Here is a 72,089-nt window from a genome sequence, read left to right as displayed (position 1 = left end):
TTCGTATTAAAATTGGGTGACCAAGAGGCGACCATAAACCCGGTCTTAAAAACCTCTTATTAGATGGATATCGATAGACCAGGTTTTGAAACGACTCGAGTCATGAATCGTAATTTACAGAGGTTAAATGTCTAGAAGACTCGATAAAATTTTTCTTTTGAGTTTTAAAAAACACGAATTAAAAAAAAAAACATCAATAAATAAATAAAAAATAAATATATATATGTATACTTAAGTTAGTGGAAAAATAGTGTCATTGATAAAATGGTTATACATAAGACCTCGTGCAAAAGAAGTACGGTCAAAAGGAATCACAATCCTCCGAATATTAGCAGGTCAAACTATGACTATCGACCCTCTATAGTTTCATAGGCCCAAAACGCCTCTGCCATCGATCGTAAATTCAGTTTCCATCTAAAAAAACATGGATGAGTCTATATATATTCAGTAAGTAGTCTACTTGTAGATTTCTAAATCAATCTTATCAAATACTTAAATCCAACGTGTCTAAGTTGTAGGTCATCAAAGGATGAAGTCTTTGTCGCTTTAACCAGCTTTTTGTAATGACCTTATCGAGTCCTTACTCATTCACCTAGTTTAATTTTCATAGTTTTTCATGGTCTTGCAAAATCAGAGCTCTCAACGGGTCGTGATATCTCATCACTCAGCTCCTTAGAACACGTCTACCCATCAAAGTTTTGTATGAAATTTTAGGGTGAATTTCTATTTCTTGTGTCATATAACTACGTATCTTGAATCTATGAAGTGCAACCTCATACTAGTTCCAACTATTGGTGTAGAAAGACATTATGGAAAAACGGTCAACCATTCCTACCTTATTACAGGGATTAGCTATCAATATCAACTTCTTAATAGACCTCATAATGTCATGCTTATTTAGAGAGAGTGTTCTTTGTGTCTGCTAACATCTAATAGGTAGGATTACGAACAAGAGATTGTTGGAGATCCCATGATCATTTCTGCACATGATATTTATGTGACATAATAAACTAATCTCAAAATAAAACTCTATTTGTACATACTCTCGGTAAAATTTTGAATAATACCTATTCACACTACTAGAACCTACTAGCTACCACTAATAGTCCCCACATTGTGTGGACAATCATATGAGAGTGACCCCATATACTAGCAATATCATTCCAACCCTTGTCAATCAAAATAAGTTTACAATTAGGGATGAGTGGGCGAGTTCCCATAACCATTCCCACATGGTACCCACATCATGTTGTATGATATTGCAAACATATCAAATCAAACATAGTATAATGGCATAACCTAAATCTTTATCATACTCAATATTCAACTACGTGGTGTGCTACTGAGCACATATTTCCTTACAAGTATGCATAAAAAATTATTCTCATCCATCTTATGTTAATCCGTTCTAAATTGTCCCACTACTAAATTCTACTTCAGAATCTGAGGACACTATCTGTAAACTTTTGATCCCATGAAAATTAAGTCTAATTATATTAGTAGAAGTAAATCATATAATCCATCCTGCTTATTTTTTGACTAGGTAAGTAGCTCATTCTACCCAACGTAACCTCAGGAATCAAAGTATATGTCAATATCATTTAATCATAAGCTAGATAGGCTAACTCAAAGCCTATGAATCACGACACAACAATCAAACCACATGTATTCGAACTAATTCATCAAAGGGACCATACTCATGGTTTACTATCTTAGTAACACATATTTTTCACCTATGAACTCAATACTAACCCATATTAAATCACGTCAAAGTTGATCCTAAATGTATGCTTGAAGAAAGAATTCGAATGGGCTACTTACCGCGATGGAAAAGTGTAACGACTCTAGAAATTCTACTTATCTAGAGTTGCTATCGTAATCATAACGTAATCATTTTGTGCATAAATAATCATTTGAAACTTCATCATAAAACATGAACTTCATCATAAAACATGAACTTCATCTTAAAACACTGTAATGAATTTACATGTTCGAAAACATCTTTGAAACGACAATACGAAATACTAAATGTAATACTCGAAGGAAGAGAAATAGAAATAGAAAAAGAAAAAAAATAAGAAAAGTCGAGACGGGCAAAAGAGAAATAGTGAGAGAAAGGGGTAGAGAGAACCTAGAGAGAGAAGAAAGGATGAACCGCTGGAAGACTCACCGAAAACTACCGTCGGAGTCTATTCCGGTGAAGATCATGATGCAAGTTGGTGAAGATCATGATGCAAGGAGCCTTTCTTGGAAGGGAAAAGAGAACGTGGGTGGTCGGAGTCCCATTTTTCATCAAGAAATCGGAAAATCCGCAAGGTAAGGATCTTGAACGTTTTCTCAGATCTAAGGTTTTTCTTTGTGAATCGAGATCTGAAATCTTGATATATTCACCTTGGAACAACTCATGCACAGTCTGTGAAGAAGTTTGGCCGAGACCTTAACCCGAAGGCGGATATCCGAGAGTCGTCCGAGAACGGTGAGCGAACTTCCGACATTTTGAACTTGTCCAGTAGTCAAGCAAAAAAATTATAAAAAAAATACTAGGACGTAGCCCGTAACACGATCTAGAACTTTGCCGAAGGAATCATATCGATCCGATCTACGGATCGAAAGATATGAAAATTGGAAAAGGGGACTGTGTTTCGATTTTCAGAGTACAGAGAAGAAAGAAGAAAGAAAGAAAGAAAGAAAGAAAGAAAAAAGGGCGGCCGGCGAGCGGCGGAGGGCGGCGATAGGCGCCGGACACGCGTCGACCATCGGCTGGAGCAACGTAGCTCCAGCGAGGCGTTGACACGTGTCGCCTGCAAGCCGGGCAGAACCGCAACGCGAGCCGAGCGGACCGGACCAGCCGACCGCGACTACGCGGAAGCGGGCGCGTGTGGCAGGCTCGCGTGCAGCCTGCGACTGGCGCCTTCCCGCGCGCATGACCATGCACTCCCAGAGCGCTGCTGGCGCGTGAGCGCGCGTGGAACGGCCAATTTGGCCCGGTTATTTTCTGTTTGCCCGATTGTCTCGGTTCTAGTTCTAATACTATTTTTACGTGAATAGGGACCTAATTTAAAGAAATCAGTATTTTTGGACACCTCACGGGCAAAGAAACGCTAGTAAAAAGGCACGCGTCAACCAGGTAAGTCACCACCCGGTATTTAGGAAGAAATACTTGTAGGATTCGCTTGGATTGCATGCATGTTAGTAGTTTTGATTCAGATTAGCTCTCCATGTAAATTATTAGTCAGATTAATTGTTATGATTGTATTGGGTGAATTACATGAGGGTTGTTGTATGCTCTAAGCTTCCGCCGTATGTATGCATGCGTTTAATTTATGTTAGAATTGTGTATGCCGTGTTCCGGGTGCTTGATGGAAGAATTCGCCCCATTGAGCGCGAACTTCGTGCTCTGGGTGCTTGATGGAGATCATCGCCTCGTTGAGCCGGTATGCCTAGTTTGCATGAATTACATACTATGATGTTAGAAGAAGGTTGCATGCACACTCTATTAATTGCTAGGGCCCATTTCTATGATAAGCTTAGGGAATCATTGTTAGGAGCGATATGTCACCACAGCCAGACTTAATTTTCTCCTAGGAACTTAGTGGTTTACCACAGCAAGAAAGTACCTCAGAGTGTTCATAGATTGCTAGCGTGAGAACGGTATCTATAGCTTCGTGGGAGGACCAAGGGTCCTTGATCAGTCCTTACTGCTCTTAGCCATTTCGCATGGAAAATGTGTCCCCACGTCGTACAGCTCATTAGATACATGGGAACGGGTTGGGTTGCGCCCCCCATAGGAGGACTATATGGGCGTAGGGGTATTCAACACACCCCTAGGCTAGATACCATGTAGTCCTAGATAGCCATGTAGAGGTAGCGCCTCATAGAGAGATACCGACCATATCAGCTTGGCGTAAAGAACCTCTAGGCGTTTAATGAAAGGACGATGAACCGGTGAAACCCAAGGGGCAAGCTCCAAGGGACTAAGATTAGAACCAGAAGTCCTAAGACCGATTTAGGAAACCGTGGGAACCTGTTATATTAGGATGCAAAGAGAGCCTACAAGTAGGTGGCTTACTGAGTATAATTTTTATACTCATTCCTTTCTACCTTTTTTTGTCAGGTGCCGATCGAGGTGGAGGAGCGTTCAATGAGCTGTGCGGTCACAGAGGGGGTCGTTCCAGAGCGTCAGTCCCTTGTCGGTCTTTTGGAGTTTTTTGCGAATTCCTTTTATATTTGTATTTTATTTCCTTTTTGTAAACTTAAATCCTCTTTTGAAATATTTTAATTTTATTGGATTTTCATCTTTTTATTTCACCCTTTTTATTTTCTTTTCTTTTTGTTTGTTTTCGATTTCATCTTTTTAGTCACGATTCGGTTTTTCGAAGCCTCAAAAATCGGGTCCTGACACTAAATGAAATAAATTAACATTAAAATTAAAAATATCCTATCCTAACGAAAGTCTAAGAAAATAACTGCTACCACCCTATGCATGTTTCATGGCCTTGAATTGCGATGCCGCCATCAGCAGTAAATGAATGTCTTGCCTTTACCTCTGAAATAGAATTAGCACTTGACTTGATTATTTTAAGAAATAATCAGTAAGTGACTCCACAATTGGGGTTAGATGCAAACACATACCATCATGAGTGGAACCTATCATATCAGTCTACATTTCTTAGGCGGCTATCCTAAATGAGGTTAATTAGATGTGTATTTACTATTCTACACACGACCACACATGCAAGTATGGATCCATTAGTCGGTTCGCACACCTCCTAAACCCCTTTCTTGTCGGGCGAGCATTCTCTGGTAGCTGTTGATGCTGGACACCCATTTAGGAATACCGACCATCGGCAGCATTATAATAAATATAATGATCATTTCTGGATACCCATTTAGGAATACCAACCGTCGCAACATTATAATAAATATAATGATCGTTTCTCTGCCTCGTAGTGTACGTGTCTGTACCATCATAAAAGAGGGATATTTCCTCGATGCATGAGGTCCCAACATTTTATTCATTATCATGTAAGACAATCCCTTCCATTTTCCTTCATATCATATCATTTTCATCATAGCTTTCCATGCATAAATCGGGGTTGTGCATCATGTCGACACATCTTATCTTATATCATTCATATTTGTATCGTGTCATATCATGTCATATCATACCTATCTCATGTCATCAACATATCATGTAATATCATATACTATATCGTCAAATGTGTTACAACATAACATTTATAATACCATCAGTACATCACATCATAACACATGTCCTAACGTTCACACATCATCTCATATTCACATCGTATCATGGACTTATCCTTTCATATCGTTTCATCAACATGTCATGGTCGTAACATTTCATAAACATATCATAGTCATATCGTTTCATATACATATCATAATAATATCCTTTCATAAACATATCACAATCATATCATTTCACAAACATATCCCAATCATATCATTTCGTAAACATATTCTAATCAAATCATTTTATAAACGTATCTTAATCATACTGTTTCATAAACATATCCTAATTACATCATTTGATTATCATATCACACATATCAAGCATATAACACGTGCAGAACCACAGGGCACGTGTCATCATACAAACATCAACTTTTAACCAAACCGATAGTAAGGCCACTTACTTGGTTGGCCTTAGCCAACGATTCCCTAAATTTAGCTGCTTGAGTTTGTCCTTTGAGGTTGTTCCAAGTATTGTCGGCTCTTATTTGTCTTAAATAAGGTAAAAAAAAAAAATGGCTCCAAGATGGTCGAAAACCTAGGAAACGATATATTATTTGTATATCGAACCGCCTAAGTCGAGAAGTCGAGCCGCCAAGTTGCTTAAGCTGAATCAACTGAGCCGTTAAGCCGAGCCATTGACGCCGTGTGAGCAAAAGGAGTCAGCATCTGCATGCGTGACACGTATCGCTTTGGAAAGGTGACGTGTCGTAGGTAGCGTTACGGGTGGAGGTGTGGGTATCAGGTCGGATGACGCAGGTTGTGTTGCTGGGAGGTGTCGCTTGGGCCGATCTCGCTGTTTGGGTCGTGACTAGGCTGTTACTAGACTTCATATATGAGTAACTGCAATTAGAACTTCTCCAAAATTATTCCTTTGATTTACAATGTTTTGCTTAATTGTGTCGGTATGTTTCTAGAGTAATCTGCCCTTTTCATTTCGCTCTGATTTACTCTGTTTAGCTTAATTCTGTTCCGGTTCACGTATATTATTGGCCAATATTTATTTACTCCTGGTGTCTTCCCTTTTTCTTTCCCTCTACTTTACTCTGTTTTACTTAATTTCACATATATTACTAGCCAATACAGACAATAAAAGACTATGTTTTTGTTTCTCTGTGTTTCCTCTTTAGCTAATTTTATGTATTTCCTCTTTTAGCTAATTTTAATGGAATAAAGACTACCTTTTTTTCCTTTTCTGTTTTTTCTCTTTATTCTGTTCACAATTATCTTGGGCCAATTTTAAGCAATTCTTATTTATTTTATTTATTTTATTTATTATTATTATTATTATTATTACAATTTTTAAAGATGTTGATCTTGATTGTCTCTAATAGGTACAATATAGCAAAAATCTAAATAATTGAAACACAATCAAAGAAAAGGAAGATCTAACGTGCCCATACATTTTCTCTCTTTATTATGTTAAATCTGATAAAAGACCTATTTTACTTGTTCTCTCTCCCATTAAATCTGACCAGATCTCTCTTCACGCAAGTCTACATCCACGGGTGAAAGCCATTTATTTTTTTTGTTTTTCTATTTCTTTCTTTTGGCAGATCTATCATATTCTATGAGTGGGTTGAGAGTGTTAGGTTTGAATGGCGCTGTTATCTATATCGTCATGGCCTCATGTATTTATAGGTGTGTACAATGAGGATTACATGGTGGTCCTTAATCCACAGTAAAGGAAATCAACAGATTAGATTATCTTACTGTGTAAAGATATGACCTATTCTACGTCTAACACCCCCTCTCAATCTAGAGGATGTACAACTAAGTTTAGATTGCGCCTAAAACTACTAAAAGAAGGAGCTGGCAATGGCTTTGTCATGATATCGGGGGGCTGATCCTTGAAAGATATGAGTCGCACATAAAGCTGACGAGTCGATACTCGTTCACGGACGAAGTGATAATCAACCTCAAGATGCTTCATCCATCAATGAAATATTGGATTGGCGAACAATTAGATGGAACAAATGTTGTCACACCACAGGCTAGGCGCTCGCGCTTGCGAGATCCCGAGCTCACGCAAGAGGACTTGGATCCATATTAATTCGGCAGTGACATCAGCAACCGCCTTGTATTCGGCCTCCATACTAGAACGAGAAACTATCAATTGTTTCCTTGAACTCCAGAATTTAAGATTGTCACCAAAGAAGATCGCATAGCCTCAAATGCTTCGACGGTCATCAGGATTCCCGGCCTAATCAGCATCCGAGAAGGCACTAAGCAAATAAGTGCTGGACTTTGTAAGACAGAAGCCCATATCAATAGTGTCATGTAAATAACGGAGAATTCATTTGACCGCCGCCCAATGTACAGAATTCGGGGAGGACATGAACCGACACACTCTGTTGACACAGAAGGATATATCAGGACGTGTTAGAGACAAATATTGGAGAGCACCAACGAAACTCCGATAGTGAGTAGTATCCTCAGGCGAGAGCTTTTCACCACCATCAAATAACAACTTCTCTCTAGGAAGCATAGGTGTGGGCACACCTTTGGAGGTTAGTATATTGGTTCTGGATAATAAATCTTGAATATATTTATGTTGTGTTAGAATAATCCATTGGAAGTATGGCGGACCTCAATACCAAGAAAATAACTCAAAGTGCCAAGATCCTTAACGGCCAAATCATCTCGAATTTGTGTAAGAAGTTTCTCAGAAGCCGTAGAAGATGAGCTAATGATAATAATGTCATCAACATAGATGAGGATATACATTTGAATGCCCGTCTTGTTAAAAATGAAAAGAGAGACATCAGCCTTTGAAGGTGTAAAACTCAGTTGTAATAGTTTGGATCTAGGGCGAAAAAACTAGGCACACAGAGCTTGTTTGAGGCCATAAAGCGACTTATCGAGTTTGCAGAGATTAGGATGTTGAGAATCCACAAATCTAGGGGGCTACTTCATATAAATATCTTCATCAAGAAAACCATGAAGAAAAGCATTTTGAATATTAATCTGCCGAATAGCCCAACCACGAGAAATAGCAAGAGATAATAAGAGTCGAATAGTAGTGGGCTTAACAACTGAAGGTATCATCACAATCAATGTCATACTGTTGTTTATGTCGTAAACACACAAACTAAAGCTCTGAAAGCAATTATCAAACAAATCAACTTTGGCTTTTATAGCTTTACAAACTAACAAATTTAGAAAGGATAAAATTAGCCAACTCTAAAAATAAGATAAATAATAACCACTGGTTAATTGAGTGGTTCTAACTTTCCTAGAGGAGTGGACATCCAAGAGAAATTGTAGTCATTTCAACCCTACAGAGTTCTAGTATGAATCTTTAACAACTTCTCCCCTAAACTGACTGGGATGCTTTCAGTTTACTCATGGTACTACACACATACCTATTGACTCACATAGTTTTATAAATGCATCTAGCTTCAGTGGTTTTGTCATAATATCTGCAACTTGTTCTTGTGTGACACAATGCTTCAGCTCAATAACTTTATCTCTGGTCAAATCACGCAAGAAATGAAACCTCACATCAATGTGTTTGCTACGTCCATGCATGATTGGATTCTTGGATGGCTTAATAGTGGAACTGTTATCACATAACATAGTGATACACTTGTCTTAAAAATGACCAAGTTTTTCCAAAACTCTCCTCATCCACACCCTTTGCAAGCACAAGACGCGGCTGCCACAAATTTGTTGGTGTTAATATAACACATGCGGAAGCAATTTGGATCTTAGGCACTTTTAGAACATCAATTATTGTAAATTACTAGCATGTTCATAAGTATTAAAACTTAATGAGTTTAAATACTAACCTTTTGTAGTTCAAACTCCTTTTGCCTCACGAACCGGTTTCGAACCACCACTAGTGTCTTCTCCACTATCCTCCGGCCTTAGAACGGGATTGTGGAATCCGGTGAGTGACTAAACTTGGGAGGGATTTTGTATATGTGAAAGAGAGTGTTTGTGAGAAGTTTTTCTCAAGGTTTTTCATCAAGATGAAGAATCCCCTCCAAGTATCATCATCACTCTATTTAAAGAGTCAAGTTTGCATGTTCATGCAAACTTGAGATCACCAAATTTTGACACTTAAAATTCCACTCAAATGTTTGGGATTATGTGGCAAGCATGCATGTTTGAGTTAACCAATTTTGACACTCAAAATTCCACTCAAACTTGTGGGGTTTATTTGGCAAACATGCAAGTTTGGTTAAACCAAATTTTGACACCTCAAAATTCCACAAACATGGATTTTTCCATTAGATGAAAGTCAACCTTTTGACTTTCTTCATTTTAATTCAACAATTAATTTGAATAATGAATTTCAAATTAAAGTAACATTAAATGATTAATTAAACTATTTAATTAATATTTAATATTAATTTAAATGCCAATCCCAATCAATTCCGACACATAATTGATTAAGATATTTAAATCTTATTTAAATATCTCAGATTCTCTCTTTTCGTTTAATTCGTAAATAAAACAAAATTGCGGTTAAATATATCGTATATATGTAACGCATATTCCCTAATTTGAATTCGAACACTTCGAACTCACTCGTCACATTGTTCTATGGTTTAGTCCGATATGAGCTAGCAGAGGGATCATGGGCTCCAACGATCCAAGATTAACCGATTAAACTCATTAACTTGGTTAACCAACATTCATTAACTACTAGGACACTTCACTATAGCCTAATAGTTGCACTCCTCTCACTATAGATATATTTCTGTCCATCTGATATAACCATGATTAGTAAGTCGATCCTTCACAGGTTGTTCGTAACTAGAGCTGGTCAATTTACCGTTTTACCCCTGAAGTTACTTCTTGTTCCTTATGTCTCACTGATCCTCTAATGAACAATTGGTTTGTGGTCCAACCAGTAAACCGAATCCCTCTCAGGCCAATGAGAGGGTGGGGCCCCTTGTTCAAGACCTGGAGTCAGTGCTTAAGGGAACTACCTTTCTTCTATCCCTAAAAGTGGGTAGGAGTGAATTCCGTCTTGCACCCCACGTCCCTAGCCATTCACCCAGTCTTACCCCTGAAATGGGAGGCCTGTTGAGTCGGCGAACTAGAGCCACTCTCACCCATGCAAATCTAAGGATAATTCCGAATAAACAGGAGTTCATGGTTAGCTCAGGATTAAAATCGAGTTACCTAGGTTATCGAATGAAAAGAAAATCAGTCTCAACAGTAAACGACTTTATAAAGTGAGAGTGGTTTTCTTCATGGTCCGATCTTATGCAATACTCATTGCATAGGACGCCCCCACTCACATGTTTCCACATGCACAATTTAGTGATCACATTGTTTATATCATATACAAAAGTGGGCCGCATCCATAGTGTCCCCAGAATAAGGTACTCAGCCTTATCCTTATACTATAGATCATTTTGACTATATACTTGAACTTGATCCACTCTTATGTCTCTACATATATTTCAAGTAATCATACTATAGCCAGAGTGTTCTTAGTTTATTAGATTTAGATTAATGATCGTAAAGTTCACTTTATTCAATAACAATTTTTACTGAATAAACATCAATAATAACTTTATTGAAAATAGAATATATCTTTGTTTACAAACTATGAGTTTTAGGACATAAAACCCAACAAAATTCTGCTTAAGTAGTGGATAACGTAACTATAGGTTGTTTTTTTAGGACCAAGACACAACTCCATCACTAAGTAAGAACACATAACCAGAAGTGTTTTTCCTGTCATTTATATCTCCTGCATAATCACTGTCAGTATATGCTATCAACTCTCCATTACCCCTTTTCCAATAAAGGATTCCCAAATCTATAGTACGTTTTAAGTATCTCAAAACTCTCCTCATCCACACCCCTTGACATGCACAAGACACGACTGCAACAAATTCTGCTTCAGTAGTGGACAACGTAACTACAGGTTGTTTTTTTAGGACAAGACACAGCTCTATCACTGAGTAAGAACACATAGCCAGAAGTGTTTTTCCTATCATCTATATCTCCTGCATAATCACTGTCAGTATATGCTATCAACTGTCCATTACCCCTTTTCCGATAAAGGATTCCCAAATCTATAGTACCTTTTAAGTATCTCAACACTCTTTTTGCAGCTTGCAGATGCAACTCTGTTGGACTTGCCATAAATCTGCTCATTAGAGACACTACATACATTAAATCCGGCCTTGTTGTAGTTAGATACATAAGACTTCCAATCAATTGTTTATACATGGTAGCATTGATCTTGACTCCTTCCTCCTTTGTTAGTTTAACCCCAGGAACAATAGAGTTTTTCATACTATTACTTTTTTCCATCCTAAACTTCTCCAAAACTTCTTTGGCATACATTCTCTGACTAACATAAATGCCTTCAAGATTTTGTAATATCTCTACGCTAAGAAAATATTTCATTTTTCCCAAATAAGTCATTTCAAATTCAAGTTTCATAGAATTCTTGAACTTAACAAACATGCTCTCATCATTACCAGTAAAAATTAGATTGTCAACATATAGACTAACAATCAAAATTTTACCTCCATCTCCTATTTGTAAGAATAAAGTATGGTCACAGTTGCACCTCTCAAATTCTTCTTGGACAAAATGTGCTTCAATTCAACTGTACCATGCACGTGAGGCTTGTTTAAGGCCATATAATACCTTCTTCAATTTGTATACCTTGTATTCTTGACCTTTTTTTCTCATAACCTTGTGGTTGCTCAACAAAGACGGCTTCTTTTAATTCTCCATATAAGAAAGCACTTTTCATGTCAAGCCGATACACGTTCCATCTATTTCGAGCTGCTAAAGTAATTATCATTCGAATAGTATCCCACCTAGCCACAGGTGCAAATACCTCGGTATAGTCTATACCATGTTGTTGCGCATAACCTTTTGCTACCAACCTAGCCTTATACTTGTCAACTTCGCCATTTTCGTTGAGTTTGGTTTTGAAAACCCACTTTACTCCAATCTTCTTCATTCCTTTAGGCTAATCTGTCAACTCCCAAGTCTCATTTTGTTCGATGGCTTCTATCTCCAAGTCCATTGCAGCTCTCCATTTTGAACTTTTGACAGCTTCTTCAAAGGAGTTGGATCTGTAGTTGATGTTAATAGAACAAAATTGTTGCGCTCAGCTTCTTCAAAAAATTCTCCTCCGCTCACATAATCTTCCATCCATAATGGTGCTCTTCTGCTCCTCACTTCAGGAGTGCTTTCTTCAGATGTTGAGGAATTTGATTCAGGTGACTCACTGGAAGATATACTAACTTCCCCTTCTTCTTCTGCTATCGTCTCCTCTTCAAATTCTTCCTCACTTTGGTCATGTTCGCCTCCTTCTATAATACAATCTTTCCATTTGAGGGTATCAAGTCTAGCTTCTTCATTAGTTTTCCCCCAATTCCAACATTTTTTTTCTTCAAAAACCACATCTCTACTTACAACTATCTTCTTGGACACTGGATCATAGAGTCTATATGCTTTAGACTATTCACTCATCCCTAGCAGCACACACTGAAAACTTTTATCATCTAACTTCTTTCTCTTACCGTCTGATACATGAACATGCCCAATGCACCCAAAAATTCAAAAATAGTCAACATTAAGTTTTACGCCACTCCAAGCCTCCTTAGAAGTCATATCTTTCACTACCACCATAGGACTTCTGTTGAGCACGTGCATTGTCCAGTTTACTGCTTCTGGCAAGAAATTCTTTGGAACTTGCTTCCCTAATAATATACTTCTAACCATGTTCATAATTGTTCTGTTCTTGCGCTCAGCTACACCATTTTGTTGGGGAGTGTAGGCGGTAGTAAGTTGTCTACTGATACCATTAGTTTTGCAAAAATTGTTGAACTCGTGAGAGGTGAACTTTTCACCCTTGTCTGTGCGTAGACAACGAATAAAATCTTCAGTCTCTTTCTCAACAATATTTTTGAAATTCTTGAAGATAGTAAAGACTTCAGACTTTTCAGCAAGAAAATATATTCACAACTTGCGGCTGTAACCATCAATAAAACATAGAAATACCTCTTTTTACGGTTGGAAAGAGATTTGATGGGTCCACAGATGTCTGCATGTACCAGTTGCAGCCTTTGTGTTGCTCTTCATAAGCTTCTCTTTGGAAATGCATCCCTACGTTGCTTTCCCACTATACAATCCGTGCATATTTTAGACGATGCTTTCAATTGGGGTAACCCTCTCACCATTTGTTTATGTTGCAATGTTCTGAAACCTTTGAAGTCTAGGTGCCCATATCTGCGGTGCCAAAGATGAGTGTTGTTTTCTATAATTGTTTAGAAACAAGGAGCAGTTTGTGGCATGATTCTTGCAAGTAATATGAACATCCTATTTGCAAACATTGTTGTTTGCCTAATAAGCCCCTTCTTGGAATGATAGATTTTGCATTCTCATGTTGTATCAAAATAGATACACCTCTTTCTTGTAATTGTCCAAGACTTGCAATCTAATGTTACCTTTTCCCAACACCGCCATCTTGAAATTATTTCCAAGCTTCATAAATTGTTGGAATTCCTCGTCAAAATCTGAGAATCATTCCTTGTTTGCACACATATGATTGCTACTCCCGGAATCAAGAAACCAAACATCTTCCCTTCTTGATTGAGCGAGCTCCACATATGACATCAACAAGATTTCTTTTTCATCCTCAAGCTCTACATAATTTGTTTCCTTTTCCCATTGAGGACGCTCATATCTAAAGTGTCCTAACTGATGACACTTATAACACTCAACTGTAGTTTTGTTGAATGAATGTCTATCTCTTCCTCTTCCTCTTCCTCTTCCTCTACCTCTTCCTCGAAAAACTTCACGAGCTCGATCAACTCCTCTTCCACCGAATCTATTATCGTATGTCATCTTTAGTGCTTGTTTATCACTTACACGTCCATTCAGTCTTTGTTCATGTACCAGCAAGCTGCTTTGAAATTCATCGATTGTTAAAGTGTCTAAGTTATTAGACTCTTCAATCGAGCATATAACATAGTCAAATCTTGAGATCATTAATCTCAAGATTTTTTCAATAATCACCACTTGTTTCATGTGTTCGCCATGAATTTTCATCTTGTTTGCAATGGTGAGAGTTCGAGCAAAATATGCATCAACACTCACACCTTCTTTCATCTGTTGGACTTCAAACTCTTTCCTAAGAGCTTGGAGTTGAGCTCTTTTGATTCTTGTGGAACCCTGGTACTTCTGCTTCATAGAGTCCAAATTTGTTTTGCAATATCTCTATTAAGGATCGTTTCCATAATAGTTTGATCAATGGCTTGGAACAAATAATTCTTGACCTTCAAGTCTTTTAGCTTGGGTTGCTTGATATCGTTTCATTTGTACGCACCTTGGGTTGCTTGATATCGTGCTTCAATTGAGTACCATATCGATGAGTAGTAGGTGCAAGATCCACAACTGAGGGGACAATCGTACCAGCCATTGCAAGAGCAACCAGTGCTACAACAGTTGGTCGACCAGCAGTTGAGGATCCGATGGGGCATTGCGCAATATCATCTACTGGCGGAGAATCCGAGGCCCCAATCATTGGCGGAACAACCGATGCTGATTCACGCGGAGGATTGCGGCGGCAATCCCAAAGTTGATGTGGGCACCAGATTTTTTGCATCGAAAGAGTTAGTAGACACAAATATATGCATATGATCATTCTCCAAATTATTACTGCTGTTTCCCAAATGCAAGGTGCACAAATCAAAGGCATTGTGCATCGGCTGCAAGGTTGGGGAAGAACTGGGTGGGACTCTCTTGAACGGAACAGTATTCTCATCAAATATGACATCTCTAGAAATATAAACACGACCAGAATCAGTGTCAAGACACTTATACCCTTTATGTAAAGAACTGTAGCCTAGAAAGACACATTCCTTTGATCGAAAAGAGAGCTTTTGTTTGTTAGAAGGGCGAAGATGACGCCAACAAGCACACCCAAAAACTTTTAATAATGATTGACTTGATGGGGTATGAAAAAGACATTCTAAGGGGCATTTGTTATCAATGACACGAGTAGGAAGACGATTGATGAGATATGTGGCGGTAAGAAATGCATCATCCCAAAATTTAATAGGTCATCAGCATGAGCTAGAAGGGCTAAGCCAGTTTCAACAGTATGACAGTGCTTGCGTTCAGCAGACCCATTTTGTTGATGTGTGTGAGGGCACGAAACACGATGATTAATTCATAGGGAATGAAAGAATGTGTTATGAATTTTCTGATATTCTCCACCCCAATCAGATTGGACACACCTGATTTTAATATCCAGGAGGCGCTCAACATGAGCTTCGAACAGTAAAAGTATACGAGGAGCTTTTGTACGATCATGCATCAATAAATCCACGAAAATTTACTGAAATCATCAATGAAGCTGATATAATATTTAAAGCTCTCAACAGATAAAGTGAGAGTGGTTTTCTTCATGGTCCGATCTTATGCAATACTCATTGCATAGGACACCCCCACTCACATGTCTTCACATGTACAATTTAGTGATCACATTGTTTATATCATATACAAAAGTGGGCCGCATCCATAGTGTCCTCAGAATAAGGTACGCAGCCTTATCTTTATACTATAGATCATTTTGACTATATACTTGAACTTGATCCACTCTTATGTCTCTACATATATTTCAAGTAATCATACTATAGCCAGGATGTTATTAGTTTATTGGATTTAGATTAATGATCGTAAAGTTCACTTTATTCAATAACAATCTTTACTGAATAAACAACAATAATAACTTTATTGAAAGTAGAATATGTTTTTGTTTACAAACTATGAGTTTTAGGACATAAAACCCAACAAAATATGCAAACCTACTCCATTGTCGACTTAAACTTGTTCACCTCCATGATAGTGTTCACACACAGTGAGACGATCCAGATCACTAGTGATATGATCAGTGGCGTCTGTGTTGCTGTACCAATTTGTATCAATCTTGTAAGAGGAAGTAGCTGTCAATGCCGCAGAAGGAGCAGAAGGAGGTTCATCTTGATAGGACTCATCCATCTTATGCCAGCAGCGAGCGATAGTATATCCCACATTGCCGCAGATCTGGCAAGAAGGATGAGCAGAAGGGTCACGATGATCACCAGCAAGACGAGAGGGCGCGCCACCTTATAAACGCCCACGACCACAATCCCTACGCCCACGATTCTTCTGCTGACCACCACGACTAGCATAATTGGCCGAAGATCCAGGATTTAACTGAAGTTCAACCTGGTGTTGTAGTTGGCGAGCTTCAGGGCCAAGACCAACGAGGAGATACGCGATCACGTCATCATCCCGCAAGGTAGAGCCGGCAACGGCCAACTTGGTGACCAATCCTTTGATCTTGCGAAAATAATCTACAGCAGACAGATCGTGTTTCTTGGACGTGGCGAGCACAAGTTGATGACGAAAACATTCGCTGCAGGATATCCCACGCCTCCTTGAACGTAGTAGCGGCAACCACATTGTGAAGAATCTCCTCAAACATGGAGGAGAGAAAGCCGCTAAGGACCTGTTGATCCTGACCATACCATCGATCATAGGCCAGATTAGAAACCAGGTCAGCACTAGCAACAGTTGAGGAAGGGACCAGCTTGGCAGGTGCGGCAATGGTGCCATCGAGGTAGCCCATAAGCTTCGCACTTCATAGGTAGGGGAGGAGCTGGCGCGCCATATGATGAAGTTGTTTTTGGTGAGATGGATTGTGACAGCATGGTGGAGAGGGATTAGGCCAAAGGTCGACGCCATGGTAGATGAGATCGTGTTGGAGATGGTGGATGGGGAGGAGGAAAAAGATATGATAAACATTATTAATGAATAAACCTTGGCTCTGATACCATATTAGGTTGAATGGCACTGTTACCTATGTGGGTCACGACCTCATGTATTTATAGGTGTGTACAATGAGGATTATATGGTGGTCCTTAATCCACGGTAACAAACCAGGAAATTAGTAGATTCTCCTTTATCCATAGTAACAAACCAAGAAATCAGAAGATTATCTTACTATGCATAGATATGACCTATCCTATGCATAGATATGACCTATCCTATATTTAAAGGCAAGATAATTGGGAAAAGAGATTAGAGGTTAGTGGAGAGGAGCGCGGAAAAATTGTTTCTATTAAGGAACCTATTCTTTCTTTTATTTATTTATTTATTTTGGGCTATTACACTGAGTGTCATGTGCGGCATGATCACCATCATCATCGTAGTGTATGCGTTCGTACTCATTATCGTAAGAGGGGAAGCAGCCCAATGTTTATGTACACACAGAATGCATGTGGTCCCTATGGTTTCTCATCTTTAAATCATCTATGACACAATCCTAATTTCATCCTTATATTACTATGAGTAACATATATGCAATTGGTTTTCATACCCTCATCATAACTAGGGTTGTATTCTAGAAAAATCGGTGTCATAATGCAACATGACATTTTTAAAAACATGCATTTCATCTTCGTATGGAAAATGACATCATATTATCAAGCATCGTCTTATTATCATGCATTGTCATCTTCATATGGAAAATGACATCATATTATCAAGCATCGTCTTATTATCATGCATTGTCATTATCATACAATCGTCATCATATATGTAATAGCCCAAAAATAAATAAACAAATAAACAAATAAAAAAATATTAAAATAACAATAATAATAATAATTAATTAATTAATTAAAAATAAAAACTAAAAAAATTATAAAAAAAAAAAAAAAAAAAAAAACTTTCCTCACCCCTCTCCACTAACCTCTCATTCCTTCCCACAATTATCTCTCCTCGACCCATCTTACGCTAACTGGAAAAAAAAAAAAACAGAAAAACAATCATGTTAGATTTGAGAAGTAAAATGGGGTTCAACAGATTGTAGATTCAGAGTTTGTCAGATATTACGGTAAAATCCTATCTCAGAAATTAATTTAGGATAAAATCTTCTTTCCTATCTTAATAGTTGTAATAATCAGATCTCATATACAATTATTAGATTTTTGTTAGCATTTTAATTATACAAAATAAGGTTATAAGTTAGATTCAATAAAATTTTAGGTGGCCAATCTATAAACTAAAAGATGTACTTAAAATTGGTCAGTAGTATCTCTTTACACAATTGAAAAACCTATTTACAGAATTAAAAAGATTAGAGAGAGAGGGAGGGAGATTGAGAAAAATTTGTTAAACAGTATTTAACAATACAAGGAAATATCACGTCATTGAGCTCCCTTCAATTTTAAAACCTATTTACAGAATGAAAAGGATTAGAGAGAGGGAGGGAGAGTAAGGAAAGATTTGTTAAACAGTATTTAACAATAATAGGAAATATGAGACGGTAGTGAGCTCCTTTCAATTTTGTGTAACAGAAAACATTAAGAATTTTCATCAGAGGCAGTGAGCTTCTTTAAATTTTGTCCAGAAAAGATCAGAATTTTAAGATGCCAATGCCAATGTAAATTAGAGTAATAATTTTATAGAGATAAAACTTGAAACTGATGTCATGAGCTCATATAGGTTGACTCGGATTTCAAAGGACGGAATCAAACTTTCATTAAAGATATATTTGTGGCAATGACTTAAGCGAGTCAGGTAAGTGACCTTACTATCGGCATGGTTATATTTGATGTTGACACGTACAGAACCACAGGGCACGTGCCCTGTGGTTCTGTACGTGTCATATATATTGATATGTGTGAATTGTCTGTGGATCGATATGCTTCCTATATGTTATGTTATGTTATAATATGTTGTTTGTATGATTGGTACGATGTGCTCAAGGATATGTTTGAGATAGGGTACGAGAAGGATGCACAAAACGAAATGTAACGATAGGAGTAAGATACGTTCATGAAACGTTAGAGTTAGGTTACATATCAGAGTGCTATGGATAGGAGAGATTGATGAAAGAATACGGTTAGGTTATGGGTAGAAAGGGATAGGTTTGTGATTGATTGATAGAACGATAGCGTTAGGGTACGTTCTTATGACGATATGACTAAGGTACTTCACGTAATGATATGTCTGTGATAGGTATAAGAACGTTAAGGCTATGGTAAATTAGAGAACGATATGACTATGAAGTGTTTACGTTATGATTTGGTTATGATATGATACATTGTATGCTAGATTAGTGTGCTTAAGTACAAAATCATGTGAACGTGAATGTATGTTATTTATGCTGCTTAGTTGAGGTGATACGAATGCATATGACGATGTGTGGCCTTGTACGATTATGGCTTGTTGTATGAGTATTGGCATGTAACTGAATGAATTGTATGACATGAAATACGGTAAATTGCATGATACATAACCCCGCTAGGAATATGTATGATATGTAACGAAATGAGAATGAGAATGACATGTAAGCATGAAAACGTGACACGGGGTTATGTTCATTAAATGATGACTGTAAGACTAGTGAGACCTCATGCATATTGTGTGATCATGCATTTGGGGGGATACCCCTATCCCATCACGAGAGTACGGACGCGTACATCTAAATGGCAGGACAACGATCGTTATGCCCTGCATAGCGCTGCCGTGACGGTTTTAGTTTTAAGGGGTCCCGGTGGGCCCCCAGAGCATGCCCACTGGCTAGGGACAGTGGCCCAGCGGTGTGCGAACTAGCTGGTGAGCCCATACTCGCACGTATGGGTTGCGTGTAGAGTATATGGTACACGTCCACGATTACCTGTTAGGATTACACCGTAGGGAAAATGAAATGAAACGAAAGGAAATGAAACGAAACGAAACGAAACGAAAGATAGGTCCCATCATTTCATTGCATGTGATTGTTGCATTTAACCCCAATAGTGGGGTCACTTACTGAACATTTCTTTAAATACTCAAGCCATGTGCTACTACATTTTTCAGGTTAAAGGCAAGGCATTCCTGTACGGCTGACGACGGCATCGCAACTTGAGATCATGGCACATGCATAGGATAGTGGCATTTATTTCTTAGACTTAGGATAGAATAGGATGTTTTAAACTTAAACGCTTGTTTATTTTATTTCGAGTCTTTTGTTGTGTCGTTTTAAAGATGTTTTCGAAACACGTAAGTCCACGGCTGTGTTTTAAGTTAAAGGTTATGTTTTATGGAATTTAAATGAAGTCTTCTACATTCAATGTTTATGGTATGTATACAGTAGCGACCTTAAATTAAGTAGAAAATTTTGGGTCGTTACAATATAACACATTATAATCATTGTAAAACATCATAAGGCATCATCATATAACTCATACATCATATGTCATACATTATACGTCATTATCAAAGCATCACAAGTATAAATCATAAATGACAGGTGCAGGGGACACTAGTTGTCATACATCAAGCAATTGCCCAACCTATCATATAGTAAGACCACTTACTTAGTTGGCCTTAACCAACGTTTCCCTACATTTGAGGATGCAGATCTTTTGTTTCTCGAAGTTGCTCCAAATGTTGCTGAAAATCTTTTCCTATTAGGCTGTCCATTTTGTTTTTGTTAGTATTTCACAATTCTAATATAATTTAACTTGAATTTTGTGAAATAGGGCATGGTACTGATCTTAATTACCTTAATTAGGGTAAAAATCATCTTTGAGAGGGTCAGAATGGTAGAAAATGGTATATTTTTCCTTTACCGAGTCGAGGAGCTGATTTTCGAGTCACGGAGCCGAGTGAGCTGAGCTGAGCCGTTTAAGCTGTCTGAGTCGAGGGGCTATTTTACTACAGGTGTGACACGTGGCACAACGGGGCACTGACGCATATGCAGGCCGAGGCGCAGGTCGCGGAGCGGGTGCTGGCTGCTGCAGATGTCGGCACGCTGAAGGTATAGGGGCCGAGGTGATGGATTTGGGCCTTGGGTGTGGACTCGCATTTCGGGCTACAGGTGTGGTAGTGGATGTGGGCTATGGGTGCACGTTGGGCCTCGCTAGAAATCCGACGTCTTTTCTAGAGACTAAAATTATTTTTATTTTTATTTATTTTTTTTGTAACCGTTACACCATATTATTTATGCTGTGTATGTGTTCTCTGTAATGACATATGATGCTATGCTAACGCATGTGGTATCCATTATGTCATACTGTGAATGAAATGAAATACTATGTATGTCATGTTATGTCTTGCCATGTAAAGATATGTGATCGATTATATGACGACTACCATGTATACATGACTCATGTATGTACTATGTCATGGATGAAAGGAGAAAGGAAATGATATTAATGTTATGCTATGAATGTAAATCATGGGGACCTCATGCATGTATGTATGTCATGTGCATCGGGATACTTCCTCATTATGTTATGTTAGTATGGACGCGTACCTTCGATATTTATGTTCGTCATGATATCATGCGAGTCTTTTTCTTTTGTGGCGTTTGGGGACTCGTTAATGCGTTGTGTTTGACCAAGCTAGATCCAATGGGTACATATACGAGTCTGTCTGATGGGTCCATGTGTGTGTCTATGAGCCATGTATAGGAAAATACCACACATCCAATCCTGCCCGAAATTGGAAAGAGCTCGAGGCCATGTGATGGTTTTAAAGGATAGGTCCCATCATATAATGATTGCATTACTATTTAATCAATTAATTTTCCTTCATTAGCTATAAGTGTTCTACTATCTATAGTTGAACTATTATGCCGGTAAGACTAATCAAGTCTATAAATGTAGTCATTACAAGTAAGTCGATCATTCATGATCATTCCCAGTTAAAAGATATATATAAATCAAAATACCACCGGTTTCATTCCGAACTATGAACTTGGATATTATTAAAACTTTTGAAAGTTCAAAAGTAATTTGGAGAGAATACAAACATTTTTTTTAAGCAAAGTATATTTTATTTTAATAGACTCAACTTTCAATTTTATATATAATAGAGTTGGGTTAATTTAAAAAAAAAAATATTAATTTAATGACTAAATTTATAATTTTAAAAATTTAGAAATCAAGATACAAGGATGAAATGGTAATTAATTATTATTAAATATGAAAACGAAAAATTTTTATAAGAAACTCAGCAAACTATTAAGTACTTATAAAAGCATGCGTGCAATTAAAATGGACATATTTTCCATAAAGATTGAAAATTTTGGAACTGACGATCCACCTTTCACTTTTTTTTTTAATTAAATTGTAGTTACTGCTTAAATTTTCAAGTTTATTGGGAAGAGAAATTATAAATTTAGAATTTATTTAATGTTTTAATTCAATTCTAATAAATTTATAAAATCTTAATTTCATGTTTAATAAATTAAAAGTCTTATAATAATAATTAAAAAAATATATATATATACTTGACTCTTCTAAATTCATGTTTATTTTTTAATTTCTTCTTTTTTTGTAATACTTTTTGGTAAAATTATGCTAGAATTACAATTATGTAAAACTACATAAATAGTTTTAGTACTCATTTATCTGTGTTTTTAGAAATCATTTTCTTTTGTTTACTTACCTAATTTGATTCTAAATTTGTCTATAAATTTTGATATGCTAAGAACCAATGAAATTCTCTTTGAGTCAATAACGTTAAGTAAAAAAAATTAATTGGTGAGAAATTATCAATTTGGATGTTCAAAACAAGTTAGAAAAATTGTCAGTGAAATCTTATATTAATAGTCTAGAGGTGTTATGGTTCTTCCGTTCAAAAGAAATTTTACGGTAGGTTATTTTTTATGCTTCAATTATTATTTATTTTAGTGTTCTTGGATTAAGGGGCCAAACCAACACCAATATGAAAAATGATTTAAAACCCTAAACCGAAAGAAAAACCTTTATTTATAATAATAGGGTTTTATATAGTTTCATAAGCCACCTAGCAAAAGGGATCACTACTTTTGGTTCTTTTCAGCTGCATGGAGGTTAGCAAAATAACCCTGAGGATTACTCTCAAATGCATCTCGAGAGATATGAGCAGCTCCTCCACTCCCCGGAGCAACCATCTTCCCAGAGCTATTGCTACCACTTCTTGTGGAGCTATGAGCTTGGCCAGCGCTGTCGTTGTTGCTTTTGCTACCACCGTTGCTACTTTTGCTATCCATTTCGAGATACAAGGGGATGGTTGTGCGTTGAAGATATGATGCAATAAGGGCTTAAGTTTCTAAGAAAGCTGTGTGGAACGAGACGAGGAAAGGCTCTATATATATAGAAATACGTCCTTTGCCAACTATAACGTCCTTTGCCATTTGTCAAGGGACTTTCAAATCTGCTCATTAACTATAATATTCTAGAGTCATACACAACAAACCGATCGTTTGAATATTATTTTAGTATTAATTGGACTTTCAAGAAACAAATAGGTTGTAACGACTCTAAATTTCTATTTACCTAGAGTCGCTACCGTCATCATTGCGTAATCATTTTGTGAGGAAATAAGCATTTAAAACTTTATCATAAAACATAAACTTCATTTTAAAACATTGTCATGAACTTACGTGCTCGAAAACATCTTTAAAACGACACAACAAAATACTAAATAAAATAAATAAACGTTGAAATTAAAACACCCTATTCTAACCTAAGTCTAAGAAAATAAGTACAACTACCCTATGCATGTGTCATGCTCTCGGATTACGATGTCGTCATCAGTCGTAGAGGGATGTCTTGCCTTTACCTGAAAAATAAAGTTGCACATGGCTTGAGTATTTTAAGAAATACTCAGTAAGTGACCCCTCTCTCGCGATTAAATGCAAACACATACAATTTCTTGAATGGGACCTATCCTAATAGTCTATTTTTCTATGGTGGCTATTCAACAGGCAACTTGGATGTGTACTTAATTTTCCTACTCACCGTTCACATGTTCGAGTCTGGACCCACCAGTCGGTTCGCACACCTTCTGGGCCCCTTTTTGGTCGGATGAGCATTCTTTGTTAGCTGTTGATGTTGAACACCCATTGGGAATAGCGACCGTCATGATAAGATTATGATAAACATAATGATTGGTTCCCCTACCTCGTAGTGTACGCGTCCGTACTATTGTGAAAGAATAGGATGTCGATACTTTGTAAATAGAGGATTTGATGATATCCAAGTTTCAAATCAATCTTTGTAAATAGATATGAACCATGCAATTCATCAAACATATCATCTAGCCTAGGAATAGGATGTTGATACTTTACATTAATTTTGTTGATGGATCTGCAATGCACGCACATGCGTCATGATACATCTTTCGTTGGCACCAATAAGACTAGTATAGAACATGGACTCAAGCCTATATAGCTTTTCTCCATGTGCTTCTCCACTTGCCTCTAAATTTCCTTAGTCTCAGTTGGATTGGCTCTATAGGCCGGCCTATTAAGAATGACAACCCCTGGAATGAAGCCTATTTTATGTTTAATACCTAAATGGAAATGTTTAATACCTCTAATGGAAGGTAGTCGTTTAGGTACTCCATCTTGGAATGCATTCTTCAATTCTTGTAAAAGAGATTGAAACATGCTAGACAAAGAAGTTGTTATAGTTAGAGACCAAACATTTTTTTTTTTTGGGTTAAAACATTGTCCTTCTCCCTTCTCCAACTCACCTAAACAACTCACTTTCATTTTTTTTTTTAATTTCATCTATTTTTTCATTCTTCTTTTCTATTTTTTTTCCTTTTTGATTTTTCTCTAATTTTTCACTTAATTCTTGTTTTTCTTTCCATTCTTATTTTCAAACTTTTTTTTTTTTCTCTGACTTTAATTGATCATCAAATACATCTATAGAACTCAAGGTACCAAAGTGATTTTTCTACTTCTTTTATAAAACAATACCTATTCAAATAACCATCATTCATGACTTTCCTATAATATTGCGAAGGTCAGCCAAGTAATGTATCTCTAGCAAGCATTGGTAACACATCACAAAGAAGTAATGTATCTCTAGCAAGCATTGGTAACACATCACAAAAAACTTCATCTTTATATTTTTCCAAAGTAAAAGATATTGAACCTTGAGAAACTACCTTCTACCTTCATTGTTCCACTGTCATTGAGTCATTGAAGCTTGTAAGGTTTAGGATGTGTTGGGTTGAAATTTGCAACCTTTTTATCAACATGGTACTTGCTACATTGGTGCAATTTCCGCAATCAATCATAAGACTACAACGAGTTCCTTTAACTAAATACCGTGTGTGTAATAGGTTGTCTCCCTAATCATCAACATCATTCTCAGTAACATGAGTTTTAAGAAGTCTTATTGTAACAAATGTCAGATGACTCCTATCTTCCAATTCCTCCTCATTCTCCCGTAGTTCTTCTTTAACTAGCTCATTAATCTCTCCTCTATTTTCTACGGCTTGGTTTATGATTGTAAAAATTGTAGTTAAATATGTCTAGGACCTCACAAACTCAATTCACTGATTTTACACTCAGAAAAACTCATGTTTATTACACACAAAGCTAAGCAATTTGGAAAAGTGACTAAATTATGGTTAAGGTAGACTAATATATGAATAAAGCAATTCTTATAGTAGCAAGCTACTCAAAGCCATCGACATACGTTAATAATGAAATAACAACTGAATAAAACAAGAAATGATAAAATAAATAAGGAACAAAAATATATTATTGAGTACAATTCCACACTCAAAATGAATTTAAAAAAATAGGTGGTTAAAATTTTGACTAAATTCCCTCCTTAATTATAAAATATAAGAGAATGATCTAACTTTTCATTTTTTTATTGAGTTTGGGAAAATTGAGAAGTTATCTTCGAGTTTGAATCAAGAAACAAAAATATCAAACACAAGGCTTACCGGTTTACACTGTTTAAGCAAATTGTGAATTGAAGTTTATTTGATATTCAAATAAACATGCCAATAGTTTTAAATAAATGATAAGGACAATTTATAATCCTAATCTAAGAAGCAAAATTTTAGATGTTTTTTTTTTTCAAGATTTAAATATGATCTTTAATAAGAAAATTAGAACAAAGTCAAACGATGACGAAGAATGGTGGGAGTGGTAGCAAAGAAATAAATGAACAAATTTGAATAAAAGATAAACAATAGCATAAATCAAACATAAAATCAATTCTAGACCTACGCTCTTCTACCAAACTTACCAAACTTATAAGACAATCCTACTCTTCAACCCAACCATCTAAGATTTTTGTTGAATTAAGAACTCTTGAATAAAAGAAATTATCATCCTTATACAAAATTCGGATAAACCAAGAGATAAGAATTAGATTACCACTAAGATCAAAGATCTAGAAAACCTTGCTTTAAATTGAGTTACTCCACAATCGAGCTTGATGAGACTCAATTAAATGATGCAACCTACACAATAATTGCATGAAACTGAGGAATGATGTTCAAATTTACAAGGGTGAAAGTGCATTTTACACACTAATTTGTGGGTATTTATAGTCTCTTCACCAAAAAAAACTTCAACTCCTTAAATACCCACTATGGTCATAATTGTTCACTTCCTCCCACTACCCTTTAAATTACAAAAAAAAAAAAAAAAAAAAANAAAAAAAAAAAAAAAAAAAAAAAAAAAAAAAAAAAAAAAGAAAAAAAGAAAAAAAAGTTATAGTCACTGTGACAAGTAACTTCTCACCTTTTTGCCCAATGATCGACTACTTCAACAGTGCAAATATTCACATTTGAAGCTCCAAACGGTCCTTCCTCAATCAACTAAGCTTGTAACACATGAAATAAAGATTGAATCGAGTCTATAGTAGATGAAGAATGAATGTTTGTTGAATCTTCTTGGACTTTGATCATGTAATAGATCTAGTTGGAATATTTGGAACACCGTGATCCTTATAAGGTTTGGAGGGTCACAAACCTAAAGTTCGTCCTTTTCATAGGTCGTCTTGAAGTTCATGCCAAAGTTCGTCTAAACTTGGACCCATCGGAGCTTTGGACGGGTAGAGACCCAAAATTCGCGGCTTTCGAAATTCGCCAAAACATGAGCATGGTAAAAGTCTTCGGAGTATCTGAAATAAAAAGTTCGTCCTTTCCAGAGTTCATCTCAACATTTGTGCTGAAGTTCATCAAAGCATGGACTTGTCAGAGCTCCACCTGGGAGTCAAACGTTCATTTTTTTCGGTGCCTGTCTTGAATTTGGACCAAAGTTCTTCCAAACTGTTACCAACTAAAGCTCCGAAGAGTTAGGAACCCAAAGTTCGTTCGTCCCACACACTGTCGCAACGTCTGGTCCAAAGTTCATCCAAACTTCGATCGGTTAGGCTATCGAGGCTTAGAAATCTCAACTTCGTGGTTTTAAGAGTTCGTTTCTTCTAAACTTTGACTTGTTAGAGCTTTGTAAAGTTAGGAACCCAAAGTTTGTCCTCTCTTTACAAAGCTTGTCTCAACGCTTGTGTACATACAAGTTAGTCCTTTCTAGAGCTCAGACAAAAGTTCGCCCAAACTCCTCTAACCCTTTTCAAGATTTGGGAGTTACAAACCTAAAGTTCGCTCTTTCTAGAGTCCGTCTCAGTGTTTGGACCAAACTTTTATCTATTAGATGTTTGGAGGGAAACAAGCCCAAAGTTCGTCCTTCTTAGAGTTTGTCTCAAAGTTTGTGCTAAAATTCGTCCAAATTTGGACCCATAAGAACTTTGGAGGGTTTGAGACCCGTAGTTCGCTGCGTTTAGAGTTCGCCAAAATCTGGGCTTGGTAAAAGTCTTCGGAGGGTCTAAAACCAAAAATTCATCGTTTCAAAGTTTGTTTCGATATTTGTGTCAAAGTTGAGGCATGGACTTGTCAGAGCTCCATCGTGCTGTTGGTAGCCAAATGTTCATTATTTATTTTTTTATTTTTATTTTTATTTTTTGCCTGTCTTGAGTTTGGACCAAAGTTCTTCCAAACTATTACCAACTAGAGCTCCAGAGAGTTAAGAACCCAAAATTCGTCTATCCCTCGCACTGTCTCGACATTTGGTCCAAAGTTTGTCAAAACTTCAATCCGTTAGGCTATCGATCCTTAGAAACCTAAACTTCATGATTTGAAGAGCCCATTTCATCTAAACTTTGACATGTTAGAGCTTTCTAGAGTTAGGAACCCAAGTTTGTCCTTTCTTTTCCGAGCTTTTCTCGACGCTTGTGTACGTTTGAGTTAGTCCTTTCTAGAGCTCAGACAAAAGTTTGCTCAAACTCCTTTGACCCTTTTTGAGATTAATGAGTTAGAAATCTAAAGTTCAATCTTTCTAGAGTCCATCTCAGCGTTCGGACCAAGCTTTGACCCATTTGATGTTTGGAAGGCCACAAGCCCAAAGTGCATCTTTTTTAGAGGTCATCTTGAAGTTCGTGTCAAAGTTCATCCAAACTTGGATATGTTGAAGCTTTGGAAGGCTAGGGACTCGAAGCTCGTTGTTTTCAGAGTTTGTCAAAACCTGGGCCTGGTAAAAGTCTTCAGAAGTATGAAACAAAAGTTCATCCTTTCCAAAGTTTATCTCGACATTTGTGCTGAAGTTCGTCAAAGCATGGACTTGTCAGAGCTTCTTCCTGCTGTTAGGAGCCAAAAATTCATTTTTTTTAAAGCTTGTCTAGATGTTTTGACCAAAGTTCTTCCAAACTGTTAAGGACTATAGCTTCAGATTGTTAGGAACCCAAAGTTCATCCATCTTTCACATTGTTTCGATGTTTGGTCCAAAGTTCGTCCAAACTTCGATTCGTTAGGCTATCGAGGCTTATAAACCTAAACTTCATGGTTTAAAGAGCCCTGGACTTTGACCTTTTAAAGCTTTGGAGAGTTAGGAACCCAAAGTTCATTCTTTCTTTCCAGAGCTTGTCTCGACGCTTGTGTACGTACAAGTTAGTCCTTTCTAGAGATGGATAGAAGTTCGCCCAAACTCCTCTGACCCTTTTTGAGATTTGGAGAGTTAGAAACTCAAAGTTCGTCCTTTATGGAGGTTGTCTCAGCGTTTGAATCTAACTTTGATCCATTAAAGGTTTGGAGGGCCACAAACTTACAGTTTGTCCTTCCTAGAGGTCGTCTCAAAGTTCGTCCAATCTTGGACCCGTCAAAGCTTTGGAGGGCTAGAGACCCAAAGTTTGCTGCCTTCAGAGTTCACTAAAACCTGGGCCTAGTAAAAGTCTTTGGTGAGTGTGAAACCAAAAGTTCATCCTTTCCAGAGTTCGTCTCGACCTTTTTGCCGAAGTTCGTTGAAGCATGGACTTATTAGAGCTCCATCGTGCTTTTGGGAGCCAAAAGTTCATTTTGTCCGGAGTCTATCTTGATGTTTGGACTAAAATTCTTCGAAATTGTTACCAACTAGAGCTCTCGAGAGTTAAGTTCATGAAACCTCTTCTTTATTTTCCACTCAAGCTTAAGAAATCATTTTGGCAGAACGACTTATTTTGCACACAATCAACCTTTATTGGACAGAGTGATAAGACCTTTCGGGGCCTTGATATCTTCATGAATTCTTTTCCTCCCAATACCACAAAGCTCATAGTCTCCTTTGATTGAAGCTTGATGGACCATGTTTCGTTGATTACTCTCGACCTTGAGCCCTTCACTCTTCCTGGTCTTAAAAAAAAAAAGGAAAATACTGAAACATATAGCATTGGTTGGAGTCACGAATTTTCTTGCCGCCTTCAATTAGATTTTTCAAAAATACCTCCCTCATTGCCATGGAACTTGAATTGAGGGAATATCTTTGGGCCATTTTTCAGCTCTCCCATCCTTCCTTAAATTTGTTGGGGGAGTTCATTTAGAACGTAGGAGTTGGTTTCAAGTATAACCGTTAACTATATAGCCCTAGCCCTGGAATCTAGAAGATACCTATAATCTAGTAGTTCCATTTTTGTCTCAAATAAAACTTCATATTTATAAATGGACAATTTTTAAATTTGAAAGTTTCAGAAGGTCCATCAAAAATATATTCTTCGGAGGTACCTTAGATTTGAATATTAGTAATTGAATCCAAAGAAATTTGAGTCTTCTTGAACATGTTAAAATTTAAGCACAATCCAATAGTTGTACGTTGAGTTTAGATTTTTTTTTATTCTTTTTTTTCTTCAGGGGTAGAGAATCAAATTTTTTGACCATAGTATTTTTGTAATTATCTTGAACTTTAAAGTTATTTTTGGTAATTTGGCACTTTTTGATTTTATTATTATTTTTTTAGAAAAATCCAAACTTTTTATTTTTTTTATTTTATTTACGTCTGTGTAGTCATTTTCCTCTCTGAAAACCATAAAATTTCTTCTCTATAAAAAATTAAAAATCCAAAAAATTCGGTAAAAATTAGAAAAATATCCCTTTTTGCCCTTTAGGCTTACTTATTCCTTCCCAAACCATTTTCAAAACTTTGTACTTTCTCCTTTTCCTTGATTTCCTTAAACCAACCTTATTGAGGCACCTTAGACTTAATTTGAGTTACCAACCTTACTTTGAGGCACCTTAGACTTGTTACCAACCTTACTTTGAGGCACCTTAGACTTACTTTGAGTTACCAACCTTACTTTGAGGCACCTTAGACTTGTTACCAACCTTACTTTGAGGCACCTTAGACTTACTTTGAGTTACCAACCTTACTTTGAGGCACCTTAGACTTGTTACCAACCTTACTTTGAGGCACCTTAGACTTACTTTGAGTTACCAACCTTACTTTGAGGCACCTTAGACTTGTTACCAACCTTACTTTGAGGCACCTTAGACTTACTTTGAGTTACCAACCTTACTTTGAGGCACCTTAGACTTGTTACCAACCTTACTTTGAGGCACCTTAGACTTACTTTGAGTTACCAACCTTACTTTGAGGCACCTTAGACTTGTTACCAACCTTACTTTGAGGCACCTTAGACTTACTTTGAGTTACCAACCTTACTTTGAGGCACCTTAGACTTGTTACCAACCTTACTTTGAGGCACCTTAGACTTACTTTGAGTTACCAACCTTACTTTGAGGCACCTTAGACTTGTTACCAACCTTACTTTGAGGCACCTTAGACTTACTTTGAGTTACCAACCTTACTTTGAGGCACCTTAGACTTGTTACCAACCTTACTTTGAGGCACCTTAGACTTACTTTGAGTTACCAACCTTACTTTGAGGCACCTTAGACTTGTTACCAACCTTACTTTGAGGCACCTTAGACTTACTTTGAGTTACCAACCTTACTTTGAGGCACCTTAGACTTGTTACCAACCTTACTTTGAGGCACCTTAGACTTACTTTGAGTTACCAACCTTACTTTGAGGCACCTTAGACTTGTTACCAACCTTACTTTGAGGCACCTTAGACTTACTTTGAGTTACCAACCTTACTTTGAGGCACCTTAGACTTGTTACCAACCTTACTTTGAGGCACCTTAGACTTACTTTGAGTTACCAACCTTACTTTGAGGCACCTTAGACTTGTTACCAACCTTACTTTGAGGCACCTTAGACTTACTTTGAGTTACCAACCTTACTTTGAGGCACCTTAGACTTGTTACCAACCTTACTTTGAGGCACCTTAGACTTACTTTGAGTTACCAACCTTACTTTGAGGCACCTTAGACTTGTTACCAACCTTACTTTGAGGCACCTTAGACTTACTTTGAGTTACCAACCTTACTTTGAGGCACCTTAGACTTGTTACCAACCTTACTTTGAGGCACCTTAGACTTACTTTGAGTTACCAACCTTACTTTGAGGCACCTTAGACTTGTTACCAACCTTACTTTGAGGCACCTTAGACTTACTTTGAGTTACCAACCTTACTTTGAGGCACCTTAGACTTGTTACCAACCTTACTTTGAGGCACCTTAGACTTACTTTGAGTTACCAACCTTACTTTGAGGCACCTTAGACTTGTTACCAACCTTACTTTGAGGCACCTTAGACTTACTTTGAGTTACCAACCTTACTTTGAGGCACCTTAGACTTGTTACCAACCTTACTTTGAGGCACCTTAGACTTACTTTGAGTTACCAACCTTACTTTGAGGCACCTTAGACTTGTTACCAACCTTACTTTGAGGCACCTTAGACTTACTTTGAGTTACCAACCTTACTTTGAGGCACCTTAGACTTGTTACCAACCTTACTTTGAGGCACCTTAGACTTACTTTGAGTTACCAACCTTACTTTGAGGCACCTTAGACTTACTTTGAGTTACCAACCTTACTTTGAGGCACCTTAGACTTACTTTGATTTACCAACCTTACTTTGAGGCACCTTAGACTTACTTTGAGTTACCAACCTTACTTTGAGGCACCTTAGACTTACTTTGTGTTACCAACCTTACTTTGAGGCACCTTAGAATTACTTTGAGTCACCAACCTTACTTGGAGTATTACAAAATTAGATGATATGATTGAGTTAGTTGAACCTTATTTAGCATGATTACTTAGTTAATAGACTTGAGCATGATTAGGCCGGGTTACTAAGCTACGCATGATTTTACTATGATTGGACTCAAATGATTTGATTAAGCTTGATTAGCCTCAATTAAGCATGACTAAACTCTGATTAAGCATCAAAATGTTGTAATTAGACTTAGATCATATGAATAAGTATGATTAGGCTCGATTAAGGTGATGATTTTAATGATTGGTTGGGGTTTTGTTTGATATATTTGTGCTGTGATTTGAATAAGCATGATTGAGCATGATTAGGCTCGATTATGCATGAATATACCACTATTAAACCCCGATGATTCGAATGATTGGTTGGGACGTTGCACGATATCAAAAATTGCCCAAAATGTTTTGACCGTTCTATTGTCTACAATAGCTTTTGAATCAACATTTAGTACGAGTGGGATTATTCTCGATTATTTTAAGAGTTTTTTGACACCTAAAACAATGGATACCAAATTCCATCCGTAGAAAATTAGTTTCATTAGATCTTCCTCAATTGTTTAAAGATTTTGTTCTAAGATCAGACATATAATTCCAAATTCTAATCTATTTATTATCTCTTTTAACTAATTACTTTTATTTGGATCTATCCCATTATTTCCCTTACTTAACCAATTACCCAGGAAGGGTCGATATTAGTTATTTTTAGTTATATGACAATGTTGAACCATATTAAAATGTTATAATTCTCTGATGTTAGTCAGCCGCGCCCGTGTGTCTTGACCCCTATCCAATTTTTGAGCATTATGGATCTGATAGTCTATAAAAGAAAGGTTCAAAAACCTTCCTTCCCCTGACGAGAATAGAAGAAGATATTCCTTGTCAATAATTTTTATTTTTTATTTTGAATGATTATAGATGGATTAGTATTTATTCATGAACTCTTAATATATTTTATATAAGATTATATTGGATAATTATGAATGGTAGATAAATAAAAGTTTTTGTTAACACTAATTTTTTTAACAGCCATATAATCCAATCGAAAGATTTGGAGTTGGGTTGGAAGAAATTTTGGGTTGGGTTAGATTACCAATCCAATTCACGCAAATTTTTTGGTTCGTTAAAAAAAAACTCCCTCAATCTAACCTAGCTCGATCCATGTACACCCCTAAATTGTATGTGTTCTAGAACTTTTTCAAATTTGGGAAGATCTAATGGCTATAAATAAATATATCCAAGATTTTGTTTAGACTGCTCAAGCTGTCGAAAGGTTTTGGGTTTAGGTGATGACATTTTGGTATTTAACTCGAATTTTAGGGACATTTTGGTAATTTGTCAATTCTAAATTATTTTATTATTTGCCTCCAAAAATTCCAATTTTTTTCTAAAATTTCCTTTTCCCTTGTCTTAATTTTTTCCATCTTCATGTAACAAAGTAAAAACCCTCCGTTTGTGAGAAAATTAGAAAAAAATGATTAGGTTGTCCATTTTTTCTTAATATTTCTTTTTTAATTTCTTTTGGAAGCTTATAAAACTTATTCTGAACTTTATATAGTTAATGGTTCAAGTCTTCGAAGAGCCCATCGTTGTCATGTTCATAGACTCTTTAGATTATTACTTAAATTTAAAATTATATTAATATCTTCGAATCTTTTATATAATATATAATATTTATAAATAAAATAATTAAAAGTTAATTATTAATTACGAAACTTTAAGGCATATACACCATGTGTTTATATCCACACCTGCGTAGTTATGGGTATATCTATGAATATATACATACCCTAAGTTATCTAGAATATCATTCATACCCTATTACAACCACCCCTCTTGATTTTGTTAAAGTTAGAATAGGTCTATACATAGTAAGATAATCTACTAATTTGCTTAATGTGTTACCATGGATTAAGAAGAATCTACTGATTTTAGATAGTGACCCATGTAGTTTATAGTGACATTCAACCTAACATGATATCAGAAGCAAGGTTTATTCATTAACAATGTCTATCATATCTTTTTCCTCCTCCTCGTCCACCATCTCCAACACGATCTCATCTACCATGGCGTCGACATTTGGCACAGTCCCTTTCCACCACGCTATCACAGTCCGTCTCACCAAAAATAACTTCATCATATGGTGTTCCCAGCTCCTCCCCTACCTACGGAGTATGAAGCTTATGGGCTACCTCGATAACACCATTGTCGCACCTGCCAAGCTGGTCCCTTCCTCAACCGCTGCTGGTGCTGACCTAGTCTCTAATCCGACCTATGATCAATGGTATGATCAAGATCAACAGGTCCTTAGCGGTCTTCTCTCCTCCATGTCTGAGGAGATTCTTCACGATGTGGTTGCCGTTACTATGTCCAAGGAGGCGTGGGATACCCTGCAGCAGATGTTTTCGTCATCAACTCGTGCTCGCACTGTTCAGATCCATGTTGAGCTCGCCGCGTCTAAGAAACACGATCTGTTTGCTGCAGATTATTTTCGCAAGATCAAAGGGTTGGCCGCCATTGGCTCTGCCTTGTGGGATGATGACGTGATTGCGTATCTCCTCGCTAGTCTTGGCCCTGACTATGATCCCTTTGTCACCTCGATGACTACCAAGAGTTAAGCCCTCACACTTGATGATGTAATTGCACATCTAATGACATTTGAAGCTCGCCAACTACAACACTAGACCGAACTTCAGTTAAATCCTACATCTTCAGCCAATTATGTTGGTCGTGGTGATCAGTAGAAGAACCGTGGGCGTAGGGATCGTGGTCGTGGCTGTTCTCAAGGTGGCATGCCCTCTCATCCTGCTGGTGATCATCGTGACCCTTCTGCTCGTCCTTCAAGTCAGATCTACGGCAAAATGGGGCATACTGTCATTCGCTGCTGGCATAGGATAGACGAGTCCTATCAAGATGAACTTTCTTCTGAGGCACTAGCGGCTACTTCCTCTTAAAAGATTAATCCAAATTGGTACAGCGACACATGCACCACTGATCATATCACTAGTGACCTGGATCGTCTCGGTGAGCGTGAACGCTATCATGGAGGTGAACAAGTTCAAGTCGGCAATGGAACAAGTTTGCGTATTTTGCATACGGCTCATTCTTCAATTAATACTGCTGCTCGTTCTCTTGCATTGCGAAATATTTTGCATGTGCCTGAAATTTTCAAACATCTTCTTTCCGTTCATAAATTTTCTCGTGATAATGACGTATTCTTTGAATACCATCCTTGGCATTTTTCTATTAAGGATCAACAGTCAAGGAAAATTCTTCTAGACGAGAGGTGTGAGTTTGGTCTCTATCCTATTAAGTCATCTGATGTCGATGATCTCAAGCATGCCTTAGTGAGTAGATCTACTACTCATGCCTAATGGCATGCACGTTTTGGACATCCTTCATCTCAAGTAATAAAGTCAATTTTGTGTCTCAATAATATTTCGTGTGCTAGTGAGTCACCTTTGCCCGTTTATAATGCGTGTCAGTTAGAAAAAAGTCATCAGTTACCATGCACTAGTTCTTTTCATAGGTCTTCATCACCTTTGGAACTAATTTTTCCGGATGCTTGGGGTCCTACACCTCCATCTGTTGGGGGTTTTAGATATTATATCAGCTTCATTGATGATTTCAATAAATTTTCGTGGATCTATTTGATGCATGATCGTACAGAAGCTTCTCGTATACTTTTGTAGTTCCAAGCTCATGTTGAGCACCTCCTAGATATTAAAATCAAGTGTGTTCAATCTGATTGGGGTGGGGAATATCAGAAAATTCATAACACATTCTTGGAATTGCTCATTGTGTTTCGTGCCCTCACATACATCAACAAAATGGGTCTGCTGAACACAAGCACTGTCATATTGTTGAAACTGGTCTAGCCCTTCTAGCTCATGTTGATGTACCTATTAAATTTTGTGATGACATGTTTCTTACAGCCACATGTCTCATCAATCGTCTTCCTACACGTGTCATCGATAACAAATGCCCCTTAGAACGTCTTTTTCATACCCCACCAAATTACTCCTTATTAAAAGTTTTTTGGTGTGTTTGTTGGTCTCATCTTCGCCCTTATAACAAGAAAAGCTCTCTTTTTTATCCAAGAAATGTGTCTTTCTAGGCTACAGTTCTTTACATAAAGGTCGTGTCTATATTTCTAGAGACATCATATTTGATGAGAACGTTTTTTCGTTCAAGAGAGCCTCACCCAGTTCTTCCCCAACCTTGCAGCCAAAGCACAATGCCCCTGATTTGTACACCTTAAATTTGGGTAACAACATTACTAATTTGGAGAATTATCATATGCATATATATGTGCCTACAAACTCTTTGGATGCAGAAAATATTGTGCCCACATCAGCTTCAGGATTACCGTCGCAATCCTCCACATCGCTTCCGCGCAAATTGGCATCGGTTGTTCTGCCAATGATTGAGGCATCGAATCCTCTGCCAGCAGATGGTATTGTGCAATGCCCGATCGGATCCTTGGCCGCTGATTGACCGACTACTGTAGCACTGGTTGCTCCCCTCACAACGGCTGGTACGGCTGTCTCCTCAGTTGTGGATCCTGCACCTACTACTCATCCGTATGGTACTCGATTAAGGCACAATATCAAGCAAACCAAGGTGCGTACAGATGGAACAGTAACATATTCTGTGGTTCGGTCTTCTACCTCTGAACCTACTTCACATATTACTGCTATGTAGTATCCCCTCTAGCGTTAAGCAATGAATGATAAATTTCAGGCACTTCTAAAAAATAAGACATGACACTTAGTTCCTCCTCGTGTTGGTCTTAACGTTATTGATTGCAAATGAGTTTTCAAACTCAAGCAAAAGTCAGATGACTCTATTGATCGCTACAAAGCACACCTAGTTGCTAAAGGGTTTAAACAACAGTATGATGTTGATTATGATGATACATTTAGTCCAGTTGTTAAGCCCACTACCGTTCAGCTCTTATTATCTCTTGCTATTTCTCGTGGTTGGGCTATTCGGCAGATTGATATTCAAAATGCTTTTCTTTGTGGTTTTCTTAATGAAGATGTTTGTAAGAAGCAACCCCATGGATTTGTGGATTGTGGATTCTCAACATCCTGGTTATCTCTACAAGCTGGATAAGTCGTTTTAGGGCTTCAAACAAGCTCCACGTGCCTGGTTTCTCGCCTTAGCTCCAAACTATTACAGCTGGATTTTACACCTTCAAAGGCTGATGACTCTCTTTTCATTTTTAACAAGACGGACATTCGAATGTATATCCTCATCTATGTTGATGACATTATTATCATCGGCTCATCTTCTACGGCTACGAGAAACTTCTTACATAGCTTTGGGATGATTTTGCCGTCAAGGATCTTGGCACTTAGAGTTATTTTCTTGGGATTGAGGTCCGTCATACTTCCAATGGAGTTGTTCTGACATAACATAAATACAATCATGATTTATTCTCCAAAACCAATATGCTCACCTCCAAAGGTTTGCTCACACCTATGCTCCCTAGTGAGAAGTTGTTATTGGATGGTGGTGAAAAGCTCTCGCCTAATGATACTACTCGCTATCAAAGTGTTGTTGGTGCTCTCCAATATTTGTCTTTGACACGTCCTGATATATCCTTCTGTGTCAATAGAGTGTGTCAGTTCCTGTCCTCCTTGACTTCTGTACATTGGGCGGCGGTCAAATGAATTCTCCATTATCTACATGACACTATTGATATGGGCTTGTGTCTTAGAAAGTCCATGTAACGACCCTAAATTTCCACATACTCAAAGTCGCTACTAACGTCTCATGCTCATCTATAATGCGGAAATATAACTCTTACATGAACATAATTGATAACGTAAATTTCAAAAAACGTTTAAAACAACTTCTTCTTTGGAAAACACAGCCATGATCTTACGTGTTTAAATATGAAATACTGAAATTTAGAGAAAACGAAAACAAATACAAAATAATTTAAAAAAATGGAATGCAAAACAACCTATTCTAACTTAAGACTAGAAATTTAAATATGAGTCTACCCTATGCACGTGCCACAGTCTCTGCTCGCGATGCCACTGTCCTCCGTACAAGTGCGTCTTGCCTTTACCTGAAAAATGATGTAGCACACGGGCTGAGTATTTCAAAGAATACTCAGTAAGTGGCCCCTACTATAGGGGGCCATGCAAATGCAAACACATGCAATCATGATTTAGGGACCTATCTCTAATCATCTTAGGGGTGGCCTCCAGTCTCGGATAAATTGGATGTGTAGTACTTCCCTGCACACGACTCACACGTACGAGTGTGAATCCCTAGGACGCTCACACACCCCCTGGACCCTGTCAAGCTAATCTGTAGCGACGTCTGAAGGTCAGCGGAACCCCATAGTGTCATGCGCCTCATGAACACCCTCATCTGTGTGCATTCGCACCTGTGCGCATTCGCGCTCATCATATGGTGCGCGTTTGCACTCATCATCTCTAGGGGAAGTAGCCCTATGCTTATGAACATATAATATGCATGAGGTCCCTCTAAATCCATCATAATGTCTCTTCTGACACAACCCTCTAGTCTCATCTCTTTGTTACTCTAGGTAACACATACTCGTGGATATTTATATTAATATCATTTTCGCGCTCTTAGGGTTGTGTCCTATGTCGATCTAACGACATGATGCAATATGGCACTCATCATCATATAACATGCTCAAAATGGAAAACATCATCATATTAAGGTAAACGTCACGTAATCATCATACTCATCATATTACCGCAAAGTGCATCAAACATATCAAGTACGACATTCATAAAAAAAAAATATATATATACTGAGCACATCATCAGGTAGCATAACCCACACATCATCATAAGTCATACATCATCATAACTCATATACCGCATCGTACGACATAATTCATACAACATCGTAACTCATACAATTTTTTAGCCTATCCTATAGTAAGGGCACTTACTTGGTTGGCCTTAGCCGAAGTATTCCCTAATTTAATTAACGTAAGCTCCCGTTCCTCGAGAGCTGCTCCAAAGGTTGCTAGAGTTCGCTTCATATCGAACCGTTCGTCACCTTTCGTTAGCATTTCACATTTTAATTAATAATCCAACTAACAATGTGAAATACAGCTCTAAAACGGTCTCAGTAAAAAAAATCGAATTCCACGTTTTCATTTTTCCTAAATTTTGGTTTGGTAGTAAAACTTAAATTGAAAATATGTCAATAGTATTTCATGGTGCTTCAATCATTCAATCCAAGTTTGTTATAATATTATATTCTTTTGGTACAAATAATAATAATTTCTCACATCTTCCATTTTCCTTCTCTCTGTTGTACACTTTTCTTTCTCCTCTCTATGTCTTCTTTTTCTTTCATATGAATGACTATGCAATTATAAAATAATATTAAATCAATTCTGTTTTCTTCCCCTGTCCAGTATGACTATCAATTAACAGAAGCCATTTTCAATCTTTTTTTTTCTTCTCTTTCCTAAAAAAAACTACTCTCATCTACCGAAGCCATTTTCTATTCTATTTTCTTCTCTTTCCTTTTTCAATCTATTATGTTTTTTTCTCTTTCCTAAAAACTGCCAGCTATTTTCATTCTATTCTGTTTTCTTCTCTCTCCCAAACACTATCCAATTCATTTTCAATCTATTTTAATTTTCCTCAGTAAAAATGTCTATGCATCCATCAATTATGATTTGCAATTCACAGATCTAAAAATCTAAATAATTGAAAAGGAGATCTAACTTACAGATTACTTTTCGGTCTCTTTCCATTCCTATTAAATCTACTTGAAGTGAAGGCTATCTCCAATTCTTCTCTCCCAAAATTTGTGATCTTTCCTTTGTTTCTTTTTTCTGATTTTTTTTTCCAGATCATTTTGTAGTTGTAGGATGTGTCGGGGAGATATCTGGGGAAGGTGGAGAGAGAGTGATAATTTTTTTTTTCATATCATTTTGTAGTTGTAGGATGTGTCGGGGAGATATCTGGGGAAGGTGGAGAGAGAGTGATAATTTACTTTTTTTTATTTATTTATTTATTTATTTATTTATTTATTATTATTTACTTATTATTATTATTATTATTATTTTTCAGGAGGTTACAGTCCAACACTGATTTGCTTAGTGCCTTCTTGGATGCTGATTGGGCTGGGAATTCTGATGACGGTCGAAGCACTTGAGGCTATGCGATCTTCTTTGGTGGCAATCTTATCTTCTGGAGTTCAATGAAACAATCGACAGTTTCTCGTTCTAGTACGGAGGCCGAATACTAGGCGGTTGTTGATGTCACTGCCGAATTAATCTGGATCCAAGTCCTCTTGCTTGAGCTCGGGATCTCGCAAGCGTGAGCGCCTAGCCTGTGGTGTGATAATATTGGTGTCACCTATCTGTTCGCCAATCCAATCTTTCATCGACAGATGAAGCATGTTGAGGTTGATTATCACTTCATTCGTGAACGAGTATCGACTTGTCAGCTTGATGTGCGACTCATATCTTTCAAGGATTAGCTCTCCAATATCATGACAAAGCCACTACTAGCTTAGTAGTACATCATAGAATAGATCATATCTATATATAATAAGATAATCTACTGATTTCATGGTAACAATCGACTTGTCGGCTTGATGTGCGACTCATATCTTTCAAGGATTAGCTCTCCAATATCATGACAAAGCCACTACTAGCTTAGTAGTACACCATAGAATAGATCATATCTATACATAATAAGATAATCTACTGATTTCGTGGTTTGTTACCATGATCATCTACTGATTTTCTAGTTTGTTGCCGTGTATTAGTATCAAGGCCTGGTTTGTTATATGATCAATGAGAATCTACTGATTTCCTAGTTTGTTACCTTAGATCAAGGCCCACCATGTAATCCTCTTATATACATCTATAAATACATGAGGTCAAGAGCCATATATCCCATTCAACCTAACCGATCTCACCATTTTTACATACTTTTATGCCATTTAAAATATTTGATGCCTAACATTAACATAAAAATCAATTTAAGCTAATGTTATGACAAATATGATAAATAAATGTTGAGAGGGAATCGGACGTTGCATGATTGGTTAAACAGAAATGCATGATTAGTTGGCAAACAGGCCTCGCATTGAGTTAAATACAATCGGCGGGCGGACGGGTAGAGGAGAGAGAGCTGCATTCCGGACGGCATCGGATAAACCGGAGGGCAAGGGCAACTGCAGGCAACGCAAATTTCTGGAAGATTTTTTAACCTAAACCGCCACAACGCGCCATTGGGGGTGATGGTATTGTACAGCATTAGATGCTCGCACGGCTGGAGTTTCTTTAGAGCCGTCAAGCCCACCCCCCTTTCTCTCAGAACGAGTATCCACAAGCCCCGCCTCTGCTCTAACATGCCAATACAAAACGGTTAGATTCCTTAAGAAGCTTGGACGCGATGATTTTGTGTGTACTGACTGTAAAGTCGGACCTAATTTTCATTTTCTTGTGTTTGTTTGTCTGAATGATAGTTTATGGAGGCTCAGTTCATCGAGTTTATGATGCATTGCTGTTGGATGCTGGAGGAACGTTATTGCAGTTGGCAAAGCCAGTTGAAGAGACTTACGCATCCATTGGATCCAAATATGGTGAGTTTTTTTTTTCTTAGTAGTTTCTACATCTTCACCTGAATTTTATGCTTAATTAGATAAACAATTTCCAGTTTTTTCTGGTGAATTGTCTATAATTCCTTACAGCAGTTTGTTTAAAAATAGATCTGAGTATTTTTTTAATCATAATTTTAATACTTCGAAAACTATAATTTGGTGTTTTATGTTTCAACTAGATGAAACTGGTAATAAATTGTTTGAACTTCAGCTTAGTTTCAAGTTAAGTTAGCAGCAGAGATGAAGTCTCTTTTGGGATGTGCATTGACTATTTAATAACTAACTCAAATCAGCTTATCCTAGACTTTACATGGTGGAGAACTCAAAAAATTCTAGTCACCCAATGTCTATCTGCTTCCTCTTCTATTTGGGATCTCAGCTTGTGATATCTCACATTGGCCGGTGAGAACGAAACACCTTTTATAAGGGTGTAGAAACCTTTCCCTAGTAGACGCGTTTTAAAAACCTTGAGAGAAAACCCAAAAAGGACAATATCTGCTAGCGGGGCATGGGCCGTTACACAGTTTTAGGAGAAATTCCTCTGATTTGGAGATTGAAAATTCTAGTTCACTCTTTTTATTTTTTTTATCAGAAAGATGTAAGAAATGGACCCTTGGAATGGATGGGGCCTTTTCCATTAGTTCTCTAGTTCAAAAGTTGAGTGAAAAGGACGAAGGCATTGGCAACTCCTTGGTTAATTTCATATGGAAATCTAAGGTCCCTAAAAAGGTTAAGGTCTTCTATTGATTTTTTCTCCTAGTTGGTGTCTTTTCTGCTAAAGGAATGTGAAAGACAGTCCAACTTCTTTTTTGCTCCTGCCCGTATGCTTCTTCATGCTAGAATGCTCTGAGTTGCAAAATGTTCTCAAAGGGGCGAGATAATGGGTGAGTCCATGGTTTTCTCTCTCTCTCTCTCTCGCAGTTTTGTTTTCCGAGACAATGGATTAGTCCATGGGCGAGACAAGTATAAACTATCTTGCTCTCAATTCTCCATTTGTTTTCAGGGAGATACATGCTCTTTTGTAATTCAAAAAGGCTAAAATTCTAGATGCTAAGTAAAATTAAATCTAGCTCAATCTCTAGATATTAGGTAACAATACAGATAAATAAATATCTAAATACTAGGTAACAATTTAGAAAATTAGGGAGGTCAACTATTTCCCTGATTTAAAATAATTACATAAATATCTCTTAACTTAAGAATAGAAATTACACAAATATTCCTTAAATTAAGGTCATTCCTTCCATACTCCCCTCAAGCTGATTATCTATTCTTACCTTGGACATTAACTCATGAAACATTGAGCTATGGAGTCATTTTGTTAGTATATTTGCAAGTTGAAGTTGTGAAGGCACATAATTAATACATTATCCCCTTCACTTTTTCCTTGGTAAAATGTCGATCAATTTCAATATGTTTTGTTCTATCATGCTGGATAGGATTATATGCACTATTGACAACTGATTTGTTGTTGTCGTATAACTTTATTGGATCTTCTCCCTTAATCCGTAAGTCATCAAGGGTTATCTTCAACCATAAGAGTTCACAGAGCTCTTATGTAATAACTTGGAATTTTGATTAGACAGATGATCTAGCCACCACATTTTGCTTTTTACTCATTCATGTTACCAAATTACTCCAAGAAAAGTACGTACTTCGTGGTAGTTCTTCTATCCACAATTGATCCAACATAGTCAGCATCGAAGCAAGCTTTCAATGTAAGAAAATTGTTCCGTTGAACAAAATTTCTTTTCTTAAAGTTCATTTTAGGTAACGTAACAATCTATATGCTGCTTGAAGGTGAGGTTCTCGTGGATCATGCATGATTTGGCTAATAATTACACTTATCGAGTATGCTATGTTTGGTCTAGTGTAAGCTAGATATATGAGCCTCCCCACTAGCCTCTGGAACATTTCTCTGTCCACTGCAAGTTCTTCTTTAGACTCACTCAATTTCTAACGTGGATCCATCGGCATTGGTGCAGGTTTACATCTACTTTCCCTTGTTTCCATCAATAAATCGATCACATATTTCTATTGTGATATGAAAATGTCCTGAGTTAAGTGCACTACTTCAATGTCAAGAAAGTACTTAAGTCTTCCAAGTTTTTTAATCTCGAATTCTTTCATCAAATTCCTTTTAAGTTCAATTTTTTCTTATTTATTATCTCCATTGACTATGATGTTATCTACAAATACTAGAAATATTGTAACTCCCCTTGATTTCGGATGCTTGATAAAGAGAATGTGATCTCTTTGATTTTGTTTATACCCACAATCTTTCATTACCATCGTGACACACGGCTTCGCACGCTCCTGTTATCAAGAGTGGTCTACACTCCATAACAATAGAATAACATTGAATGAGTATAAAAATACTTAGTAAGCAACCTACTTGTAGGCTCTTGTTGGACTTGATCCTATACACAGAAATTTAGGCTATGTGCTCATAACTGTCCCTAGCGATAGACAAATTGTGGCTTAACGTCTGTACCAAACTTTGTAGGTCATTGTGTAACTAACCTTCAATGCCTTTCTAGAGGCACAATCACAACGTGGATTGTGACACATAGCTTCGCACGCTCCTGCCATCAAAATTAGTCCACACTCCATCTTAAAAAAAAAAATAGAATAGCATGGAATGCGTATAAAAATATTCCGTAAGCAACCTACTTGTAGACTCTTGTCGGACTTAATCCTATACACAGAAACTTAGGCTATGTGCTCATAATTGTCCCTAGTGATAGCAAACTGTAGCTTAACGTCTGGACTACAAGGTTCACAATCTTGGGGTTTTATGTTTTTTCTTGGCTCTGGGTTTCACATATGTCTAGGTCCTTCGTTAGTCTTGCGCAAAGTGCACCTCGAGTCACTGTGGCCCTTGGAAAGACCTCAGAGTAATACTCATAAGTCTGGAAGAGCCCTTTTTGCTCTAAACGGTGACCATACTCCATACAGATACCTACTGAACTCTGATTAGTGAATTCTCTCTAGTGGTGCCAGACAACATCTACCTATTCCTAAGATCAGTAAATTACCTGTCACTATGCCCTTTCCAGGCGGGAACAATAAACTGCCTGCTCATGTACCCTCATGGGGTTAGAATAATAAAACTACCAGCCTTCGGAATAGTACTTGTTACTTTACCTTTTCAGGCTAGAATAGTAAAACTACCGGTCTGGAAGAGTAAAAATGTCATGGCTCTCCCCACTAGGCACCATCGATAAATACTTCAGTAGTACACCCTCTATGACTCCTTAAATCCTCTATGGGTGACAATTAAGCCATGTGTAAAAAGTAGACCCTAACCTCTTGTGGTTAGTTCACGAATAGGGGTTGTGCCCTATCCGTCCCTACAAGGGACCTGGTCAACCCAAGGAGTCTATGGAACTCATGACTAGGTGCTAGAACCAAAATACGTGAAACATTAACTCATAGTCTATGGAAACCATAACTAGCACTCTATGGCACATAGCGGTAGTCCAACTCATGACTGGGCAATAATCTATCCAAACCCTAAATCATGCATAATAAACGTATAAAGGCATACGACATGCTCGTCATGCTTATTAAGTGAGAATAATCCAACCTTAACATACTAGAAAGCATAGAAGCCTAATGATCTATCAGAGTTCACAATCATGCGTACGAAAGCTATATAACTGTAAATAGGACTAAGTGGTAACGGTTCACATTATCTAAGCACAATTATTATGAGACTAGGTCAAAATAGGCTCCTAAACATAATACTCAATCATTGTCCTCAATCCCAATTGACTCCTACAAGTATTTCTTGGAAACTTACTCCATATGGTTATTTACTTGATTGTAGACTTCCCGAGATTGTTTTGAGTCTTCGAGGATATTCTAAATTTCTTCAAAATTCTTCGATATGCCCTAAATTAAGTCAAAAGAATAAAATTGCTGAAAATGGCTAGCTTCAAATTCGTTAAAGAGAAGGTTGAGAAACTAACCATGGACTGTACGATCATCTTCTCCAACTTGCGTGCCATTTTGCTTTCCTTCCTTCTTTTTTATTTTAAAAAAAATCTTTTATTTATTTTCTTAAAATGCCAGGTGTTACATTTGGGATGTCAATGTTATCATGCTTTTTATCTATTGCTATTCAACTAGTTGTAAATCTCGATCTCCGTTGCATTTTAAAGTTTGCCGTTTTTACAGTAAATAACTTAGTCACCTGCTTCTGCCGTTCATCAATTATATGTTTCTTTGTTCTTCTAGTCGTTCTGATTACGTTGAATTTAGGTCTAGTAAGCACTCCTGCTGATATAAAGCAAGGATTTAAGAGGGCATTTTCTGGTCCATGGCCTCAAAAGCTTCGTTACCAGGTTCTTATTCTCTCTCTTGTTAGTTAGTTAAGTTGCACGCAGAGTCAAAGCAAGACTAAATTCTGCAGTTGTCTCTCTATATCTCTAAGTTTGAGGAAATGCATGACTTGCGTGATCTGCTAACTCATGTGTACAGAGAGTGTAGTGCTTGGTTGCTCTATATGTTTACGTGATCTACTATTGAACTAGAATATAGTTTAGTGAGGTCCTATCCACTATTTAGAGTTAGGTAGATGGATATTATCTCCCCCTGGCAAGGCTACAGGCCTCGTAATGCTACAAACGTTTTTCATTCAATGGCTAATAGGTTCCCCCTTCAGGGTTTAATGCCGTCAGACTGTTGAGGGGAGATATGGCTTGAAGCAACGAAGTTATGCTTGATTTATCTTGTTAGTTACCTGTTCGACCTTCTTGTCCAAAATGATTTTTTTTAATGATTCTCCTTCCTTAATTACATTGACCGAAGAATTCCTTTGCAATCTATGTTGACTTTGGGGCTTGTGCAGAATTTTTTTATGCACTGTTCCTTGGGGTTTTTTTATGCACTGTTCGACCTTCTTGTCCAAGATGATTTTTGTATTGTCCTATCATATACTGAAGGATGAATTTTTTTTTTTGTTAATATAAATTTTGGTTAAAATATCATTGTGATTCCTGAACTTTGGGACTTATTCTAGTTTAGTCATTGTACGTTTAAATGTTCAAATTTAGTCTGATACTTTTGATAGATCTTAAAATTAGTCCCTATGGTTTGTTTATGATGAGTAATAAATATAGTCCCTATTAGTTTTTCTCTATAAAATTTTGGAAGATATTCACTTTTTTTCTTCTCTGGAAGGATTTTTTTTATTTTACCAATTTTAAGGAATTAAATCCTTACATTACCAAAATGTGATTCTAACCTATATTATTTTTCTTACTTTTATCTAAAAAGTTGACAAGGAAACGTTTATATGAGCACATGGGGTAGATCTTATTGGACATAGTAATCTTCCATACCAAAAAACAAACAAAAGAAAAAATAAGAAAAAGCTCGCGTCAACCTTCAAAGTCTCTCTTCTTTCTCAGTCACTATATCTGAGAAACAATAATCGATCAGGTTTTATACTCATGATTTAAGATTTATTGAACTGTTTCATGTTCCTCTGTGTTCTCCATTCTTGCTATAAACCTTTACTATCCTCCCTATTTTTCAAAATAAGTATCATGACAGTTTGTTGTTTTTATCTTCCATAATAATTTCCTTAAGCTGATGCTTTATTGTGGAAAAAGCTACCCCATTGTTGGTTGTGTACTATATTGACAGGGAGATGGAAGGCCATTTTGGAAACTTGTCGTTTCAGAAGCCACTGGTTGTGCTGATGATAGTTACTTCGAAGATGTCTACCAGGTGATGTTTTATGAACAATCTTATCTAGTATTTATGTTACAACCTGATTTTCGAGCTTGCCCCAACATGGATTGCAATTGGGGTTGACTCAACGGTGTTAAGACGGTCAAATTTTTCGTAAATAAAAACAAAGGAAATTTAAAACATAATATACAAATATTTTAACTATATCAAAATAGAGTTTGTACATAGTTTTTAAATACAAAATAAGGAACGGGCACAAAATATTAAAACCAAAATGAAGTTCGAGGTTAGGGTGTGGCTTGTCTAGGGCACTTGCTCCAAAGTCCTCTCCCAACCTCGACCAGCCCCTTAGTTACTTGGAAAAATGGAGAACATGGAGTGAGTACAAAAATGTAGTAAGTAGCCTACTTGTAGGCTCTTAATCGCATTCTTACGATATGCAAGGGTACTATACTCTTTCTTGTCATGCTTTTGTTCTTGACCGAAAAATTTAGTTATTAGATCTTAGTTCTTGATCTTGATTCTTGTTCTTGTTTTTGTTCTTGGTTCTTGTCATTGGTTCTTGTCATTGGTTCTTATTCTTGTTCTTGTTCTATTCTTATTCTTGTTTCTATTCCCTCAGATGCTCCCTTAGGATTTACAGTACAAGACATGAACTTGACAACCTGTGTCCAAGGCTTCATGCGTTCCAAGCGACACAGTTTGAACCTATGTCCAACAGCTTCATTCGCTCTAAGCGACATAGTCTAAACCTATATCTAGGGCTTCATGCATTCCTTGCAATACAATCAACCTACACCCAAAGCTTCTTACGTTCCAAACTGCGTAGTCTTAAACCTTAAAGCGGCATAGTCTGAAGCCTACGCCCAAGGCTTCATATGTTCCAAGCGGCGTAGTCTGGAACCTGCATCCAAGGTTTCCTACGTTCTAAGCGATGTAGTCTGTAAACCTACATCCAAGTCTTCTTGCATTTCAAAGGATGTAATTTGGGTCGTGAACAGGTTGTCTAGAGATTTCTTGGGTTTCGGAGTCTTAGGACTTTGGTCCTTTGTTCTTTGCACCCAACATTCTTAGTGGAATTAGGGCTTATGTTGTACTTAAGTCAGGAACATTTCATGAATCATAAAGTCATAACATATTCCTTGAACATTCTAGAAAGATCGTGAATCTTGGTTAGGGAGTCATTAGGGGTAATCTTGTCTTTTTCCTTAAGCCTTAACTTATACCCTTAATTTGGTTAAGGTTCTAAATTTGATCCAAATATCTTGTAATCTTCGGGATAGCTTACTTAAAATCTTGAGTCAAGTGTTTGATCCTTGAAATACCTTAAAGGAACCTTAAGGGCATTTTGGGATTTACCACCTTAGACTTGGTTCAAGTTTCAAACGTGGTCCAATAGTTCTAAAACTTTGCATAATCCTTAAACATCATAAGGTCTCTTATAAAGTTTCATCACATTTGGAGATCATTTGGGTCATGAACCGAAGGTAGTTTACCCCTTGGGCATTATGGTCATTTTACATCGTTGCTTGGTTTAGCTACTTAACCTTCTCTCATGACCACCAAATTTCACACATAACTTTAATATGTCATACTATGCCTTACATTAATATGTCATGAGCAATTGAGTCCAATAAGTGGGTTATTTTAACATTACTGGATTCCCTTGCAAAACGCTTGGCTTGAGTCCTTAACTTACGGTTCTCGATATTTTTCTTCTATAATCCTTTAAATTTAACTTAATTTAGGGTTCATATTGATTTCCAAGCAATTCCTACACGTATTTCTTAAGAAAAGTCAAAGATGGCTACTTACCTCTTAATCGGTGTTTAAGGCTTCAATTCTTAAGCTTCCAGTATCCGATTTATTCCAAATTTTCTTTGATAGCTTTCTTATGGAGTTTAGTTTCCAGAACCATCAAGAATTTCATGAGAACCAGTCTGGAAGGGCGGTTAATTTTGAAAAAAAACCGAGAGGAGATCGAAATTTGGGCTGACATGGCCAATCCAGTTGAACCAATCACGTCATTGTTTTCTTCCCAAGGAAGAAGATGCACGTAGCGTGTCTCCGCCAACTAAAAATCCATCTTTCCAACTCATTCTAGAGTATTTTTCCCCTCGATTTCTTCATGAAACTTGGAGATGGAATATCAAGGAAGAGGTAGGGATTTGTTTCATACCTTGTGGTGCACGGTAGTGTGAGTTATAGCTCGCCAAAGTACGTCCAAAACTATTTTCTTCACCGGTGCAAACCCACAAAAATTTCTTGTTGGTTAGAATGATTGGGACACTTTCAAGCCACAATTTCTGAATAAAACCTCTTCCTTATACTCCCTTCAAGCTTAAGAAATTATATTGGAGGGATGACTTTGCGGAATCATGGTCAGTTTTGGAGTTCAACTTTCAGCCTGCAACTCAACCCAAAATTCAAAACTTGGTCCTCTTGAGTAGCTTGATTCAGGACAAGTTAGGTAGGAAATTCAAACTTACCCCCAAATCTTATCCGAGAACAATTTTCTTCAATTGGGCACGCTCCTAAGCTTGTTGGCCTTTAAGGTCTTCTATGAAAATGATTCATGATGGTGCAGAAACTAAATGGGATATGTCTCACTCGATGAATTTATGTGTAGCTTTGGATTGGATTTTTCAAGCTTTCCTTAAGCTTCTTAAATGGGGAACGTATGGGGCATATAGGTTAGAGGTACTTTCAATGCTCGATTTCTTCACCGAAGTTGTGGGTAATCTTGTTTAGAACATGTAGCAATAAGTTTGGAAATAATTGGTGGACTACAACTCTCGAACTTAGAAGAAATCCGAGAAAGGGAAATCCAAAATCTAAACTTTTACTTGTGATTAAAGACTCGATACTGCTTGATTTTTGTTTCTAATGATTGTCCCTATTTTATAATTTATAGAGGAAGCTTAAATTGATCTTGAAATGTCCAAAACTGCTATGTATTTGAGATCAAACTTTCTGCAAATTCTGCCGGAAATATCTTCTCCTAGCTCATCGACCTTCATTTTGAATTGTAGTCGTTGAATTTGTTGAGGTGTGTCACATATCCAAGTTTGGAGAAAATCCAACGGCTGGATTTCAAGATTTGATCGATTTTGTGCTGTCTGCCCACTGTTGTGTATCAGATTTTGTGATCCGTGGCTATTTCGTAAATATTTTGAGCTTCAGGGGTATTTTGGTAATTTTTCTTTACTATTTTTTGGTTGCTTTTTTCTTCTTTCTCCTTGAGCATCTTGAAATTTCTTCCCTAGGAGAAATTAAAAATCCGGTAAGTTTCCTAAAAAGTGGCAAAATTACCTTTTTGCCCTTTAAGCTTACATTTTCCTTTCCAATCCTTCTCCAAAGATCTTGGGTCCTTATGAAACCTTATTTGGGCATTAACATAACCTACATAGGTTCCCGAACCTTTCCTTAGGTCCTTCAGGCTTTCCTTTGGATACGTTAAAACCTTATTGGGTGCCTTAACCTATTTGGGGGTGCCAATCTTTATCGAGTAGAACATGATTTACATGGTTTGTTACAACCATGTGTGAGAGATCTATTTTCCAAAGGAAACCAAGAAAACTATTCTTTTGTTTGGCTCTTTCGTTGATTACTTTTCTTTATGTTTTCCATCATTAAAATGGTTCCTCTGTTTTGGCATTTGTTCAGTACTATGCAAATGGTGACGCCTGGCATCTTCCACCTGGAGCTTATGCAGCCCTGACCGTTTTGAAAGATGCTGGAGGTTAATGAATACCAAGTTTTTCCTTCACCTCCATTAATAACATTGAGATAGATGGAGAACTTTTGTGTATACTTAGTGTTTTTAATGCTATGGGATTTTTTGCACAGTAAAGGTGGCTGTTGTGTCCAACTTTGACACTCGCTTAAGGAAGCTGTTGAAGGATCTAAATGTGTTAGATATGTGAGCATGTTTCTCTTTACTTCTTCATGTCTGTTTAATGACTTCTACAAGTTCTGTGTAGGAAACAAGCTATCTTATCTCATGTCGCATATTAAAATTTCATCGTTCAGGTTTGATGCTGTCATAATTTCGGCAGAAGTTGGTTATGAAAAACCAGATGGACAAATATTTGAAGCTGCGTTAGGTACAGTACACATTAGTTATGGGAACCAACCAAGTTCTTAAATCTTTACGTGAGTTAATTTGTTCCCGTGTTTCATCGATAAGAACTTTGGTCCTCGAAACTAGTTCAATTTCAGTTAGTGTATGTATGGTTTGTGTTTGTAGAAAGATGAGGTTGGATGGTTTGTTGTAGATGAACTCGGAGTGGCAGCGAACAAAGCAGTACATGTTGGAGATGATCAGAAGGCAGACAAGGAGGGGGCAAATGGTGTCGGAATAGCTTGCTGGTAAGAGCATTGATTTCTGGTTCTGATTGATACTTGCCATTCCCTGGGATCTGATGGGCAATGAATGTGTGGTGTGTATAAGCAGGCTATGGGGAAAAGATGTGACGACCTTCCAGGACGTTCAAAACCGAATCCTCATTTGTTCTTGAAATGAGGAAATGGGTATGAATCTTGGCTGGTTTCTTTGGAACTCTTTATATTTGGTCTTTGTTGTTCATGATACGCAAAATTCTAATAGGGAATAAAGAGAACACTACAATCTATACTTGTTTGCATCAAGCTTAGGTTAAACTAGAATTCCAAGTACTATAATCGGGTAACATTTGTTCGTGAAACCTCTATTCATAGAGTATACTAAATTGTCCTAAATCATTGGTTTAAAATTAGTTATTAGTTAGATATTTAACCTTTTATGGAAGATAATACTAAAAAATATTGTTAAGCAATGAGTAGTTTCTTGTCTCTACTTCTATCAAACATTTTAATCTTTATTTTAATCAAAGATGGAAGGTTAAATTCATTTAAAAGAAAGAAATTTTTCTTTCATTGGAAATAAATTCCCTTGTGTGATGCGTGCAAATATGATAGAATCATTTTGGATTGGACCAAATACGGATCTCCGATAGAGATGAACGAAGATAGACAAGAAAAAAAATCGGAGGAAACACTTTTCTTCCAGAGAGGAATTGGTATTTTAATAACTTCAGTGGTTCTAGCATAATACAAATGAAAAGAAAAATGGGAAGGACATCATAACATAATGAGATACTAATCTTAAAAGAGGGGAATATGACGAAATCGATAGACACTACGGACTTAATTAGATTGAGCCTTGGTATGGAAACCTACTCGAGAAACCTTAGAATTAAAAATGAGCAATCCTGAGCCAAATCTTTTTTTAAATGGAGTTGACTACGTTGCGTTAGTAAAGGAATGAATTCTTCCAAAACTCCTTCCAAACTCCAGAAAAGATGATGACAAACTCGAATCTCTATTTTTTATATTAATATATAAAATATAATATATAAAAGTGAATGAATGGTTTTAAATTGATATTTTTTTTTTTTAGAAAAGAAATCTGAATATTCATTTTTACATATTTGACAAATGAATTCGAGAATATTAATAGACTCTAAAAGACAATAAGATAGAAAGTTTAATTTAGTGTAATTATTTGTCATTAGTCTTACATTGAAAAATTGTATCTTTGTATTTTATCTATAAATATGTCATTCATATTTATAGATAAAATGGAGTACATGGAACCTATATCAAGATTCATGACTTTGACTTATTTATCCATTATCATTTCTCATTACTACTTTGAGGACGGTAAGCTTTCAACTTTACCATTTAGTATGATAACATCACTTTCAATTGAATTTTTGTAAAAGTCGAGTCCTCTCATAGATCTCTAACTACAATGAGTTTTATCTAATTCATAACTAAAATTCATTTGACTCTCGAATGTAATAAAATTATTAATAACTTTAGTGAATTCACTTCCCTTAGTAATGTTTTAAGGTTTTTGATTTGACAATTTTTAACAGATAAATAATATTTGTCGTACAAATATCTTTTTTTTTTATTTTATGAATTTTTAAAATATATTTAACCTTTTTCGAATTTTTCAACATGTATGCTTAACAATCCAAAAAAATTGAAGTGTCGTAAACTAATTCCACAATTATTTCATAAACAGTATTGAAGGCAATAATGTTTGTTATGCAATCGACATTGCATATCCTAATAAGAATATGTGTGACCCTGTCTAACAAAGTCTTGTCTTCTCCTCTTACATCAGAATTTCATACTACGGTACTTAATTATAATTGGGAGACAATCCCAAATTCTATTAATTAATCATAGTATACCAGGTTTTCATACTATTATATGTATTTTATTGATTTTGAAGTTTAGTCTTATTATTTTTAAAACTTTAAGAAAAAAATTAGACTTTTATTGCATTGGATAAAAAATATTTATATCTCAAATAATCATCTATCAGAGTGATCAAATGTTTACAATGTTGTTTAGTTTTTATATTTACGAGGGTCAACATATATTTGTCCAAAGTGTTCTTTGACCTGTAACTTTATCCGGTAAAAGCCTAATGATTATCTTACATAAAAAACAAGACTTATACAGACAAGTAAGGTAACTAACCCAAACTTTTAACAAATTATTTTTTTTTATTCATCTTATCGTATAAATTTGTTAGTAGTAAAGTTTGAGAAGTTGATTTTTTTTTGTTGCAGATACTAAAAGTTCTATAGCATTAAATAGCAATCTACTCATAATGACATCTTAATGTCTCTCACTACACCTATTAAATTAGTTTTCTTGAGTTAATAAGTAGAAACTATTCTACCTGGTAACTATTTTTCAAAAATTACCTTTCAAATTTCAAATGCAATAAAAAAACAAATCTTTGTTTCAAGGTAATATTTATTCTCTAATTAAACTTACTTTCTAATTATATTTTCCAAACCATTATTTTTCGCTGAAATCATTTAAATAATTATCTAAATATAATTTCTATTGTACTTATATTTTATGATTTGACATTAACTAATTTTTTTAGATGTGCAAAACTTTATTCTATTGCAAATCAAATCTGTGGTTTTTAAATAATTTAATCAAATATTATACTAAATAACTCTTATTACTATAATATTTAGTTATCATTAGTTTGATTAGCGACCTCCTTAACAATCTTAATAAACATTTTGTACAAATGACTAATTATTTTAGATCTTGTAGTTCTATTCCTACCAGTATCATGTAGGGTAGATGAAATATTAGAAATAAAATTATTATCATATCGTTTCGCAATAATGTCCCACATAAACGCTTTTTGTATGGGAGGGTCTAAAAGCTGCTGCAAAACCCTACATGGATTGTTTTTTTTATCTCAAAAACAACCACAAGTCCACACATGAATTAATGATAGAGAACATTAGATATCTTGACACCTATTTTTCTCGAGCTAAATATTACTTAAATAAATAAAGCATATAGTCAATTTTTACTTTAAATTCACTACTTTTTAATCAACTATTAATTACAAAATTAATTTAATTAAGAGAGGATTTTTAATCCTATTTAAACCAAACCATTTCTATCACTTCAGAAATTTTTTTAAGCCTAATTTCAATATATATTTTATTTCATACCATAATCATTAAACCTACACTTTTAAAGAACAAACTCATAAGGGTCCATAATTATAACCAGGCTAAAAGTTTAGTTTACCATGGTATATTTTACACCTTTAAGTATTACAAACTCTCTAATAAACAATTTGCTTCTAATCCAACCATCAACTAAGTCCTTCTAAGTCCTTTTCGAGTTAGTGAAAAGGTGAAGCTTCATTGTTCAAGTCTCAAAATCACCATTTAAGATCAACATTTAAGGGAACTAACCCTCTACTTACCCTACCTGAGAAGGAGTGAATTTCATAAGGACAAGTCCTCCCAGACAAATGTTTATAACTCACTCAAAAATAAGATGTTCTCAGTTTCATCCTACAACTAGTGTCAAAGATTTCATTTAATTTTGNATTTTATTGATAGGATCCTAGAATATTGTCGTTATCATTGCTTTGTGTGTTTTTTTTTTTTTTTTAGATAAAAATAATAATATAATAATAATTATGTTAATAGAATTCTTAAGTGTCGAACAAAAAAAATTGTGAACCTCGAAAGTATATTCACAACAACTTAGGTGTCGAACAAAGAGTATGTCTTGCTCGAAGACTCCATAAAAGAAGTTAAGCTTCAATTAAGGGGAGAATGTTCGAGAACTCTAAAGAAAGAGAGACCTCTTGAGGCATTTAACTAAGAGATTTTAATATTTCTTATCTTAATTCAAACATTGTTTTTTTTAATTTTATATAATTTAACCTAATTAAAATTGTTTAAGGGTTACAAAAAAAAAAAAAAAAAAAAAGGGATGCCCACTTGATCATGATATATGTGATGACTACTACACTGTCATAATTACAAAAACGAAAAATTGAAATTACTCAAACCTCCAACCAATCTTAAACAACTTCGTCAATCAATATTTGGAGGTGGGAATGGTCTATGACGAAACAGTTTGGCTAGTGACCGCCGTTCACAGTCCTTCACAAAGTTCAACCAAAACAGGAAGAAAAAAAAGACGGTAAATTCATCCATTTCTTTAACAAAAACACAGTAAATTTATCAGTGAAAGTGAATTACCTTGAACATGTTTAAGTTGAATGGTACGTCTTGGTTTGTTCTCCAGAGTTTCAAGTAAGTATACGCAAAGCTCAATTGATCACGTGACGTAAATCGATCAACTTCATTGAACCAAAGACACGAAAATAAATTTGACATTGGTGTATGCGCTCGGACGATGAAGGAACCTTCCGGAACATCTGTGCATTGTAATAAATACAAACAATATTAAAAATAGTAAATGAAGAACTCCACAGTAAAATAATGCATTGTAACACTCACAACTCGGAAGAGGGGTGTTGGGATTAAGAGGGTCAAACTTAACAAGCCCATCGGACTGATAAAAGGCAAACTGTTCATCAATGGCAGTGTGATTGTACTTGTTCAGACGCTTGTTTTGTTGAACTTCCTCCCAAACACAGTGCCGATCATAGTGGTTTGAAATGGCATACTCCGACTTCTTTCGCCATAGAAAATATTCAATAATTAGCATTGGATCTATTTGAAGACGCATTTTGCTGTCCAGCCATATTGAATACCTTTGAAACAAGTATTTATGACTTAGAAATTTAAATCACTCCCCATTCATATAACACTAGTAGAAGCCGTGAGAATGAATTACCTTGCTGAAGGAAATAGCCGATGTGACAAAAATTTCGGCACCTTTCCAGTTCGGCGCATATCTTTGTATGGTAAATTTCGGACGACAACTATCTTCCACATTCCAATGTATCCCTTATCATCTCGAGTATTTCCCTCAGCTGATAGTTTTGATAGTGTTTGCTCATCCACAAACATGACAAAACAAACATTCTTCTTCGAGTATTCACTGATCTGTGGCAAATGGCAAGGGAAAAAACAATCCTGATATAATCTCTGTTAACAGATAATTAAGATGGAAAAATGAAAACTTTGTGCTACAATCCTATTTACAGTTCATATGTAATTTACGAACTTTTTGCTGAAAAAATGAAGAGAGCTATACAAACTCAAAAAACAAAAAGTAAATAAACAAATTAACGAGGAGATATATTTGGCAAAAGGTTTATAAGGAAGAGTGAGGCTTCGAGGCCAATGAAATCCCAAAAGGATAAACTAATGAAGAAAATCCTTCAAACTGGAGGAGGAAACCCACAAATCTTTGAATAAAGAGAGAGCTTGTGGCAACACTTTAGTGAATATGTGGATATAATCTCCATTCACATAGCAAAGGGGGAAAACCGCACCAGAAGAAGAGTCGACATTCAAAGAAGAAGAATCAGATGACCAAAAGACATTCTCGGCCGACCAAAGGCACGAACATTCTCCCAACTAATTATGTAAGGATACGAAAGGCAGTGAGGAAAAAGAAAACACAAATATAAAGGAAACATAAGAGCATCATAAATTAAACATATATCATGCGATGAAAAATCATTGTCCAAATCCCAACACCATGTATCATCTATTTCAGTGCTAGTAAGGGACCATGAATTATGGGAAAGCGAGGCCCATTATTACTCAACCTCTGATCAAGCTACGAGCATGAGTAGGTAGGCGGCTAGTAGAGGGGCAGCTAGGCTGCCTTTTCAATCAATCTCCGGTATTTAATTCTCCTTAAGGTTCCTTCTCATGAAAAGGTTCAACGTTTGCGAATAAGAGTTCCAAATATCAGAGATGGAAGCATCCTCTTCTTTTTTTTTTTTTTTTTCAACAAGAAACAAATTTTTTCATTGAAGAGATGAATAAAGAAACGATAAACCTCAAAACATTCAAGCACCTCACCAAGACATATTGAGAGAGGTGATATAAAAGATCAACCAAAACTCCTTCCATAACAGTCTTGCCATTTACCAACCGTGGAAGAAATATGGTTGTAAACAAGATGCTTCAGCTTATCAATAGATTTCCACGGTTCTTTAGAAGAAGCTAACGATATGGAACCTAGCTTTTGGTTGAAGCGAGAAGATTCATATTTGGTAGCAATAACTTTCCTCCAAATCGCATCCTTTTCTTGGTTAAACAGCCAATCCATTTAGCCAATAGGGTGATAGTTTCTGGTGAATGTCACAATACCCAATCCTCCTTCCTCAGTGGGGGCTTGTACACATGCCCATGAGAGAAGATGGCAGCCCTTTTTTCTTTACTTCCTCCCCACTCCCTAAATAATTTTTCCACACCTTTTATCACCTTGGTAGGGGCTAAGAAAAGGGATAAACAGTAAATGGAGAGGTTTGCCAAAGTTGCTTGAATAAGCATACGTCTACCCCCTTAACATATGAGAAGATCCCCACGAGCGCAGCCTTAAACTTTCTCAATAATGGGAGCCCAGAACGTGTAGGATCGAGGATTGCCAATGTGGGAAGTCCACAGTATGTAATCGCCAGCTTCATAGCTTACAACAATGAATTTGAAAGTATGGTAGTTTGCTGTAATCAATCCCGATGCGCAACAATTCTATTTTTTGTGACAATTAATATTAAGCCCAGAAGCCTCAAATGCGTGGATGGTATTGAAAAAGGTTGCCAAGGAGGACATCATTGTAGGTGGAGAAAAGGATCGTGTCATGTGCAAATTGCTAGTAATAGATAGACTGAGGCTCTTTACCCACATTGATGCCTTTGTTCAAACCCTTTCGTCTCGAAAGCAAGAACATTTTACTAGGGCAATCGGTCACAAGACAAAGATAGATTTCCTTGAGGCTGGCATTAATAATGGCATTCCTAAAAAAAATTGTTGAACACTCTTCTGATGTCCTTTACAACTTTGTAGATCTCTTCCACGGAAAGGACTTCCAGAAAATCCCTTTGTACCAAAGATGTAGGGCTCCAGCCCAGAATCTTTGGTAAGAATGTCTTACCCACCTTTTTTGGTGTAGAGCTTTTGGTAGAATTCAACAAATTCGGCTTCAATCTCATTATCCGATCGGCATTCTTTTAGGAAAACAATAGCTCCATCTTTGGAGAGAACTTCGACAATGGCATTCTTTATCTGATTGGCAGCCACTATTCTACGAATGAAGGCTGTGTTTTCGTTCACCTGGACCAGCCACTTGGCTTTACAATGTTGCCACCACATGATTCTTTTTTTACCGAGAGAGCAAACTCAATCTTGATGGCTAATCTTCTCCAATAACCAGAATCATCAAGGGATCTTCATCGTCCTTAGAATCGATGGCGACGAGTTCTCTATACATTCCTTTTCTAATTTGTGTGCTGGCCAAAGGTTGAGTGATTCCAATCTTTTAGAGCAAGTTTGAATGTTTTGCACTTCTGAATGAGACCATGACCCGGCCATCCACGAATGGAGTTGTTTTGCCACCAAGATTCTATCAAAGGCTTAAAAGAATGAGGGCTTACCAAGCATTAAGAAATTTGAAAGGTGTGGGGCCCCAAGTATCCTTAGCCACAGATAGAAAAATGGGATAGTGATCCGGTGTGATTCATTCAGGTCTACGTGCTGTGACAGGAAAATTTGTTAATGTAGCTTTTGGAGACCAAAAATAGATCTATAAGGGTTGATGATGCACCACCTCTGGAACTAGACCAAGTATACTTTTTATTCATAAGGGGGATGTCCACTAATTGAGCATTTTCATTGAATCGATTGAATTTCTTCGTAACATGAGTAGGGGCTTTGTAAGACGATCTTGCCAAAGGAGAGACCTCTCAGATGAAGAATTGGAGCCATAAACTCCTGTTATCTTGTATAAAGCTATGCATGAAGGAAAATACTTTTCTAACCTCATTCAGTAGGAAGAATCAGATTTATACGAAGAGAAGCCAATTAAATAAGCAAAAAAAATAGTTGAGTAATTGCTTTAGCAGAACACGACCTAGGGGTTGGGATTGGGATGAATGTAACATACTTGGAAAACCTATCCACAACCTCCGGAATTAGCTCGAACTCTCCCACTTTGGGGAGATGTGTAATAAAATCAAGTGATACACTCTCCCACGATCGTGAGGGGGTCGAAAGAGGTTCCAACAACCCTGCAATCTTCGCTCGTTCGACCTTGTCCTATTGGCATATAAGGCAGGTTTTCGTGAATTGCATCACTTCATCTCGAATGTTAGGCCAATAGTACCCCCGCTTAAGGAGGGCATAGGTTCGTTGTCATCCATTGTGGCCTACCCATGGGGTGTCATGGCATTCCTTTAGCAAAAGTCTTCTTAGATTCCCCCCAACCGAGGAACGTACAAATGGTTACCCATAGTTAGAAGTAACCCATCTTCGACCCAAAATTGGTGGGTCTTTCCTTCGCTGGCCAATTGCATAATGGCCTCTCATTAAGTGTTCTTTGATGCTCTCTCGCATCAATCCACACAACTTACTAGCATGCAAGTGGGACAACATGCATAGGGTCGCATGTTCACTTTTTCAACTGACGGCGTCCACAGCCTGGTTTGCTTTACCTTGTTTGTGCTCGCATTGGAAATCAAACTCCACCACACATTCTTGCCAATGTGTCTGCTCAGAAGACAGCTTGGGTTGGTTGAAGAAATGGCATATTGAGTTGTCCGTTTTGACCACGAACTTGACCCCTAGGAGATATTGCCTCCAAGCTCGTAAGCAATAAACCACCGCCAGCATTTCTTTTTGAGAGGCGGTGTACCTCCTCTCTACCTCGTTTAGTTTTTGGCTTTCACAGCATGGGGTGTTAATCTTGTAGCAAGACACCCCCAAGGGCAAAATCTGATTCAACTGTTTCGACTTCGAAGGGCTTCATCACATCAGTGATTACCACCGGCTCTTCTATCAGCATGCTTCAGATCATAAGTTTCTTGACATTTTGGAGTCCAACTTCACTTGGTATCTTTCTTCAATAGTTCAGTCAAGGGGCCAACACACTTCAAGAATCCTTCAACGAATCGCCGGTAGTAATTGACCAATCCAAGGAAGGAGCACATTGGGTCTTCCAATCTCTGATGGCCTTGACCTTTTCCTCTTCCATGCCTATTTGGCCCGCCTCAATTATGTGCCCTAGGAAACTTATGAGTTGTTGGGCGAACGAGCACTTCACCCTTTTCAGATATAGTTGGTTTTCCTGCAATTTTTTGAAGACCAACCATAGGTGGGTTTGATACTCTCCCATAGTTGAGCTATAAACCACTATATCGTCCTAAGTAGACCACCACTACAAACTTGTCAAGTTATTCATGGAATACTTGGTTAATCAAGGTGCAAAATGTGGAAGGAGCATTTGTGAGACCAAAAGGCATGACAAGGAATTCAAAAGCCCCCATATCATGTAACACATGTTGGTTTGGGCTCATCTCCTTTGGCTATCCAGATCTAATAATATCCCGACCTTAAGTCGAGTTTGGAGAAGCAGTTGGCACCATGAAGTCGGTTGAATAAGTATGTGATAATAGGTAGGGGTACTACTTGTTGCGAATGGTAATCTTATTTAGGGCTCAATAATCTAAGCATAGATGGAGACTCTCGTCCTTCTAAAAGAACATCGGGGCTCCATAGGGCACTTTTGAAGGTCTGATGAACTCGATGTTGAGTAATTCCTCCAGTTGTTTTCAAAGCTCCGTTAACTCTGGTGGAGTGACCGGGGGTTTTGCCCCTCACAACTACTTGATCTCATGATTTATACCCCTACGTGGAGGTAAGGTCTTAGGGATACTATCAGGTATCACTCCACGGTACTCTTCAAGTGCTTGTTGTATTTCTACGGGGACTAGTTTCGTCGAACCCTCAGCTTCAACCACAGAGATGGCCATGAAGGTGGGTTCGTGGTGAGCAAGACCTCGCTTTAGTTGGATTGTTGATGTCATTTTCACTCCATCAGGACTACTTGATGCTCACTTGGATGACAATGGGGATGGACCCAATTACGACTAAGCATTTTGCCAAGTGTTCCAGTAAGAATTCCAAAATCGTCCATTTTGACGATCACAAAGTCAGTATGACCACTCCATGTCCCTAGTTTGATGATGGCCCTCTTGGCCACTCCTAAAATGGACAAGGCCACCAAATTGACAACTTTCATCTTCCCGAATCTCGATGTTAGCTAATATTCAGTCGCTTAGCTTCAACTTCAATCATAAAGTTGTGAGTGGCCCTAGAGTCGACCAAAGTGTTTTTGGTCGCTCTGTGGTTCACCCATGCCTTCACATACATAAGCCCTTTTTCGACTGGCGCTTTTGACTCCCCTGCCTTTTTCTGGCGTGCCAATAAGATTTTTAGGGCCCCCCATATAGGGGTTGTTGTCGTTCTCAAATGATATTGTCCTTACTTCGATTGGCTCGAATTGGGGTCAGCTCTTGTCCCTCAATGTCCCTTGGAATGCTTGAAATGTTGCTTTGTTGGGGCACTTGTATGCCGTGCAGGGCCCCCTATATATGAAATAGGTCGAAGGAGGCAGATTATATTAGTTCAGATAGGGTCCTTTCCACGAGTTCCCATGTTTGTCTCCATCTCTCGTCCCTGTTCTCTCTCCTCCCCCATTCTTAAGGGAATTGGTTCAGTTGTTCTTGGTGCTTCCACTCGAGGAAAATTGATTCTGCCTTACATCTTGAGACAGTTCAGTGCTCAAGTCGAACAATTGTTCCTCTGCAACATAGGCGGAAGAAAGGTCATGGATTCGTTATTCATATAGCCTGGACTTTGCCCATGGCTTCAGTCCCTCCACAAAGTAAAAGATTTTGTCCTTTTCCAACATGTCACAATAACCAACATCTCGAATACTCCCTGTGTGTATCAACTCTCTCAACTTCCTCCGGGCGAGGATCTCAACATTTTTCCAGAAGAATTGGGAATGAAGTTCTTGTTTCAATCTTTCCCACATGTCCACAGTGCATCGATCCTCCTGGATATCCAAATATCTCGACCTCCACCACAACTTTGCATCTTCGACTAAGTGCATTGTTGCTAACGTGACTTTGGCTTCCTTTGTCACGGTGTTTGTAGCTCGAAAGTATTGTTTGAGGTCAAAGATAAAATTCTCTAGCAGTTTGGTATCCCGAACCATATAGAAGGGTTTAGATTCTAGCACCTTAACCTTATTGAATTGAACTGACCCTCCTGTATGGGCTTGGGTTCCCCACTGCTTTCATGGTGAGGTTCAGTCTGGCACTTAGGCCCGGCCATTTTGGTCCTAACCACATCAAGTGTTGTCTTGACATCTTCTGAAAGTTCTATGACCATCTGGACGATGGCTTTTTGGGAGTTGTCTATGTCGTCGACCCACTTCTCAATTTTGGCAACAGATCCAGTCGAGCTGTTTACACCCTAGGCTAGTAAGCAAGAAATTCAGCACAATACTTAAATAACATATAACTTCGAGTAAGAAAAATTGACAACTAGTCACATCCCCTATAGTGCATTTTGAGACATTTTTAGTCTACCCGATGTAGAAATGAATTTACCAAAACGTCTCCTAGAAAATACAAAGGGAAAGCTATACATCATGAAAATGATAAAGCATTACAACATGAAAGGTCTAGCATGCAATGGGCATGCGGTCACGGACAACACGTTGCATGCGGTCACGGACAACACGCCCTGGACAAGTATGACCGTGACATTTGGCATGTCGAGCTTCAAAATTATACAACCAAGATTGGTTCAATGTAAAGCCTTCAATATATAAGCAACTTGTTGGGAAGGCACATATCATAGTGCAATAGTGTTCACTCAATTTTCTTACTGATTAAGTGATGATTTATCTCGACATGCTTCATTCAATCATGATGTATTAGATTCTTTGCAAGTTTATTGATTATCACACAGTACTTCCATGATGACTTTTGTCTTGATCTTGAGTTTAGTGAGAAGGTGCTTTAACCAAATTCTGTCACAAATCCCGTGAGCTAGTGATCGAAACTATGTTCAGCACTACTTCGAGTAACAACTAGTTGTTTTTTACTACGCTAGGTGATTAAGTTTTATCATATATGAACAATACCCTGATGTTGACCTACGGTCAATAGGAGAGCTAGCCTAATCCGCATCTTTGTAAACTTCCAAAGATTGATTGGTAATTATCCTAAGCACAAGTCCCTTTCCTGGATCATGTTGAGGTATCTCAATATTCTATACACGACTTCCACTCCCATATGTTCTTTTGAAGCTTTGTTCAAAAATTGACATACCACACGAACAACAAAAATTAATATCTAGTCGAGCACGAGTTAAGTATATTAGCTTTTCAACTAGTCGTTGTTACTTGACTCGATTGACTACTTCATCTTTAGGGTTAGCCCCTAATTTTTTATTTTTTCATCCGTAGGTGTATTCCCTGGTTTACAACAACTCGTGTTAGTCTCTCTAAAGGGATCTTAAGAGTATTTTCATTGAGTGACATAAACCCCTTTGTTGGATCTTGCTAATTCCATTCCTCTCAATTTATCTTAGATGCCCAAGTCTAATTTCAAGTTCCCTTGAGAGAAGTTGCCTAAAACAATTTCTTCTAAAACATTTCCAGGCACGCACTTCTCTCATGCATCCGCCCATGACTGGCAGTAAATTCTCTTGACAGTGTGTGGCCCACCACACGCAGTGGTGATTTTCTGGCCAACTTTTGGATTCCTGCTAATCAGGGCTAGGCGATGTCAACAAGATACTCTGGCAACAAACATTGGCAGTAGTGGCAATGACGGATTCTGATGACAACGGTGATACACAAGACACAAGGTAAAAAAACCAAACCACAAACACTAAAGGTTCACAGGTCCCTAATTACTCAAAAAACTTTAATTGTCCCATGAAAGATCTAGTCCTTAATATCACGTTACTATGAGACCAAAATATGGGAGCTCATCATATTTTATCTAATAGAGCCAAATACATATAGATTTACCTCGAAGCTCTAAACTAATAATAGTAAAATTATAATAAACAACAAGAGATTAATGAGCTCATAATCCACATATATACTATAACATATTTGAACCACTATTGGTGAAGATAATGACGAGGGAAGGTGAATCTCGGTTGGGACGAAAACATATCCATTTTCCTTGACTTTTAAGTCAAGCCAACGGGTCATAGTGAGGCCACAGGCTATTCAAAGGAGAAGGCATGGCAGAGGTGGTGGGTGTGGGATGGAAATGTGAAGGAGGAGAGAGAGATTCATAGTTTTTCTCCACCCTGAGTTTTAGATGACCCTAAACCAATAGTGTAAAATTACAATAAAGAAAAGAGACTAATAAATTCCTATTTATATCAATAAACATGCTGAACATATTGGGATCGACTACAATTTAAGGCCTCCCCAGAGGTTCCAACATCTGGCTATACTTTAATCAAGACTAATAACTAAAACTTTATACACGATGACTCTCAAGTCCATTCATTTCCATTGCTTTCACATGTTGCTAGTCTTCAATCAAGAAAGCAACAAGTTTAGCCACGGTGCATTTTAATATCTGAACTGAACTAATATTACTGTTGTCCCTCGTGTAAAAGCCCTATACTAGACTAGCAAGCTCCAAGGACTAACCTAGATGCATGACAATAATGATGGTAACCCAACAAGTCAAAGTTTCCTACAGTATTTATTCTGAAGGGCTTTCAGGCTGAGAATCGATTTTTATTTAATAACAAGGGATCTTATGCAGAGTTTGTATCATGAAGATTATATATGACAGTTATCAGGCATTCTGTTAGAGTGGAAAAGCATCCCATGAAGACTATAATAACTAAACCATTGTTACGACACAAAAAAAATAGAAAAAGTAAAAAGGAAGATACAGCAAATCCACACGTATCAGTATAAAGTGATATTGGCATCTTATCCTAAAAAACCAAGCACATCAATTAAATGGAAAAGGCCAGTAGAAGTAGATTGTCCACTGGATATCTACTATCACTTCGTTTTTCTGAAAAAAGATCATCAAGTCTTATAACCATCTCAGGAATAGGTTTCAGCAAAGGAAAACAAACTTACCTGTTTGCTAGTAGGCCTCCTCAGAAAATCAGAGCTCCCAAAAATGCACGAGGAAACTGCAACTTTGCATATTTTCATGTATGCATTGTCCTTTTCGTCTAAATCAAATCCAGTACTTGGGTATCCTGGTGGTCCCTTAACAAAACCACAATGAAGTTTTTGATTTGTTGCATAGAAGGACTTCTCCCTTTCCTCGAGGGTTTGATGTCCTCCAAATCTAGGCTTATATAAATCAGTTTCAGATTGTCTTTCCTCAATTTCCACGAACTCTAGAGAGAACTGAGCAACATTCATGAAGCCCTCAGGTTCCACAAGATAAGTAACTGACTCCGCAAATTCGACATCACAAGGTAAATCTGAAAGATAATTGCTATGATAAAATATAAATGAACTATACATAGATAATATATTGAAGATCTAAGGTTAAGATATCATTTTGGTCCTTAATAGCCTTTCCTTTATAAATTTTGAAAACATATCAACATTTTGTATTTTTGTGAATGGAAATTATTATTATTATTCTTATTATTATTATTATTATTATTATATCAAGTTCGACAAAAGTAACTTCAAATAGATAACAAGGACTAATTTTAAGAGTTATTGAAATCACAAGGACTAAATGAAATGAATCCCAAAGTACAGAGACTTAATAGTGTTTTAACTAAGATCTAATAAGATAAAGGGGATGCTAAACTTGTATGTGAACATGGTCATAACGTGACATCCATCGATGGTGATCTTATTCTATAATTATAGAGATCAGAGATTTTATGAGATAATGATGAACTATTCATATTTTCAACTTAGAGAAGAAAAGACAAGGAACATGAACTTGTATGAGAAAACTGTAGTAAAGGTAAATGCAACAATACTTCTCTACTATTTATATTTATTTTTGAAAAAGAACCAAACTTTCATTGTGAAAAAATGAAAAAATACATGGGCATGCAAAACCCAAGCCCACAAAAGAGAATCCCACTAAAGGAATTCGAATCTAGCAAAATTAGACTTAAGAAATAATTACAAAATAATTGTCACCAATGCCCAAAGCGAAACATAGAATCTCAAAAAGGACCACACAACACTAAGATCTCTCTCAGCTCCTCTAACGATCGTATTATTTCTCTCACCCCACAACATAGCACAAACTCCAGCCAATCATAAGAACTTCCCATTCTCCCTAAACAACAAATGGAAAAGGAACTCCTCGATCATCTCCCTAAGGTCTCTATATCTAGCAAATTAAAAGTTAAAACCGTTGAAAAAAGAGATCCCAAACAATTCGAGCAAAGTTGCAGCTCCAAAAAGTATGATCAAGACCCTCCTCAGCCTTCCGAAAAGCAACAATATGACCCGACCAAAGAAGACAACTTCCTCATTAGTTGATCTAAGGCATTAAATCTTTAGTGAATGACCTGCTAGATGAAGAATTGAACTCTCTTTGGAACTTTCACCATCCACAGAGTAGAAAAACTGCCTCGACGACAAAGAAGGGGGGCCTAACCCATGTGCAGATAGTGCGATGTATAGATGGACCTTGGAAAAGAGAAAAACGTAAGGCTAGGTACACGATGAAACCCTAAGTGAACCCGAGGGGGTGAGTTTACACTTAGACTAGGTGCGTTTAGGGTATGAGACTTGATGAGCCCGAGGGGGCTAGAACTTAACCACGACTCCATAGACTTGGCGACTCTAGGAGTATGAGGAGCACATAGCTTGAGAATCCCGATTAGGAGAAGATGTGATGTGAGCCTACAAGTAGGTTGCTTACGAAATATTTTTATACTCGTCCCTGCTACATTTTATTTTTCAGATGGATGGCTGGGGAGGGAGCATGCTGGGTTGTGCAACTGTGGAGGGAAACGTATCTAATCCTAAAGTTTTATCCTCTTGGTCTCCTTAGAAAGACAAGGAGACCAAGAGGATAAAACTTATCAACATTTATGGCTACTAGAAGAGATCGGAGGCTTTGATGGAACTAATGTTGATAAGTTCTGACTACTCCTTATCTTTCTAAGGAGACCAAGAGATGTGAAAAATCCCTTCTAGTAGCTGCACACCCCTCCTAGACGTGACCCCTTCATGAGGTGATTCACCCTACAAAAGATCTCTCCCTCTCATTGGACGACTTTGATACTGAATCTCAAGTTAGCATAAGCAGTATGGAATCTCTTGTGCAATCAATAGTCAAATGTTTCTACAAGTGCAAAATTTTCTTAAAAGTACGTCTTACTGCCTCTTTCTTCCATTATTTGCCTCCTGGACAATTTGATCTAACCTCTCTTACAGAAGTTTGAGGAGATTTAGTTCTACTTTACCTTCAATAAGGAAGCACACCAGAATATGCAAGGATAGGAGCCAAGAATACTTACGTTGCTTACGGTGATGCTTGTTAGTTGGCGGTTTCTGGTCTCTGGATGTCAAATGCTCTCCTTGTACTTCTGTCACTGATATGCTATTTCCAATTTTACCTATAAAAAGTGACTAGATTCAATTATAAAATAGGCTAAAAGAATAAATAAACATCATAGTTTAAATTTGAAAAGTAAACACACTTTTCACTAATGTATTGAAAAGCCACATATAAAATCAAATTCCCTAGCTAGAGCTTACAGAATTCTAAAGTGTAAAGCACGTTAAAGTGCAAATGCAAAGTTCAAAAAGAAAAGCCAAGGGCTATTTTTGTTAAGTGCACAACTAAAAATATAAATAAAACTTTAATATAAGAAAAAAATTTATTGTGATTTTTTTTTTTCGTTGAAGGCTCCCATGTAGATCAGTATAGTATTGAAGTCTTAAAAGGATTTTTATATTGTGTGAAACCAGGGTTTGTACTTTGGAGTTCAGGTCACCATTTTAGAATGAAAACTAGTTGACACAACCCATAACAGGAAGAGCAGCACAGTTTGCTGTTTCTACAATTTCTAGCTTCCAAATTCATCCCAGACAGTCTGCCTCCAATCTCACACATTGGTACAAGAGGGCATGTGAGAAGCCAAAGTATTTGTTCACTAACATCTCCTCATCCTCTTTTAAGTGTTTAGTTTGGTCAAAATCTATCAAGAAGAGGAATCCATTTTGAAAGAGGTATAGGGTTTCTAGTTTATAATTCTATCCATATCTGATTTGTGTGATTTGAGCCTCTACTTGACCCTAGTTTTGTGCTTTCGTATCAAATTTCTCGTGTTCTATATACCATTTTGATATTAAGCCTAAGAATAAACCAGTAATGATATCTCGAAACATAAGTTATAACTGAGTAAGACAGTTAAAAAACTCTACTTACTTAACATTGACATGATTTAAGAAACTAAAGGTAGCCCTCTAACTGATGTGCCATTGCAGCCCCAAGAGAGAGAGCGAGAGAGAGCTAATTTCAACTACATTCTAAAACTGAAGAATCGTGCTAATTTCTTAAGGGAATGAAAGTTTACCATGAAAGTTCACTTTTAAGCCAAAGACCGCCAAATATAGCAAGAAGGAAGTTGTGAGCGTCAAAAACAAACATGAGAATTTTATTCTGGTAGTTCGACCAAGCCTCCTTCCTCGACGAACAACCCTACTTCCATGCACCGTTTTGCGAAAGGATTTAAAAAATCCAGAAACAGTGTCTCTTCTTTCTGGTAACTGCTCGTTGTTGTTCCCAAACAGACGCATCATGACATTGCCTCCAAATCTCCGATCATATCTCGTTTGGGGGAGGGTGGAGGGATCTGCCATAGCCCATAAACAAATAAACAAATAAACATAAAAATAATTATTAAAAAAAAAAACAGTTAAAATAATAATAATAATAAATAAACAAAAAAAACAACATTTTCCTACTTATCTAGTCTCTCCCTACAATTATCTCTCTTCAATCCATCGTTAGAAAGTAACGGTAAAAAGAAATAGAAAAATAATAATGGTCGGATTTACTTAAAAAAAGAAAGAGAATGGTCCTTAGCCAGTTGAGATCACCGTAGATTTATCAGATATGATGAATAAGGTATATATTAAATCTTTATTTTCTTTTATCCTATTTTTTTTAGAAATCATAGCCCATTATAATTAAATCTTGGTTGAATTATTTGATTTAGGTTTGAGTTAGAAACTAAATGCATTATTTATATGAATTCTAGCAAATCACGTCAGATTAGTAATATTAGATTAAATTTATATCAACAATGAACTTGAGATAAGGAAATATTTGGAAACAGAGATCCACTAGAAATTTAGAATACATGATAACATAATTAAAAGGCAACTGATAAAAAAAATAAGGTATTAAAGACTCAGACTAAATACAGAGAGAAAAGTAAATAGGAAGAGTAGCAAACCTAAAATAACTTAAATAGTTAGCTTTTTTTTTTTTAATACAACAAACCATGAAAATAAGATTTTTAATAAAAATATAATTATAAACATAACATTTCAAGATTTTTAACAATGGACTTATGTAAATTAGAGAAATAATTTTATAGATTTCAAACTTGAAACTGATGTCATGAACTCACATAAGTTAACTCGGATTTCAAATGACGGAATCAAACTTTCATTAAAGATATATTCGTGACAACGACTTAAGCTAGCTAGGTAAGTGGCCTTACTATCGGCATGGTTATATTTGATGTTGACACGTGTCTGTGGTTCTGCACGTGTCATATATACTGATATGTGTGAATTATTTGTGAATCGGTATGCTTATATTATGTTTATGTTATGTTATAATATGTAAATTGTATGATAATAATTGTGGTACGATGTGTTCAAGGATATGTTTGAGATAGGATATGAGAAGGATGCACAAAACGAAATGTAATGATAAAAGTAAGATACGTTCATGAAACATTAAGGTTAGGTGACATAGCAGAATGTTATGGATAGGAGAGATTGATGAAAGAATATAGTTAGGATATGGGGTAGAAAGAGATATGATAAGTGAGGAATCACTACAAGGGGAGTAAGATTCGGATTACCTTGTTGATCGAATATCTCAAGGTAAGAACATTATTTGAGATTCGAATCACTCCACAAGCAAGATCGATCATGTCTAGCTTGAATGATTCTTGTTGATCAAAGATCTCAAGGCAAGAACACTTGCTTGAGATTCGAATCACTCCACAAGCAAGATTGATCATGTCAAGCTTGAATGATTCTACATGCAACCTAAACTATATAGAATTGCAAAGAAATTAGCCATTGGCTAAAGAAGAGCACAAATGCTTCTTTTTCAAAGTCTGCTTATAAATACAACATATATGATCTTATATAGCCTCAAAATGAAACTATTCAAAGCATTTCAAGAGTTCTAACCTTCATACTTAATGACCCTGATGTAATTATAACTTAAAATAAATAAAAAGTCTTAAAATACATTAATGAAATACAATAACTCTAAATTATTCTAAATTGTAATCCACCTAAAATTTATAACATGAAACTTCATTCTTCTCAATGTGGCATGAATTGAAATATCTTTTTGATAATTTCAACAATATTTTCTTCACATTTTCATTGAAGTATATTGTATGATTGATGTCTCTTGGTTCTTATCAGGATAGATTTGTGTAGACTGATAGAATGATAGCGTTAGGATACGTTCCAGTGATGATATGACTAAGGTACATTCACGTAACGATATGACTGTGATAGGTATAAGAACGTTAAGGCTATGATAAGTTAGGGAACGATATGACCACGAAGTTTTTACGATACTCAATGTTTATGATACGATATATTGTGATATGATGTGTCATGTTTAGATTGTTTTGTGTGACCATTGAAGTAATTGTTGTATGAATTGCACGTTATGAAATGACATGTTAAAAGCATGGAGCGCTATGTTATATTTTCTAAATTGTATGTATA

General features: G+C 36.8%; 3 protein-coding genes and 1 non-coding gene across 5 annotated transcripts; 2 read left to right on the top strand and 2 right to left on the bottom strand.

Annotated features, from left to right (window-relative positions):
- Positions 1-13,770: 13,770 nt before the first annotated feature.
- LOC111454651 lies at positions 13,771-14,773 on the bottom strand. The gene is made up of 2 exons (XM_023096144.1): positions 14,576-14,773; positions 13,771-14,466 (listed from the first exon to the last, which is right to left on the bottom strand). Exons 1-2 carry the CDS (start codon positions 14,771-14,773, stop codon positions 13,771-13,773), a joined length of 894 nt encoding a protein of 297 aa, XP_022951912.1.
- Positions 14,774-34,975: 20,202 nt separating this feature from the next.
- On the top strand, positions 34,976-35,114 carry LOC111454763. Its single transcript, XR_002712496.1, has one exon. It is a non-coding gene; the product is annotated as a small nucleolar RNA Z247 (small nucleolar RNA).
- A 6,399-nt stretch (positions 35,115-41,513) lies between these two features.
- Positions 41,514-52,597, top strand: LOC111454453 (haloacid dehalogenase-like hydrolase domain-containing protein 3). 2 transcript variants are annotated; one of them, XM_023095940.1, is made up of 10 exons: positions 41,515-41,841; positions 41,943-42,059; positions 46,344-46,426; positions 47,733-47,816; positions 51,447-51,522; positions 51,630-51,702; positions 51,813-51,886; positions 52,058-52,151; positions 52,237-52,349; positions 52,416-52,597. In XM_023095940.1, exons 1-9 carry the CDS (start codon positions 41,715-41,717, stop codon positions 52,298-52,300), a joined length of 792 nt encoding a protein of 263 aa, XP_022951708.1. In that variant the 5' UTR covers positions 41,515-41,714; the 3' UTR covers positions 52,301-52,349; positions 52,416-52,597. The 2 variants fall into 2 exon arrangements, with proteins under 2 accessions (XP_022951709.1, XP_022951708.1); XM_023095941.1 differs by lacking the exons at positions 52,237-52,349; positions 52,416-52,597 and having other exon boundaries at positions 41,514-41,841; positions 52,030-52,077.
- A 3,491-nt stretch (positions 52,598-56,088) lies between these two features.
- LOC111454452 lies at positions 56,089-69,968 on the bottom strand. The gene is made up of 7 exons (XM_023095939.1): positions 69,674-69,968; positions 68,612-68,710; positions 66,237-66,592; positions 56,979-57,190; positions 56,639-56,895; positions 56,378-56,556; positions 56,089-56,278 (listed from the first exon to the last, which is right to left on the bottom strand). The coding sequence occupies exons 1-7, from the start codon at positions 69,957-69,959 to the stop codon at positions 56,210-56,212; spliced, it is 1,458 nt and encodes a 485-aa protein (XP_022951707.1). The 5' UTR covers positions 69,960-69,968; the 3' UTR covers positions 56,089-56,209.
- Between the last annotated feature and the right edge of the window lie 2,121 nt (positions 69,969-72,089).

This window comes from Cucurbita moschata, unplaced genomic scaffold (genome assembly GCF_002738365.1).
Source record: "Cucurbita moschata cultivar Rifu unplaced genomic scaffold, Cmos_1.0 Cmo_Scf00016, whole genome shotgun sequence".
NCBI lineage: Eukaryota > Viridiplantae > Streptophyta > Magnoliopsida > Cucurbitales > Cucurbitaceae > Cucurbita > Cucurbita moschata.
This window is presented reverse-complemented; position numbering and strand designations above follow the sequence as displayed.

Excerpts from the sequence above, each read along its gene's own strand:
- LOC111454651 (XM_023096144.1), bottom strand. The coding sequence starts at position 14,773 with ATGATTGGGGCCTCGGATTCTCCGCCAGTAGATGATATTGCGCAATGC. Across the intron at positions 14,467-14,575 it reads ACGATATCAAGCAACCCAAG|AGATATTGCAAAACAAATTT; the intron begins GTGCGTACAAAT and ends GATCCTTAATAG.
- LOC111454453 (XM_023095940.1), top strand. The coding sequence starts at position 41,715 with ATGGTATTGTACAGCATTAGATGCTCGCACGGCTGGAGTTTCTTTAGA. Across the intron at positions 46,427-47,732 it reads CTCAAAAGCTTCGTTACCAG|GGAGATGGAAGGCCATTTTG; the intron begins GTTCTTATTCTC and ends CTATATTGACAG. Across the intron at positions 51,703-51,812 it reads GATCTAAATGTGTTAGATAT|GTTTGATGCTGTCATAATTT; the intron begins GTGAGCATGTTT and ends TTCATCGTTCAG.
- LOC111454452 (XM_023095939.1), bottom strand. The coding sequence starts at position 69,959 with ATGGCAGATCCCTCCACCCTCCCCCAAACGAGATATGATCGGAGATTT. Across the intron at positions 66,593-68,611 it reads CAAGCATCACCGTAAGCAAC|ATTTACCTTGTGATGTCGAA; the intron begins GTAAGTATTCTT and ends ATTATCTTTCAG. Across the intron at positions 56,279-56,377 it reads TCAACTTAAACATGTTCAAG|GACTGTGAACGGCGGTCACT; the intron begins GTAATTCACTTT and ends AACTTTGTGAAG.